Raw genomic sequence first — 72,089 nt, forward strand, 5'->3', positions numbered from 1 at the left:
CCTAAGAGTTGTATGATAACTGCTTTATTTTTAAAAAAAAATTTAGGTTCTAACATAAAATTAATCGGCAATATGGAAAGCAATGTCCCTCTTCTCTACTCAATGAGGGATCATACTCTCTAAGTATTTTCAGTTTTTATTTAAAAAAAACTCATTTCTTAACTGTTATCAGTTTTAATTTTTTCAAGACTTGAAAGCTATTTTTTTTTTAGTTTTGAAAATTTGATATGGTTTGGTATGAAAATAGAGAATACTTACCAAATAATTTCATTTTAATAAAAGAAACTAAAAACTGAAATAATTATCAAAACATGACTTAAGAATAGATATAAACTATTTATTGATAACACAAAAGGCATCATATAATTGTTTTGTAGCAGACAGATGGTTTAGATTTTTCTTGTTCATAAGTAGTTAAAAGAGGCTCAGTGACAAACAAGGTTGCCATGCATAAAGCTTGTGTATGAAGTTTGATGGCATTAGTATGAGGCTTATATTTAGTTACATGAAATTCGATTTTTTATTTTACTTTACCTAATGTAACTCAAAAATCATAACTTTATTTTTTGAAACTTGTGGACTCTATCTTCTTCTTGAAACTCAGAAGTCGCTCCTGGAACATATGAGGGACCCACCACCTAATAAGACTATATTCAACATGTGCCAATGGATTTGATTATAAATCTCCACTATGTGTTAATAATCAACAATCAGAAAATATTAAGTTAAAAGAAGAAATTAAGAACTAGAAATTTTTGGGTTGCTATGCTTGAGTTGTAGAGATTAAAAAAAAAAAAAATTGATTAGTCTAGTGCACCCAATTCAACCCTCATAACAGAATTAATATAATTAAGGCAATGTGGGGCGAATTTGAGTTTATAGAGTAAAATGACGAGTTTTGTGTTTAATGGGACAAAATGGTATCAAAAAAATCAAGTTCTAGGGGGCAAAGTTGAGCGGATTTTGAGTTTTCAAAAATAAAGTGGTGACTGTTGAGTTATAGATGACATAGTGACATTAAAATTGAATTCTAAGGAGCATAGCAATAAAATAAGCCTTAGTACAAATAAATAAAAGGAAAATTAACGAAAAATCCAAAAAAACTTTAGTTTTAATAAAAAATGACAAATAAAGATGTAGTGAACAGTACCAGAGAAAAATAAAAATGTGATTTTTCGTTAAAAGTAAACAGTACCGAAAGTGTTTTGTTAAAACTCTCATAAATAAAATCTAGTATGCACGCCGTAACATCTTGTCACCCTAGCCCCTTCCCTTTAATATTTTGGGACATTATATCTACTATATAATTTTACTTGTTTCAAATCTTTGAGGAGCCATGATGTATGGGGCATACCCACATTTTACCTTTTACCCTTTACAATTTTCCTCGGCTTGAACCAAAGATTTCTTTGAAACTGGAGTTAGTATTATGCTTTAATAGCATCTCTTTTCACTTGCAAGTGAGATGTTTAAAATTCTAGCCACATGTATAAAAATAAATAAATAAATATTTACAGTTCAAATTTCTCTCTTAGGATAAGAACAAAGGTCGGGGGTGGGTGCGGGGTATTTTTGGTATTTACTTTATTTTCTAAAAATGGTCTGAGCCATGCCATCTTATATTAAATCACAAAACTTATACGCTTTCTTTTATTTTTCTAAAAACCAGTCTGAGCCATGCCGTCTATTTAAACAAAACTTATACGCTTTCTTTTATTTTTCTAAAAACCAGTCTGAGCCATGCCGTCTATATTAAATCACAAAACTTATACTCTGCAAAGATCGAATAATATTATGAAATTAAACTAAATGATCTCATTCTTCTACCAAGATAGTAATTAATACGAATTAGACCATTTTTAAAACTTGCTGCGTCTGTATCTGAGATAGGGGCGTTAGCAAAGCCAGAAGCTTCCAGCAAAAACATGCCAAAAGATAATGGCACCAACAAATTGTTTATTGATCTTTAAAAAATGACAATTTTATTGCTGTTTAGTGCTGTGAACGATCCATTCATTTGGACTGTACAGTGATAGAAATAGTTTAATTATCAAAGTTTCCACAAGAGATCGGAGTAAATTAATTAAGCTGAATATCTAATTATTTCGATTGTCTACTAATGCAAATATGGTCCATGCCTTTATTTTCTAAGTAAATTAAACTATAATTCTTGCTCCTATCAGATTTTCCACTTCCATTTTTTTTAACTAGAAATCGACAAAATCGGCAAATAGATTGTGACATCTAGTAATGAAATTATCAAAATATCATTGAGATGCCACTGAGGCCTTCCACGTGGACCTTAATTTTTCCTTTCACTTTTCCATTATTATTTTACTATTTTTGAAAACTACTCATTTTTACAAACAGTAACCGTAGACGGAATTCAATTCAAGGTTATAACGAATAAGTTATGTTTCAAACTGTCAAAAATTTAAGGGCAAAAGACTGTTTACTACCCTTATGTTTCGTGTTTTCAACATTTAGTACATAAAGTTTTTTCTGCATTAGAGTCATACCTAAAGTGTAAATTTTGGGACAGTCTCATACATTCGTTAGCCAAACTATTAAGTCTCCTGTTAACTGTGACGTGGCGCCTATGTGGACAATGACTGGGCGCCACATGGGTCCACGTGGAATTTCTTTTTATTTTTAGAGAAGGGGTTTCACCCCATTTGTGACGTGGCCTTTAGTGAAAAAAAAAATTTCAAATTTCAAAATTTGCGACCCACCATCTCCCCCAGAAAAAGTGAAAAAAATGAAAAATTGAAAAGTGGTTTCACTTTTCACTCCCCCAGAAAATTGCGACCCCCCATCTCCGTCCGAAACCCTACCAACGGGCTGTCACTTGACCTCGCCGTCGCTTGACCTCGCCCTTGCTCCACCTCGCACGTCGTCATATGTTGTGCACACGTTTGTGGGAAAGATTGTCGTGAAGCCATCGTTGGCGATGGGGTGGGAAAAAAGGAGGATCAAAGTGGGTGAAACACCACTTTATTGTAAGTAACCTACCTTTTTCGAAGTGTAGATAATATGGGTTTAGGTTTTCCGATTTTTCAAATTTGAATTTTAGGGATTAGGGATCTGTGAGTTCCAATCCCATTTTTTTTTTCTATGGTTTCTGGAATTGTGTTTTGTAGTGGGTTGTGCATGTGGTTTTGTCTTCAATCGTGGTCCCCATGGTTTTGTTTTCACCTTTTTTTCTATGGTTTCAGGAAAAAAGGTGGAATTGTATTCATGGTCCCCGTAGTTTTGTTTTCACCTTTTTTCCTCATGGTCCTACTAGTGTTTTCACCTTTTTTCCCATGTGCCTCCAGGATTTTATGTTGTTTTCACCTTTCTCCTTGACTTTGCAGGCATGCCTGAATTATGTAGCATTAAAATTAACCACGGTGGGAAGTGGTTTGAAAGTGCATATACGGGGAGGGTTTGAGGCTTGGTTTGATTATGTAGACAAAGACTTTATGTCTTTTTTCGAGATTGATGAAATGGTTAAGGAGTTAGGATATGATGAGTTTATGTTGTATCACTATAGGATTCTTGGGATGTCTTATTGGGAGGGATTAAGGCTTATTGAACGGGACCAAGATGTGGGTGAAATGTGCAAGTATGTTCCAGGGGTTAGGGAAATAGAAATGTACCTAGAACATCTAAGTCTGAAGCAAGCTGACTTGAAACATAAGCTTTTGATGAATCTAGATGAAAGTGCCATATTAAAAAAATGTGTCATTATAGAAGATATTGAGGAATCAAGGGTGGCGATTTCGATTACAAAGGGAAGTGGATCAAAACGGAAGAAGGGTAGAGAAAAATGGAGTGCGGATGACTTAGAAAAACGGCTATGTCTTTTGAATGACATAGCCTACAACGGTGATGATGAACATGAGGCTGAAGCAACTGAGGAAGGACAAGGAAGTGGAGATGAGGTTGAAGATGGTCCTCTCAATGCTGATAATGAAGGTGATAAAGATGATGAAGGTGATGAAACTGAAGAAGGTCACGAAGCTGAAGAAGTTAATAAAGCGACCGAAGTAGAAGCTAATGAAGGTAAAATTTTTGAAACATTTATTTTTACAATTTTAATTTTAGTATTCAATTATTTTTGCAAAGTTTAGGTTTTTAACAAATATGCATTGTTTGTGGCATTAAATGCAGAGGATGACACTACATATAATGAGTTTGTGGACAGTGACTACATTTTGGAAGATAATCATCATCGTGCAGTAGATGATATAACTGTAGAAAGTGTCGTTAGTGATGCTGAAATGGGTGAATGGGTTGGGAACCAACATCCAGAAGACGTTATTGATGCAAGGGATGTAGAAGACGTTCCCTTTGATGATGAGAGACAAGACTCAGATGGCCTGTACATTGTTGACGATTCAGGTTCAGAATGCGATGAGAAGGTCATTTACCCTGAGTTTAATGAAGAAGCCGACAGGGATGATCCAAAGTTTGAAAAGGGATTGAAGTTAAGAGATGCTGCATAGTTGAGAGAGGCAGTACATTCTCACTCCATTACGCATGATGCACCTTTTATTAAGCTAAACAGGAATGAGAAATGGAAGATTAGTGCAAGGTGTGAGAAAAATTGGAGATTGTATGCTTCCAGGATGTACAATGAAGATTCAATGCAAGTGAAAACCTATGTTGGGAAACATGAATGTTTGAGGATTTGGAGGGAAAATCCTAACTGCAAAGTGGCATGGCTTATGAAGAGGTATGTGGAAAAGTTCAGACTCAACCCAAGCATGCCCATCACTACATTTATGGAGACAGTGAAGGAGGAAAAAATGGTTGAGATCCACCTCAAGACAGCCTACAGAGTGAAAGCACAGTGTTTGAAAATCCTTGAGAGGAGTAACATGGATCAGTACACAAAGTTGTGGAAGTACTGTGATGAGCTTAGCAGGACAAACCTAGGTAGTACAGTTCAAATGAAGGTGCTGCCCTATGATGATGCTCACGTGATATTTCAGATGATTTATATTTGTTTAGGGGCTTGCAAAAATGGATTTAAGAATGGATGTAGGCAGCTTGTAGGGTTGGATGGTTGTCACTTGAAGGGAGTGTTGAAGTGCCAGTTATTGTTTGCAGTGGGAATGGATGCAAATAACCAAACTTGGGTTATTGCATATGCTATAGTAGAGCTTGAGAACAAGGACAGTTGGGTTTGGTTACTGGAACTGCTAGCTGCTGACTTGGGAATTGTGAACCAGTGTGCTTGGACTTTCATTTCTGACAAACAAAAGGGTTTAATACTAGCTTTTGAGAAGGTGCTGTCTAATTGTAATCATCAGTTCTGTGTTAGGCACTTATACACCAACTATAAGGCATATGGGTTTAAAGGGAAATGATTAAAGGATGCCTTATGGAATGCTGCGAAGGCAACAACCATCGCTGATTTTAGAGAAAGTATGGTTGAGATGAATAAACTGAATGAAGAAGCTTATAAATGGTTGGAGAAGAGACCAGCCTTGCATTGGAGTAGGTCACACTTTGAGACACACACTTAGTGTGACATTCTCTTAAACAACCTTTGTGAGAGCTTCAATTCTTTTATCCTAAGGTCTAAGGACAAGCCTATTATTACCATGCTGGAAATTGTAAGAGTTTTATTGATGAAAAGGATATGGTTGAGAAAAGATGCAATGAGGAAGGATAAATGAGCTATCTGCCCGAAAGTCCAGAAGAAGTTGGAGGAGTACAAGCTGAAAAGCTCACACACTATAGCTAAATGGTCTGGAGGAGAAAAATTTGAAGTGGATAAAGGCAGAGGCAATATATTTGTGGTGGATTTGAATGGGTGCACTTGCTCATGCAAAAGATGGTATTTGACAGACTTTCCTTGCATACATGGTTGCTTGGCCATCTATTATGCAAGGAGACAACTTGAGGAATTTCTTTCCTCTTGGTACAAGAAGGAGAAGTACTTTCAAGCTTACGAAAACTTGATTCAACCTGTCCAAGGCATGAAATTTTGGGAGCCATCTGAAAACAAATGCATTCTTCCTCCAACTTTTAAAAGGCAGTCAAGGAGACCAAAAAAGAGGAGACATAGGGAGGGTGATGAAAATGAATTCAAGTTAAGCAAGAGAGGGCAAAAAAGTGTGAAGTGTAGTGTTTGCAAGGCCTTGGGACACAACAAGGCCAGATGCCCTACCATTCATCCTCTTCCAACTGCTAGAAAAGGAAGAAAAAGCAAGAAAAATGAGGTATACTTTTGATATTTTTTGTTGATTTTTCATTTCTTAAGTGACTTTGTTATTTGTGAAGTGTAGTATCTGTCAGTGCTAATGCTATATGGGTTCATTACTTAGGCCTCAACATCTAAGGTAGCACAACCCTCTCAGTCATTGCAGCCATGCACTCAAGAAGCTCCACAATCTTCATCTCAGCCAACTCAAGCCTCTCAAACCACTTCAAAGTTTACTGCAAGAGGTAAAAAAAGGAGGAGGAATGTTCCATGATGCTGCTTTAATGCTTTAGGTTGTTTAAGGGTTCATTTTGTTATAGTTGAATATGCCCTTAGTTTTTTTGGAAACAACTTTCCGATAGATCTTCAGTGTTTTAGACAGAGTTCAATTAGTTGTTAAAGTTGACCCATTAGTGTTTTGGACAGTTGTTTGGTGTTTTTAGAAGAACACCTTGACCCATTAGTTGTATAAGTTGTGGTCTTTTGATACTTATATGTGAATTGGAGGATGTATATTGAACTTTGTTGTGAATTGAAAGTTGTTGACAATTGAACTTTGTTGGTAGTTAAAATGAAGAATTTGCAGATTTAGAATTCAACGTTTGTTTGGAATTGAATTTGCAGATTTGGAATAGAAAGTTGTGGTTTTTTCCCTATTTAATTTGATTTTTTTTTTCAAAAAATTTTGGTGGGAAAAAATGTAAGGTACATGGTTGTGGGGAAAAAAAATTTGGGCGGGAAATTTTTTTTTGAATCCCTAAAAAAAAAAAAAAATCCAAGTGGCACCCAGTTATTGTCCACATAGGCGCCACGTCACAGTTAACGGGAGACTTAAGAGTTTGACTAACGGATGTATCAAACTGTCCCAAAATTTACACTATATGTATGACTTTGGGACGAAAAAAACTTGATGTACAAAATGTTGAAAACCACGAAACTTTAGGGTAGTAAATAGAGTTTAACCCAAAATTTAACTATTGGCTGATATGACTAGTGAGGCCTTGTTCAGTGCACTGTGCACGCCACTTCCCATTCTCCCTCACGTTACTCCCTCTCTCTTTCCACTCATTTCCCTCGCACTTTTCTTTCTCTATCTCTCTTTACCCACTCAACACCATCAGACATCACTTCTTTACATTTTTTTATTAAAATATATTTTCACTCTCTTTCTTTTTCTCCTTTTTGGCGGGTTCCCACGTCTCTCTAGCTCTCTCTCCCTCTCTTTTCAGCTTTTCTCTCTCTCATACTCCATCATCCCCTCTCTCTCTCATATTCCATTATCTTCTTCACCTCTGTAAATAGAGAGGCCGAAAGGCCAAGGACCTTCACCATTCATAAATCCATATTTCAAACCTTTGGTGCATAGGGAACATGACTGCAGGTTTGCAAGTAGCATCAGAGCAACTCTGAGTGCTCTAACGTTGAAGACCCGAGAACTTCGAACTCTCACCTTCAATCTCAGGTGAGATTCTTTCATTCTCTTCCATTTCTGGGCTTCGGTTTGTGATGGAAATGAATGTTATGTTGAGTTTAAACTTGAATCCATGTGTTTTAACATAGTTGACTACCAGGGTGTCTTGGTGGACTTTTAGGGTTGACCGTTAACTTTTTACAAAATTTGCTCAGGACTCCTTTTAGCGTATTTTGACGCTCTGATTCCAAATCCGTACTCCGTTTTCTCAAATTTGATCGTTTAAGTTGAGTTTTACTAATGGGTCCCAATATTATGTTTAGGTGCGATTGCTATTAGAGACTCCGACTTTCTTAGTTCGAAAGGATGTGACATCATAAGTATCTGTGATTGGGGCTTTTTGTTTTTATGTGTGTGTGTATATATATGTATGTATGTATATGTGATTTTCCTAACTACCGCTTCTATATATTATGATGTGACATGCCATGTTTAGATTTACAAATAGACTTTTCGTACACTTTATGTTTTTAATATTATTTGTGAGCATAAACTTGTGGCATGGCATCCTTATGTTTTACCTGCTCATTATTATATGTTTGCACTGTGTCTCTTAGTTATTTGTACTATCTTGGGCCAAGGACCAACTTCACGTGTAGTTCACATGCACCATTTACATTCGCTTTGGATCCAGAGTTAGGTACTAGCCTGTCCTTTTGTGTGATGTTTTGGACTCATATGTGATGTGACTAGTGCTGTAATACCAAAATGTAAAACCTACACCCAGCCTGTTCCATTGTCTGATTATCTCTGCAATGGACTTGTGTGCCTACATAAATTAATGAGCATTGTTTTCTTGTGATATTGATTTGAGATTTAATGTTGTGAATATTATTGGTGTACCCTACATCTTTTCACCCACTTTTGCTACAAGGTACTGTATTACATACTAATATTATAGTATTTTTGGGAAACCATATACTTGTTTTACAGCGAGGGGTTACACTTTTTGAAAATGTTTTACAAAAATTTATTTTCAGGTCCTCTCACCCTTGTTTTTCACCCCTCCAGGATTTAAGTGGTAGATGTTTCATGATGATGAGGATTTTCGGCAAAAGCTGTTATGTAAGAGACTTCTCTTCCAAGGGTGGCCAGCCTTCTAAGAGAAGAGAGAGCTTTTTTGTGTTTTTCTCTTTTCTCTCTAGAAAACCCTTATAAGGGAATTGATGTAAAAATTATATTGACACACAAATTAAACCCTATTTGTGACAATTGTAGTATAAATGCAAGTAGGGATCGTTCTAACCGGGGATTAACTAGGGATGCATCTACTCTAAACTGACTTAAAAACACAAAATTAAACTTTAAAACACTTACCTAGACCTATATGACTCAAAACAACTTAAAAAGACTCAAAACAGCCCAAAACACTCAAATAGACTCAAATTAGACTCTAAAGGATGATTTGGACGAAATTTAACTAACTTAGACTCAAAACACTAATTTGGACAGATTCAAACACTTTTCTAACTAATCTAACACACTTAATAAAATGGGGAATTGATTTGGACGAAATTAATTAAAATGGACAGATTGTAAACTAAACAGATTAGGCACTAAATTAGGTGAATTGAATGGGAAAAAGGCTAGTTAGGGGTCCTTCTCCACACATGCACATATGTAACATAAATTGATTTCCAGATTTTATCCCTTTAAACCATGAATGACAATGCCCCAAATTAATTGTGAAAAGCACAAATTAACTTTCAGATTTTCCTAGTTTCATTGAATTGGATGGAATACGCATCGACAATCAAATTATTCTTATCAAATTCCCTACATGAACTGCATAATAGAGATAAAATCAAAGATCATTAAGCTTTTTGAAAACCCTAAGCATTGACTAGACATTCGTAACTATGAATTGCATGATACTCTTGCCTAGAATTTACTTAATACAATCATGACCAGTGATTTCCACTACTTATGAATATAAGGTCATAACGATTAGGTGAAATTCTCCTATATCCTAGCATCAAATTCATGTATGAAAACTAAGTATGCATCCTTAATCAACACACAAGAACAAGTTCTCAATAAATCAATTAAGTAAATCACATCCACAATTCAAGAAACAAAATCTGGAGGAAATCAATTCATATAAAACACATAACCATGGTTTCGAATTCACCCCTAACTAAGAAAAACTTAGTTACACATGTTCATAACAATTGAAAAGCAAATTAAAATAAACATGGAAACGAAACAAGGGAAGAAAGAACTCTGAAAGTCTCCAATGGATGCAGATTTCTTGCGGCACAAGATGGTCTTTCTCCTATGGAAGCCACGGCACTCCTTCTTCTCCTTAGGACTTGCGGCATAAAGTGCATTTTCTGAATGAATGGTGAATGATGTGAATGGATGAATGAATTCAATGTTGAATGGCTGCCTAGGGTGTCTAAGGGGGCGCAACACAACAATAGGCATATATATATATAGCACGGCCAAAAACCCTAGGAGTCAGAATTAGGGTTAAACCTAGCTGATATAAGTGTTTAGGGCCCCTAGGTTGTGGCAAGGGTTTGGGAATTAAGTCCTAGCCCAATTAGTCTCAGATATGGACTTATACAATCCAAATCCAAGAGAAAAAGGGCCAAATAAAATTAGAATCCAATCAGAAAAAGGTTTAAGAATTTTCGTCCAAAATTGGGCCTTCTAGAAACTAAGTGTTTTATGGCTGATTTTAGGTGTTCTAGAAGGCATAAAAAGGGGGGGGGGGGGAGGTGCGGCACCCTTTTAGGGTTAGATAGGGCTTCTAGAAATTAGGTTTTTAGGTCCACTTGCAGCTAGGATTAAGGTGGAACAAGATTAGGTTAGGATAAGATAGGATAAGGTTTGGATAAGATAAGGTTGGATAAGGTTTTGGATAATGTTTCCTCTTTTCTTGCACTTTCCTTATCTGATTTGTAGCATGTTCCTAGCCTCTTTTGACTCCAAATTCGTCCATCCACCTTGCTCCATATACAAGCTATCCATAATAAGCCCAAAACTGCTCTAAAAGGCTCAAAATTGCCTTTTCTTGCCAAGTTTGTCATTAGGATGTACAAACAAACGAAAATAGCTTAAAACACTATAATACGTAGTAATTAGCTCACTAAATGTAAGGAAATAACATAACTAAGTAGCATCAATATGCTCCTATCAAATTCCCCCACACTTAGCTTTTGCTAGTCCTCGAGCAAAACGAAATAAACAAAACAAACAAAACACAACCTAGACCTTCCAACATTACCTCAGGGATTTCCAATGCAACATGACATATTAAAGATCATCGCTCACATAGATTTTAGTTATCCCTACCCTCAAGCATATACTTAATCATAGTTACCACTCACTAGCTCGCATTTCATCAATTAAAATATGATTTTGAATGTAGTAACATGCCTTAGAGAATCCCTCAATTCCTCACAAGATATACTCTTTATTTTCACACAGATTTTCTGACTACACTCCCTACACTAGGTATATGTTAGAAGATTGATGTAAACATGTAGACGAACACTCACATATGTTATAACAAGGAAAGCAATTTCTGGAATTATTAACATGTATATGTATATGATCTCATGAACGGAATGCCACTACTTAGACGCGAGAACCAGGGACACCATATGCTCAAACCAATTTTAAACTCCACATATTGAAACACATAAAAATCAAGATAGAAGTTTAAGGGTTGTAACGGGGCTAAGGTATTGGCTAACAAGGAAAGGTAGAGGAAACAAACGTTCTTAAAGTAATAGTGAGCAAAGTAATGAATTAGGCACTTAGAATTCCCTTTAGAATGCAAAAATCAACTTTGAACACCCAAAGGGAAGCCACACAAAACTTAGGGCCATATTCAACTTTTTGGACCATTTCTTCAACAACCAACACTTGTGAGTTCATTCTCACTTATTTTCAACTCCTTTTCTTTCTTTCTTCTCTTTTTTTTTTCTTCTTTTTCACATTTCCTTTTTTTTCTTTTTTCTTTTTTTTTCTCGTGCCTCCTTTAAGACTTTGGCACACACATACACACACAAAAATCCCTTCCCCCACACTTGTTTTCTGCACGAATGTCACTCAAAAGGAATTCCTTTTAAGTCATGCTCCACTATACTTCAAGAACAAGGGTATGGAAAGTCCTATTCTAGGCTAGGTAAGGATATTGTGGTTCACAAAGAAAATAGGCTAAACAAGGCTCAAAGGGGTTTAATCCTACAATACAAATGACAAAGGTGGATTCGGCTATTTGGCTGTGGTGGTGACTACTAAACAACTTCATCTTTTTATTTGCTATGCTAATTAATTTCATGCTTTGAATGAAATGGGTATGAGTTCTAGTATTTGGAACTATAGGGATAAAACGCATTCTAAGTAGCAACCAAGTAAAGAATGATGAGATCATGCAACGACTTTAGAAAACAAGAAATCAAGATTAATAACTCTCCAAAGAACATTTAGGCTCAAGTCTCTCAGGGTTGTAGTGTTAGTTTGAGTTTCTTCCTTCAAGCATGTTACAAAAACTGATTTTTTCTTTTGTGATTACATGTGAATTCGTAAATGTCAACTACAACTAAGCATAAACCAAAGAGTAAATCAAACTTCCATCCATGTTTGTAACTTTCTTTAATAGTCATGCAATTAAAAACCAAATCCTCATCATTGTGTTGGAAGGTACCCTAAGACACAAACAACATAAAAAACAAAAACGACTCTAAAAACAACTCTTTTTGGGTTTTTCAAACACTTTTTTCGATTTTTTTTTTCAAATTTTCGGATTTTCTGATTAAGACACATAAAAACACTTCAAAACACACTAAAAACACTTAAAAACAGTGAAAACCAACTTTAGAAGTATAGGTAATAAAATCCAACGAATTTTCATGCAAAAACAACTTGTTTACTCCCCCACACTTAAACCAAACATTGTCCCCAATGTTTTAAGCATAGACTCCCAAGCAAACAAACAAATAACACAACTAACAACATGACAAGCATGGCAAAGTAAAAGCAATAAAGAGTAGAGTTTAAGAATGCAAATCTGGTTGTGGAGCTAAAGTTTTATCGTCTCCTCGTTTGAACACATGGGTTACCTCCCAAGAAGCGCTTGCTTTAACGTCTTCCAGCCGGATGATACCTCCTTTTAATCTTCACTAGGGCTCACGACATGGAGGGGTATGTCCTCCACAGTATGCTCCTTGAAATTCTCGTAGTAGGGCTTCAACCGGTGTCCATTCACTTTAAATTCATGTCCCGTCTTCAAACTTTGAATTTGGACTGCACCATGAGGAAAGACATTAGTAATAACAAAATGCCCTATCCATTTAGAACATAACTTACCTGGGAACAAACGAAGGCGAGAATTGAAAAGTAACACTTTCTGCCCTATTGAGAATGTCTTGCTCTGAATCATCCTGTCATGGTAAGCCTTTGTTTTCTCTTTGTAAATGCGCGCGTTCTCATAAGCCTCATCCCTTATCTCCTCAAGCTCATTCAATTGAAGCTTCCTATGAACTCCAGCGGCATCTATGTCCATATTGAATGTCTTTACGGCCCAATGTGCTTTATGCTCCAATTCAACGAGAAGATGGCATGGTTTCCCATAAATGAGCCGAAATGGAGACATCCCAATTGGTGTATTGTAGGCGGTACGATATGCCCACAATGCGTCATTCAAATGCAAGCTCCAATCCTTCCGAGTTAGCCCAACGGACTTTTCTAAAATCTGCTTGATTTCTCAATTAGAAATCTCGGCTTGCCCACTTGTTTGAGGATGATAAGGTGTTGCCACCTTATGTGTGGCATTGTACTTCTTGACCAACGCCTCTATGGTCCGATTACAAAAGTGAGAACCTCCATCACTTATAAGAACCCTTGGCATTCCAAATCTTGCAAATATGTTAGTTTTCACAAATTCTGCAACCACTTTGGAATCATTAGTCCGGGTGGCTTTTGCTTCCACCCACTTCGAAACATAATCAATTGCAAGTAAAATATAAACACAACCATAAGATGAAGGAAAAGGACCCATAAAATCAATGCGCCAAACATCAAAGATTTCGACAGAAAAGATGGGATGTTGCGGCATTTGGTTTTTGGCACCTATATTGCCAGTTCTTTGGCAACGATCACAAGTCACACAAAAAGTTCTAGCATCCTTAAATATAATAGGCCAATAAAATCCACATTCTAAGACTTTATGTGTTGTTCTTTGAGTGCCAAAATGACCCCTACATGCATAAGTGTGACAGAAAGTTAAAATTGAATTAAACTCCATTTCATGCACACACCTACGTAAAATCTAATCAGGGCAATATTTCCACAAATATGGGTCATCCCACACATAAAAACGTGCATCCTTTTTAAGTTTATCACTTTGGTGCTTGTTTAGGGTGCTTGGAACTTGTTTAGACACTAAATAGTTCACTAAATCGGCATACCATGGTGCACTTACCTCGATGGACAGCAACTGCTCATCTGGGAATGTCTCTGGGATAGGCACGACATTCTCCTCATGCACCATACGGCTTAAGTGGTCAGCCACCACGTTTTCACTTCCTTTCTTGTCCCGGATTTCGATATCGAACTCTTGAAGTAGGAGCATCCAACGAATAAGCCTTGGTTTGGCCTCCTTATTCGTAAGTAAGTACTTCAACGCTGCATGATCAGAGTAGATTATAACTTTAGTACCAAGTAAATAAGAACGAAACTTATCTAAAGCAAAAACAACAACAAGAAGTTCTTTTTCCGTTGTGGAGTAGTTCAATTGAGCATCATTTAGGGTCCGAGATGCATAATATATGACATGCGGCTACTTGTTCATCCTTTGGCCTAAAACAGCTCCTAATGCATAATATGAGGCATCACACATAAGCTCAAAAGGAAGGCTCCAATCTGGTGGAACTATGATAGGGGCCGAAGTAAGCATCTCCTTTAGGTGTTTGAAGGCCTTCTCACATTCCTCGTTGAACTTGAATGGTACATCCTTCTGGAGAAGTCGGCATAGGGGTTGAGAAATCTTAGAAAAGTCTTTGATGAATCGCCTATAAAATCCTGCATGTCCAAGAAAAGAACGAACCTCTTTAACCGAAGTAGGAGAGGGTAAGTAGCGTACAAGATTTATTTTTGATTTATCCACTTCAATACCCTTGGCCGAAATAATATGTCCTAGAACTATTCCTTGTTTTACCATAAAATGACATTTTTCCCAATTTAAAACAAGGTTAGTTTCAATGCATCATTTCAAGATTAATGTGAGATTATCTAAACAATCATCAAATGAATCACCAAACACGCTAAAATCGTCCATGAAAATTTCAATAATCTTTTCTACAAAATCTGAAAAGATACTTACCATGCATCTTTGAAAGGTGGCTGGTGCATTGCATAAACCAAATGGTATTCGACGATAAGCAAAAGTACCAAATGGACAAGTAAAAGTAGTCTTTTCTTGATCATCTGGAGCTATAACAATTTGATTATATCCCGAATAACCATCAAGAAAACAATAAAAAGAATGACCGGCTAACCTTTCAAGCATTTGATCAATGAATGGCAAAGGGAAGTGATCTTTCCTTGTGGTGGCGTTGAGCTTCCTATAGTCAATGCACACTCTCCAACCTGTTTGGATACGGGTTGGCACAAGCTCATTCTCGACATTCTTCACCACAGTCACTCCTGATTTGTTTGGCATAACTTGAACCGGTGAAACCCATCAGCTATCCGAGATAGGATAGATTACCCCACAATCAAGAAGCTTGATAATCTCCTTTTTTACAACTTCTATCATTAGAGGGTTGAGCCGGCGTTGAGCCTCTGTAGTTGGTTTAGCCCCCTCCTCTAGAAGTATGCGATGCATGCAAGTTGTAGGACTAATACCCTTGATGTCGGCTAAGGTCCATCCTATGGCCGTTTTGTGCTCTTTCAACACCCGAATCAATTTCTCCTTCTCCATTGTTGTGAGGGATGAGGAAACTATGACGGGCAACGTCTCATTTTCTCCCAAATAGACATACTTCAAATGATCTGGCAATGGTTTAAGCTCAAGAATGGGTGCCTGAATCACTGAAGGTAACAACTTGTTAGTAGAAACAGGAATTGGAATTGGGTTTGGAGGCTTACCAAAGTGTTGTGGCAACGACTCAAGGGCAGCAACCATCTCGGCCTCATCTTCACATGTAGGCACGGCATGGAATTCCATATGCATGCCGTGGGTTTTATCCTCTCCTACCCCTTCGTTTTTCAGTCTTATTCCTTTAGTAATGGTCGTTTCAAGGGGGTCCCTCTCCAGGGAGTCAAGATAATCCTGTGCCAATGAATCAAATATATCAATAGAAAAACAAGAATGATCATCTTTAGGATATTTTATAGTTTCAGAAAGATTGAAATCAATAACTTCCCCATCAAATTCCATTGTTAATGTCCCCTTGAACATGTCTATCTAGGTGCGGGCCGTTTTCATGAAAGGTCTCCCAAGGAGGATCGGCAACGGGGTAGAATGGGCCGAATCTTCCATGTCAAGCACATAAAAGTCCGCTGGGAAAATCAAATTGTTAACCTGCACCAAAACATCGTCCAAAACTCATTTTGGATATGCATTAGAACGATCGGCTAATTGAATAATCACACTATCATTTTTAAGCTTTCCTAAGTTTATAGATGCATAAATTGAGTAAGGCATGACATTAATTGAAGCTCCTAAGTCTAACATAGCATGTTCAAACTTAGTATTTCCAATAACACAAGGAATTGTAAAACTACCCGGATCTTTGCATTTAGGTGGTAGTTTCCTTTGTAGCACTGCAGACACATTCTCACTTACCTGGACCACCTCCTTGTTTGAAATCCTCTTCCTCATTGTGCAAAGCTCTTTAAAGAACTTGGCATACTTAGGAACTTGCTTGATTGCATCAAGGAGCGGAATGTTGACTTGAACTTTCCTAAAGGTTTCCAAAATGTCCTTTTCACTCTCCTCCTTCTTTGATTGCCTAAACCTGCTAAGAAATGGCACGTTTAGTGGAATAGAACTTGACAAAGTCAAATTTGGACTTACCTTAGTGGTGTGGGACGGTTTTAGGACAATAGGGGGCTGCGGCAAGGTTTGCTCCACCCTTGCCGTGGCTTTGTTCAATTCCTCCTCTTCGAGCAGCAGCTTTTCGTCCTCTTTGTGGCTTGATTTCGTTGGTTCAGGGTTAGTTCCAACTTCCTTTCCACTTCTCAAGGTGATAGCTTTAGCGGTTTCAAAACCTCCTTTTGGATTGACGATGGTTGAGCTAGGTAGTTTGCCTTGGTCTTGGAATTGTCCTACAAACTCCGCTATCTGCCCAATTTGTTTCTCCAACTGGTTTACCCTTTTGTCTTGATTTTGCATCGCTTTGTTTTGATTCTCTTGCCCTTGAGACAAATTGGTAAGTAACTTAATAAGTGTATCATTGTCTAAAGACGTACCTTGGTTGTTTTGGGCAGGTTAGGATTGGTTCGGATTGGAGCCGTATAGCTTGGTGTAGAACCCCAAGGGTTGTTACCTAAAACCTCCTTGTTGTTGAGGTTGTTGAGGCTCCCTTCACTTGAAGTTTGGATGGTCTCTCCAACCCGGATTGTATGTGTTGGAATATGGATCATTCATTGGCTGATTGTGGCTTGGAAATCCAATGACATTTGCACTCTCCCATCCCCCATTCTCAATCAATTGAGGGCACCTTTGCGAAGGGTGTCATTGGATCGAACATACACCACATACAATTGATCCTTGTATCTTCATTCCTTCGGCCATCTGATACACAAGAGAAGCAAGATTAGCTAATTGAGATTGAATGTCAGATTGAGAACTTACCTCATGCAATTGTTGCCGTGGGGGGTCCCTTTGCCCAAGTCTTTCATATTGTTGTGCATTTAGAGCACGGTTTGCAATTAGGGTTGATGCGAGAATTATACGCACACAAATTAAACCCTCTTTTTGACAATTGTAGTATAAGTATAAGTAGGGATCGTTCTGGACCGGGGATTAGGAGGGATTGCTAATCACTTGGATTTGACTCAAAAACGTAAAAAGACAATATAAAACACTACACTAGACTCAAAGAATGCAAAACTAAACTTTAAAACACTAAAACAAACCAAAAGACTCAAACATCACCCAAAACACTCAAAACTGCCTTAAAAACACTTTCTGGGCAGTTTTGAGCACTTTGGTGAATTTGGACGAAATTATGTAATAAATTGAATCAAAACACTTAGAAACATAAACTAAGACACTTTCTAACTAAATTGGACAATAAAGTAAAGGGGGATTGAGGTTTATACGAAATTAAATTAAATGAACAAATTGCAATTAAAACAGAATGTAAATATGAAATTGATGAAATGGAATGAATGGATGATAGAATAGCTAAGGGGTTCATCTCCATACATGTTACACTTGCATAATAAAATGATTTCCAATTGCATTTCAATAAACCATGACTTCTCAACGCTCCAAGTTAATTAGGTCCGCTTAAATTAACTTTCAGATTTCCCTAGATTCATTGGATTGAATGGAATACGCATTACAACCAAATTATATCTAATCAAAGTCCCTAACTATGGAATACGCATGATAAAGACATTCAACAAAGATCATTAAGTTCAACGGAAATCATAAACATCGACGAGGCATTCGTTACTATGGAATACGCATGAAACTTATGCCAAGAATTCATTTAACGCGATTGTTTATAAGCAACCTCCACTACTTGTGAATATAAGTTCGTAACTATTAGGTGAAACTCACTTATATTCTAGCATCATATTCATGCATGAAAATTAAGCGTGCACTCTCAATAAACATACATAAATAAGTTATCAATCAAACAGTTAAACAAATTGAATCCACAACTTATGAAACGCAATTAGAAGTAATCAAATCAAAATGCAAGCATAAACATATATTTCGAATTCCCCCCTAGCCAAGGGGGGTTTAGTTCCTCATACGTACAAAACAAAGAGAATCAAAGAAACACCTAAACATTCCAACAACTCAAACTTGAATTGTATGAACGTTTAGGCCCTCTTCTCTTCCATTCCTCATTCGTACAAAACAAAGAGTATTGAAATTAAACATTGAAATCAAAGAAACACCTAAACATTCCAACAACTCAAACTTGAATTGTATGAACGTTTAGGCCCTCTTATCTTCCTCTTCGTTGTAGCACAAGGTCTAAGGATAGTTTGATGGTGTGAATGGTTTGGGGAGTGGTGAAAATGGAAGGGATGGTGTTTGGATTGTAAGGGAGAGCACGGCACAAGGGTGGTTTGATGTCTACATTCTGAAATGGAAGAGTTTGTGACTGAAATGTGTATGAATGAGTGTGAATGAATTGTGGCTGCCATGAATGCTTATTTATAGGTGAAAGAGAGGGAACATGACAGCTAGGAATTTGGTGGAAATCTGGAATAGTGATGGGAGATGCATGTGGCTGATTTATGCATGTGATTAAAGGGTGAATGCATGTGCACGGTTTAAGTGTGGAGAAAGGGGTGAATGTGGCTGAAATGCAAGGGGGAATGATGATGAATGCATGTGCATTAAAGAGTGAATGCATGTGGAGTGGCTGATTAGATATGTTGGTGAATGATAAGTGGTGAATGATATGTGGTGAATGATATGTAATGATATGTGATTATGATAAGTGATAAGTGGTGATGATAAGTAATGATATGTGGTAGTGTGGCTGAAATGAAGGAGTGGAATGTTGGAATGTTATGCACGGCTAAGGATATAGGAAAGGTTTAAATGTCCTAAAACTAAAGGGAACAAGGTTCCAACACTTTGGTCTTCAATTAGGTCTTCAATTTCGTCCGACACTTTGGCTCCAAGCATAAGCTATCCATCCTTAGCCCAAAAGTGCTCCAAAAGTCTCCAAAATGCATCTTTTTGCTCCTTTAGCCCTTTGGACCTACAAACACACGAAAATAGCTTAAAGTACTAAAATTACTAAGTACTAGCAACATAAATGCAAGAAAACAAGCAAACTAAGGTGCATAAATATGCTCCTATCAAGGGTCTTGGCTGCCATAGGAGTTTTGTCCACCAATGCACCTCCCACAGAAGCATCGGGCATTTGCCTTTCAATGGGAAGAATGCCCTCATAGAAGTATTGAAGTAGAAGCTCCTCCTTCATTTGATGTTGAGGACATGATGCAACAAGGGCTTTAAAACGCTCATAGTACGTCGGAAAAGATTCTTCTTGACTTTGTTGGATTCCGCTAATTTTCTTCCTCAAGAGAATGACTCTTGAAGTAGGGAAGAACTTCTCCAAGAACGATCTCTTCATGCTTTCCCAAGAAGTAATGGTCCCGGGTGCCAATTCATAAAGCCAATCCTTAGCCTTTTCCACAAGAGAGAATGGAAAACCTTTCATCTTAAAAATATTCCCATCAACGTTAATGGGTGTCATGCTTGAGCACACAACTTCAAACTTCTTCAAATGCTTGTTTGGATCTTCCATGGATAGCCCATGGTACTTGGGAATATGATGCAGCAAGCTTGACTTCAATTCGAACTCATCGGTCTTGCCTTGGGCCGCCCTAGGATATTAAATGCAAAATGGCATGGCATTATCTAATCCCGAGGCAGAAAGCTCCTTGATTGTTCGATTATCCATCGCCATGACTTGTTCTTCTTCCTCCACTTCTTCTTCTTCAGATTCGGCCTCAGAACTAGAACTAGGTGGATTAGGTTCTGGTTGCTTCCTCTTTCTTCTCAAAGTTCGTTCAAAATCGTCGTCAAACTCCAAGATATTCTCACGAACGGGATGAGAACTATGAGTCATACACTTGTACCTAGAACAATGAAGCAAAAGAATTCAGCAACTCTCTTAGAAGCACGGCAAACCCACACAAAACAAAGAATAGGGCACGGCACACAAACGAAAGCAATCAGATTAAGCACGGCAAACACAAAAATAAAAAGAAAGAACAAATAAACACACTACACTCTTGGCCTTAAGACACACTTTGACACGACACAAACACAAGGGATTAGCAAGTTTGCTAATCCCCGGCAACGGCGCCAAAATTTGATGTGAAAATTATATTGACACACAAATTAAACCCTATTTGTGACAATTGTAGTATAAATGCAAGTAGGGATCGTTCTAACCGGGGATTAACTAGGGATGCTAATCTACTCTAAACTGACTTAAAAACACAAAATTAAACTTTAAAACACTTACCTAGACCTATGTGACTCAAAACAACTTAAAAAGACTCAAAACAGCCCAAAACACTCAAATAGACTCAAATTAGACTCTAAAGGGTGATTTGGACGAAATTTAACTAACTTAGACTCAAAACACTAATTTGGACAGATTCAAACACCTTTCTAACTAATCTAACACACTTAATAAAATGGGGAATTGATTTGGACGAAATTAATTAAAATGGACAGATTGTAAACTAAACAGATTAGGCACTAAATTAGGTGAATTGAATGGGAAAAAGGCTAGTTAGGGGGTCCTTCTCCACACATGCACATATGTAACATAAATTGATTTCTAGATTTTATCCCTTTAAACCATGAATGACAATGCCCCAAATTAATTGTGAAAAGCACAAATTAACTTTCAGATTTTCCTAGTTTCATTGAATTGGATGGAATACGCATCGACAATCAAATTATTCTTATCAAATTCCCTACATGAACTGCATAATAGAGATAAAATCAAAGATCATTAAGCTTTTTGAAAACCCTAAGCATTGACTAGGCATTCGTAACTATGAATTGCATGATACTCTTGCCTAGAATTTACTTAATACAATCATGACCAGTGATTTCCACTACTTATGAATATAAGGTCATAACGATTAGGTGAAATTCTCCTATATCCTAGCATCAAATTCATGTATGAAAACTAAGTATGCATCCTTAATCAACACACAAGAACAAGTTCTCAATAAATCAATTAAGTAAATCACATCCACAATTCAAGAAACAAAATCTGAAGGAAATCAATTCATATAAAACACATAACCATGGTTTCAAATTCACCCCTAACTAAGAAAAACTTAGTTACACATGTTCATAACAATTGAAAAGCAAATTAAAATAAACATGGAAACGAAACAAGGGAAGAAAGAACTCTAAAAGTCTCCAATGGATGCAGATTTCTTGCGGCACAAGATGGTCTTTCTCCTATGGAAGCCACGTCACTCCTTCTTCTCCCTAGGACTTGCGGCACAAAGTGTATTTTCTGAATGGATGGTGAATGATGTGAATGGATGAATGAATTCAATGTTGAATGGCTGCCTAGGGTGTCTAAGGGGGCGCGGCACAACAATAGGCATATATATATAACACGGCCAAAAACCCTAGGAGTCAGAATTAGGGTTAAACCTAGCTGATATAAGTGTTTAGGGCCCCTAGGTTGTGGCAAGGGTTTGGGAATTAAGTCCTAGCCCAATTAGTCTCAGATATGGACTTATACAATCCAAATCCAAGAGAAAAAGGGCCAAATAAAATCAGAATCCAATCAGAAAAAGGTTTAAGAATTTTCGTCCAAAATTGGGCCTTCTAGAAACTAAGTGTTTTATGGCTGATTTTAGGTGTTCTAGAAGGCATAAAGGGGGGGGGGGGGAGGTGCAGCACCCTTTTAGGGTCAGATAGGGCTTCTAGAAATGTGGTTCTTAGGTCCACTTGCAGCTAGGATTAAGGTGGAACAAGATTAGGTTAGGATAAGATAGGATAAGGTTTGGATAAGATAAGGTTGGATAAGGTTTTGGATAATGTTTCCTCTTTTCTTGCACTTTCCTTATCTGATTTGTAGCATGTTCCTAGCCTTTTTTGACTCCAAATTCGTCCATCCACCTTGCTCCATATACAAGCTATCCATAATAAGCCCAAAACTGCTCTAAAAGGCTCAAAATTGCCTTTTCTTGCCAAGTTTGTCATTAGGACGTACAAACAAACGAAAATAGCTTAAAACACTATAATACGTAGTAATTAGCTCACTAAATGTAAGGAAATAACATAACTAAGTAGCATAAATATGCTCCTATCAGGAATGAGTTATAATTTCCTTTCTATAGCCATTTACATTGAGTGGCATAATTGAAATTAAAACCAATTCTCCCTCACACTCTTTATGGCCAGCCATGTGGATTCATTGGGCTTTCATGCCCATTGTGTTTTCAAGTTGTCATACAACTTGAGTTATTGAACTTGACATTCGAAGCCCATTGGGCCTTGAGGTCCAAAACTAACCTGAGGTCTAAAACAAACTTATTCGTTTGATTAATTAACATATTAATTAATGCTAGCCATAAATAATTAAACCATTTAATTATCCTTACTCATCTCTGTTGTTTCTTCAATCTCTACTTTACACGGTGTACGATCCATTAAGTTCTTTTTAGCGAGGCAGTGAGCGATTAGAACTCTTTAAATCGATTGTGAATTGAAACTTACTTTTCGATTCTTCCTTTAGTGATTATACACATTTAGGGCTTCCACAAACCATGAGTGACCTAGCAGTATGTCATGGCTATCCCAACTAATCAGAAGAGGTGGAGAACCTATTCAGTTTGGGATTACAATGCAATACGGTTTTTCTCTAATACAATACTCTTGACCACATTATTTGATTTGATATTTTATTCATGTCTACCATCCAATGTGATTCTCTTACTTATATGATTACCTTGAATGTGATTTGGAACGAATTCCTAAATCTCATTCATACTCTGGCCAGAGATTCTTTACCATATCATAGAGTATTCTCCCTCAAACGGTTTGAAGGTTAGAGATCCCTTGTTCTGCATTCCCTTACCTTCATGGCTAAATGGCTTAACCTCAACTATGTTGTGGACACCCTTTGACGGAGTGACTTTGACATAGTCAAAGATTAAGGACCTAACCATAAGACAACTATGATGCCTTAGGTCAAAGGACTACTTTGCATTATCCCAACCATGAGTTTTCATGTGACATAAATATGAAGACTCCTTGTTGATCGCGTTTAGTGGACTCATTCTCTATTGACCACCTATATGCTTGTCTTAGTGTCAGTCACACCAATGACTCGAGACGAGTCACTCTATCTAAAAGAAGACATAGGACGTACTGATCTTAACGGACTGTCAATGCCCACTTGGCAATCTGTTGATTAGGAAGGTTTAGGATATGTATACAAAAGAGAATGGTTTCATGAATCTAACTTCTTTAGATCACATTCTCTCAATTACATATTCCTTGGACTTATCGTTTAAGCATATAACATTTATATGAGACGACTTTAAACAATAATCTTTACCCTTTATATTAAACTAGATTAGTTTAACATGTGAAATGTCCATAAAGTATCATCATATGATTGGCTTTAGGACACATTTCCAACAGGAGATATACATTATTCGAATATCATAGAGACATTAGGTAGCGGCACCACCGAATGAGATATTATCCTTGTTTGTTCAAATACTTCAACCACATGGTACCTTAGTCGGGTACATCGCGAGAATTCCAATGCCATAAAGCAAGTCTGTTATGCTAATGCGAGTGTAGTGGTTGCACCGTTTCCATTACCAATATGGTAATGCTAGTTAATCTTATTTGATTGGATATCGTGGAATTTCACGTAATCTAAGAGATGGATCGACTGCATTGTTATTATTCTTTGGTGGAGCATCGACCAAAAGTAGTCTTTTTTTTTTCGACGTCCTGTTGTTCTTGTGGTCAACCCCACTGACAAACATCAGAAGTTAGAGCACAAATTAATCCCTGTTGACAAGGTGAAACATTTATTAAGAAAAGTTGTGAAGGCCTTTCAGCACGTGTTGTAGAGGAAGACGACAATCCAGTACAGCTGGAAATTGTGAAATTGGTCAAACTAAATTCCTGACATCATTCTTAAATATCTATTTGTGATACCACTAGATTGGGATGTGTGAGACACCATTGATCTATGTCTAGGTATAACATCTACTTTCTTTGAATCTTCATCGTATAGACCTCTGTTTCCATTCATGAAGAGCAAAGACTGAACCTTAAAATTTTAAATTGTTTACTAGCGATTCAATTCGATGAAGATTAAAAACCATTAATCCATGTCTTGAATTGATGATCTCTCCAACCAACTCTATGGAACCCGAGCTTTCTTCAAGATTGATATAAAGTTTGGTTGCGACTAGCTGAAGATCAAGAATAATGATGTTCCTAAGACTGCGTTCAGGGCTCGACATGTTCATTATGAGTTCCTTTTGATGTCATGCAGGTTGGTGAATGCAAAAATATCTTTCATGAATCTGACGGACTGTGCATTCCTCCCATGTCCTGAAAGATTCATGATAACCTTATTGAGAACTTCCTTGTTTACTCCAATAATGAAGTCAAACTTTTAAAACACTGATGATTTGATTTGAGTAATTTCAAAGCGAATTAGCGTTACACTAAATTTTCCAAATGCTAGTTTTGTTTAGATAATGTGTTCTTTTGGGAAATGTGAGTTCAGCAGAAGACATTTTTGTCAATTCCCAAAAATGTCGTAGTTGAAGAAAAATTGGAAACCCCCATAAGGTTTTTTGAAATACGAGGTATCTTTGGTCTTGTCGATTACCACTAACAGTAAGTGCTAACTTTCTCCACCTTAGTTTTATTCCTTACAGGTTAACCAGGAAAGGCATTAGTTTCATTAAGATGTGAATGTGATTAAGTTTCTGACAATTGAGATGTTGTCTTTTTCCTACTATCATTCTTACACTTCTTGATGACACCAATAATTTTGGAATTTGCAGTGATACTTCACTAAATGATCAAACTGCGTGCTATACAGCATGGTAGGGTAACCACTTATGCCTTTCAACAACTAGAACCACATGAAGTGAACTGTCTTACCTACGACTTGGAGTTGACAATTGCTACCTTTAGAAAAAAACTTGATGGCGGTTTCTCTATGGAGAAACATGCCAAAACCTTCGTCGACTCTCTTAAACCCTTCAAATACATCTTCACTTGGAATGAGCTTAATTATAGATGGCAGCGATGGAAGAAATTAATCAACGTCTACGATTGCACCATCGTGTCCTACCCCAGTTGAGTAAACGTAGTTGCTAAAGGCCTCAGTAGGAAAACACATAGATGACTCGGCCGTCAAATCTGATATTAGTTACAACTCATGAGTATTGATGTGATGTTACTAGCAAATTATCAGGGAACCTTGTTAGCTAATTTCCAAGTCATACCCTTCTATTTTTGACTTGGGATGAAAAAAGAGATTGCTTAGTTATTAAACAAATACCTAATTTGTCGGCTAGTCATAGCAAGAAGAAAGAAATAGATCGAATTGTTACAGTCACTCCTTATATCCAGATGGATATGAGAAAATATCACTATGGACTTCATATACGAGCAGCCTTTTACACATGGAGACAATGATGATGTTTCAGTGATTGTCGACCAACTTACTAAGAAGCCCATCTTTTGTTGGTCCACGACGACACCCTCTAGACCAATTGGCAAAATCCCGTTCCACATTTATTTAATTTTATTTCCCTAAACGCTTTTGGCCTGGTAATTGGAAATCCTATGAGATTTCATGCGTGGACATTTGAGTCCTTATTACTCATTGTTCATTTTCACATCTTTCTAGGTAATACGTGTTCTCACGAACACTTGAGTGCAAATGATGTGTAAATCAAATGATTTATGCACTTTTCCCATTGAGGGGCAAAATAATAATTTTGCACCCTTAGGATTCCATTACTTGTTTAGCAAGGCAATAGTGAATTGGTGGTATTGCGGGCTGTAGACTGTAATATTGATAAGTTATTTGTTGGGTTGGTTAAGCAAGTGGGCAAGTAGGCCTGTCTTCGGTAGTATTTTATTAATTAGGACTCGTGCTTAATTAGTTACCGTTTGGGCTTGACCCAAAGACATACACACACAGACACGCACACGCGCGCGCACACACACACACACACACACACACACACACACACACACACACACACACACACCTACTCTCGTAGTGCTCGCCACTACGATTGCGTGGACACAAGCGATACAGAATTCAAAGATACCACTATGTTGAAGAGGCTACATAGGGAACGGAGAAATGTGTAAGTGACTTGTATTCGTATTTCTTCCTTGATTAAATTCTGTTGTTTCGAATTTCAAGGATGAAATTTTCTTAAAGGGGGTAGATTGTGACATCATGTCTCGAGATTTATTGTATTTTATTCTCAGTAGTAGTGAAATTATCAAAATGCCCCTAAGATGCCACGTAGGCCTTCTACGTGGACATAAATTTTTCCTTTCATTTTTCCACTCTTATTTTACTATTTTTGAATAGTACTCATTTTTGCGAACACATGGCCGCAGACGGAATTCAATTCGGAGTTATAACGAATAAGTTATGTTTGAACTTTCTCTCTTTTCTCTTTTCCCCTATTTTCCCTCATTTCAGCCTATTCTTTCTCTCTTCCCACTTACTTCCACTCATTTCTCTTTCTTTCTTTTCCTTTCATCTAACTCTCTCGTCCCTTTTCCCTCTTCATGGCATAACAAATGCAGACAGCAGCTCGCCACTATCCTACAACAGACAAGGACATCGTCACCATCTTCGCAACCCTTTCATAACCACAAATCATTTTCTAACTTCTGTTATTCGAAACTTGGATGAAAAACCTTCAAACCAAGGAGCTCCGACGCGAAGGAGGAACTTCGGCGATACTCCTCGGTTTCCCTAAACAAAGTAAGGTTTGAAATCACTCCTTACATTCCATTCATCATTTTGTTTAACTTTATAACCTTGCATGTGAGCTTTGGTTTCACACTTATGAGTTTTGAACGGAATCACTAACGGATTCCATGTTCGATGAGCTGTAGAGAACTCCAGCAAAGATTATGGCTACCGTTCTGACGAGGCTAGGCCCATTTTGTTCCATCTTTAGGTTATCTAGACTTAGTTGGAGCCTTGCATGCTCGATTCCAGGACTGCTGCAATGAAATCCAATGAAAACTCTTTTCGAGTCCGTGAGAATCCGACGAAATTCAACTTTCCTAGCCACCTAGGGGCCTTAATTTTGGTATACTTTTTATTCCCATTGTTTCCCACTTCAAATTCATATAGTATATGCTTAGTATGGTGAGAAATCTTGGAAAAATAACGACCTTGTTGTATTGCTTTTACAACAAAGATCAAAATGCAAATTTGTTGAAGTTTTAGGGCCGTTTGGTATTTTTATGAAATTAGGGTAGTTTTGCAATTACCTCTAGTTTTAGGGGGAATTTTGTAAAATGGGAATTTTGGACAGATTAACTATGATCTGCCCATTTTGTGTATGATTTATGTTTTAAGTATTGTGTTAAGTCAATGTGACTTGGTATATGTACAAGCATATTCGGATTGTCAAATGACAATGCTAATTAAGAGCAAGTAAGTTATGGTTATGTGAGTGGGTCTTTTCTTTTTTAAGTATATATGTGTATATGTGATTTTTCCCAACAAGTGCTTTTATGTATTATGATGTGACATGTCATGTTTATCTTCTAATTAGATTTTCTACACTTTATATTTTTATTAACTGCGAGTATAAAATGTGGCATGACATCTTTATTCATTATATCTACTCATTGTTACATGTGTGCACGATGTTTATTAGTTAGTTGTACTATCCTAGGCTAAGGACTAACTTCACGTGTATGTTCACATGCACCGTTTATGTTCGCTTTGGATCCAGAGTTAGGTGTCAGCCTGTCCATAGTTAACTGCAATTTTATGATAGTTATTTGAGTTTTGATGATAAGATATTTCGTAGTAGCACCCTATATCCTTTAACTCATTTGTGCTGCAGGGTTCCCGACAACCTATTATTATATTATTACTTTGGAAAATCATATATTTATTTTATAGCGAGGGGTTACACTTTTTCAAAAAGGTTTCAGAAAACTTTATTTTCTAGGCCCACTCACCCTTGTTTTTCGTCGCTCCAGGACGTAGAGATTGAGCTCATATGAGTACGAGGTTTCAGTGAAAGTAGCTGATTGTCCTTCGGTCAAAGTAGGTTGCTTATGTACTAAATAATTATCCTTTACAGATGAGACAACTTTTATCTTTCTGCACTATGCTCTGAACTTCACGTTTTGTAATAAGGGTTACCACCCAATCACGTTGTGCACTCTGGTTTATTTATTTAAAGTTTAAATTTATCCTCACTTATACACATCAACCTTACTTTATGGCTTCATCACCTTCCAAGTGTCGCCCAACACATCGCGATTTGGGTGTCCATGTGGACATTTTGGGTCGGGGTGTGTCAGTTTGGTATCAGAGCATATGTTAGGCAGTATCGCATTCATCACACACATGATGTAAGCATTCTCAGTTCTTGAATTCTAACATCATAATTATGCCACCTCGTCGATCACAAAATATGCTAGCTTTTCATGAGTTTTGGACAACTTGGAGTGACTATCGATGACATTGTTATATGACTTACTGACCTTCTAGAAGAACTCTTTGGCGACCACCATTAGACTTTTAAGTGAAGAACCTCCTTGCTAAGGAAACACTCGAACTGAAGACGTTTTGTTGACCCTGAAGCTGGGTAGATGTATCGATAATTGTGTACCACTTGAAATTTACCGATCAATCCCAATTACTATGTAACCATCGTTACCAACCTTTCTTTATTAGGAAACCGCAATCACTTTCATCCTTGGCAATCTTTATTGTTGTGCCACCTCCCAAAATTTCCTTGAGGTTTTGCTTCACCTCGAAGTTCCAAAAATGTCTCAAATAACTATGTTAATGCTGATGTGGTTGCACTTAACAATATATATATATATATATATATATCTCTGTGTGTGTGTGTGTGTGTGTGTGTGTGGGGGGGATAGTCACATTTGGTCCTTAACAACATCAATCTTTCCAACATAGCAGTTATGATTCTGGATCTTCAAGAGGAAGATCGAATTTCTATAAATCCCATTCTGAGGTAAAGTTAACCACAATTCCCATTCTCGAGCTTAAGGTAGTTTCACTAGCACTAGCTTCCATAGTTGCTTGCAATACAGTACCTGTCACTACGGTATGTATTGGCACAATATTACAAGTTGTTATACTTATGATTAGGAGAAAGGCCAGAAACAGTAGTTAGTGTTCCCAAAAGCATAAAATCACCTCACATGAGTAACCTTCCTAGATATCTTACTTACTCTTCTGACCATGCCCTACGTAGTAGCCAACCTAGGTGACGTTAATTGCCATCAAAACGAGACTATCTTGTGTGAGTGCGTGGTTGCACTGTTTTCATTACCAATCCAATAATGTGATAGGAGTATATTTATGCGACTTTGTTAGTTTAATTCCTTGCATTTAGTGAGTTAGTTTCTATTTATTATAGTAATTTAAGCTATTTTCGTGTGTTTGTAGGTCCAATTGACTAAAGTGGCAAGAAAAGGCAATTTGGAGCATTTTAGAGCAGTTTTGGGTTTGGAATGGATAGCACATGCATGGAGCAAGGTGGATGGACGAAATTAAAGTTCAAGAAGGGCTAGGAATATGCTAAAGAGTTGAAAAAAAATTAATTCAAGACTTAGAAGACAAGGAATCAGCTACAAAGAAGGAAACATGAGTCAAACTACCTTATTTTGACTTAGTCAATCCTAATCTTTTCCTACTTATGTTCCAGCTGCCAAGAGGATCCCTAATTAATTTAGGACACTTAAATAATGATTCTAGAAGACCTAGTCCTATTTTCCTTCCTTGCCGTACCACATTTCCCTTTCCCCTTCCCTTTCTATGCAAGGCATTTCCCTTTCCCAATTCCTTGTCGCAAATCACTCTCCCTTTCTCTTAAGGATCTGCCGCATCTTCTTTCCCCTTTCCCTTTTGGATTCTGATTTAGTTAGCCTTTGTCCTTGTAGATTTGGATTGCATATCCTTCTCCAAAATTAATTAGGGTTTCTCCCTTTTAAATATATGTTTCTGCCGCACCAAAAGGATCCCTAACCCCCATCATTCATCCTTCACTAGAATTCGTATCACACAACCATCCTTCATACACACACACCTTGTGCCGCAACTTTTCAAGGAAAAATGAGAGAAGACCACTTGGAGCTGTGCCTGCCATTCAAGATTGGATTGTTGGAACGTTCTTAGGTGTATTCTATCTTTTGTTTTCAATGTTTAATTTAAGTTTTCTTTGTTTAATTGCGAACATGAGGAGCTAAACTCATTTTAGCTAAAGGAGATCAAAGCCATGAACATATTTGCAATATGAATTGATTACTTCTAGTTGTGATTTCATAAATCATGAATGCAATTTACTTAACTGTTTGATTCAGAACTTATTCTTGTTTGTTGATTAAGGATGCGTACTTAGTTTGCATGCATGAATTTGATGCTAGAATATAAGGGAGTTTCACCTAATTGTTATGAACTTATATTCATAAGTAGTGGAGATTGTTAGTCACAATCGTGTTAAGTAAATTCCTGGCAGGAGTATCATGTTGTTCATAGTTACGAATGCCTTGTCAATGCTTATGATGCTCACAAAGCTTAATGATCTTTGATTGTATCTCTATTATGCTGTTCATGTAGGGAACTATTGAAGAATAATTTGGTTGCCGATGCATTATCCATCCAATTCAATGTCTTAACGAAAATCTGAGGGTTAATTAGTGTTGTTCACGGTTAATCTGGGGCATTGAGATTCATGGTTTATTGGAAAAGCAACTGGAAATCGATTTGTATTCAAGTGTGTTATGTGTGGAGAAGGACCCTCTAGCTAGCCAATCACCTATAATTTCCCCCAATTTCATGCCAAACTTGTTTAAGTCTTTAATCTACTTGTCTTTATTTTAAATTCATCAAAAACCAAATCCCCTTTACTTTGTTGTGTCAAATTAGTTAGAATATGTCCAAACTTGTGTTTTTAAGTGTTTTGAGTCAAGTTAAAATCAATTTTCATCCAGATCAACCTTTAGTGTCTAGTTTGAGTTTATTTGATTATTTTGTGCTGTTTTGAGTCTCTTTAGTTTGTTTTGAGTTTTTTTAGTCTAGTTAAGTGTTTTTAAGTCTAGTTTTGTGTTTTTGAGTCAGTTTTAAGTAGATTAGCAATCCCTCCTAATCCCCGGCCTAGAACGATCCCTACTTACATCTTTACTACAATTGTCAATAAGAGGGTTTAATTTGTGTGCAATTATATGTCACATCAAATTTTTGGCACCGTTGCCGAGGATTAGCAACTTTGCTAATCCCCTTTGTTTCTTTTTCATGTATTTTGTTTTAGTTTCTGACTTTGTTTTGTTTTCTTGTTTTTAGGTACTAGTTTATGACTCGAAGTTCTCAACTGGTTCGTGAGCATATCTTTGATTTTGACGACGATTTTGAATGAACTTTGAGAAGGAAGAGGAAGAGCCAGAACCTAATCCACCTAGTTCTAGCTCAGAATCTAAGTTTGAAGAAGTAGAAGAGGAAGAAGAGGCCACGGCTCAGGAATTAGAGGAAGCACAAGTCATGGTAACGGATAATCGAACAGTCAAGGAACTTTTAGCCTCGGGATTGGACAATGCCGTAACCCTATGCATTCAATATCGTAGGGCAACTCAAGACAAGACCGATGAGTTGGAATTCAAGTCTAGCTTGTTGCATCATATTCCCAAATACCATGGGTTGTCCATGGAAGATCCAAACAAGCACTTGAAGGAATTCGAAGTGGTATGTTCAAGCATGACACCAATCAACGTGGATGGCAATATTTTGAAGATGAAAGCTTTTCCATTCTCTCTTTTGGAAAAGGCTAAGGATTGGTTATATGAATTGGCACCTAGAACCGTCACCTCTTGGGAAAACATGAAGAGAGCATTCTTAGAGAATTTTTTCCCAACTTCAAGAGTCATTCTTTTGAGGAAAAAGATTAGTGGAATTCAACAAAACCAAGGGGAGTCATTTCCAGCATATTATGAGTGTTTCAAGACTCTAGTTGCATCATGCCCTCAACATCAAATGAAAGAATAGCTTCTAATTCAATATTTCTACGAATGACTTCTTGCAATTAAGAGACAAATGCTAGATGCCTCTTTGATGTAGTTCAGGTATGTTTTTGGATAATGATAAAGTTATTCAAACCTCTTTGACGTAGGGAATACAAAATCAAACCAAGGAGATGCAAAATCAAGCTAAAGAGGTGGACGAATTGAAGAAACAAATGAGGCAAGTAGCGGAATTCATGGGACAGTTTAGAGAACAAGGCAAACTGCCTAGTTCAACCATTGTGAATCCAAGATGAGGATTTGAAACCGCCTAGGCCATCATGTTAAGAAGTGGCAAGGAAGTTGGAACCGACCCACAACCATCCAAATCAAGCCACAAAGAGGATGAAAATCTGCTGTAAGAAGAGGAGGACAAAGACAAGGCCACGACAAGGGTATCCCAACCCTTGCCGCAGCCTTCTAGGGACTCTAAACCATCCAATTCAGGTAAGTTAGGTCCAAGTTTGGTTAATTCTAACCCTATTCCACCAAATGTGCCTTTCCCTTGCAGATTTATGCAATCTAAGAAAAAAGAGAATGACAAGGATATTCTTGAGACATTTAGAAAGGTGCAAGTCAATATTCCACTCCTTGATGCAATCAAACAAGTTCCAAAGTATGCCAAATTCTTGAAAGAACTTTGCACAACAAGGAAGAGGATTTCGAACAAAGAAGTGGTAAGGGTAAGTAAGAATGTTTCGGCAGTTTTACAAAGGAAATTGCCTCCTAAATGCAAAGATCCAAGTAGTTTCACAATCCCTTGTGTTATTGGCAATACTAAGTTTGAGCATGCCATGTTAGGCTTAGGTGCATCCATTAATGTCATGCCATACTCTATTTATGCATCTATGAACTTAGGAGAGCTGAAAAATGATGGTGTTATTATTCAATTAGCCGATCGTTCTAATGTATATCCAAAAGGAGTTTTGGAAGATGTTTTGGTGCAGGTTAATCATTTAATCTTTCTGGCTGATTTCTATGTGCTTGATATGGAAGATTTGGCCCATTCCACACCTTTGCCAATCCTCCTTGGAAGGCCATTCATGAAAACAGCCTGCACCACGATAGATGTGTTCTAGGGGACGTTAACAATGGAATTTGATGGCGAGATTATTGATTTTAACATTTCTGAAGCTATGAAGTATCCTATTGATGAACATTCTTGTTTTTCTATTGATATAATTGATTCATTGGCGCATGAATATCTTGAAGACCTAAATGAGGATGCCCTTGAAACAACCATTACAAGAGGAGTGGGACTCAAAGAACAAGGGATAGAAATTAAGCACACTCACGACAAGGATGAGGATTCCCTTACCGTGCCCAATTGTGAAGAAGTTGAGATGGTGGCTGCCCTTGAATCATTGCCATAACATGTTGGTAAGTCTTCAATCCCAATTCCAATTCCTGTTTCTACTAATAAGTTGCTACCCTCAGTGATTCAGGCACCCTCCCTCGAGCTTAAACCATTACCAAATCTTTTGAAGTACGTTTACTTGGGAAACCAAGAGACTTTGCCGGTCATAATCTCTTCCTTACTCGTGACATTAGAGGAGCAAAAACTAGATTGGATGTTGAAGGAGTACAAAACAGCCATTGGATGGACCTTGACAGACATTAAGGGGATAAGTCCTACAACATGCATGCATCGCATACTTCTAAAGGAGGGGGCTAAACCAACTAAAGAGGCTCAACGTCGACTCAACCCTTCAATGATGGAAGTTGTGAAGAAGGAGATAATCAAGCTTCTTGATTGTGGAGTGATTTATCGGATTTCGAATAGTCGTTGGGTTTTACAAGTTCAAGTTGTTCCAAAGAAATCCGGCATCATTGTGGTGAAGAATGAGGAGAATGAGCTTGTGCCCACCCGTATACAAATAGGTTAGAAAGTTTGCATCGATTATAAGAAGCTCAACGCCACCACAAGGAAAGATCATTTCCCTTTGCCGTTCATTGATCAAATACTTGAAAGGTTAGCCGATCATTCTTTTTATTGTTTTCTTGATGGTTATTCGGGATATAATCAAATTGTTATAGCTCTATAATGCCAGTGAATTTTATTTCGTTGGGTATCATGAAAATTTTCACGTAATCCAAGAGATGGATTTACTAGATTATTATTATTCCTTTGGTGGAGCATCGACCGAAAGTAGTCATTTTCAACGATTTGTCATCCCTATGGCCAGCTCCACTGGCAAACATAAAAAACTGAAGCACAAATTAATCCTCGCTGTAAAGGCGAAACATTTATTGAGAAAAGTTGTGAAGGCTTATTAGTACGTGTTGTAGAGAAAGACGACAATCATGTATAGTTGGAAATTATGAACCCGGTCAAACTAAATTCTTGACGTCATTCCTAAATATCTACCTGTGATACCATTAGATTGAGATGTGTGAGGCATCATTGATCTATGTCCAGGTATAACAACTACTTTCTTTGAATCTTCATCGTATAGACCTCTGTTTCCATTCATGAAGAGCAAAGACCGAACCTTAAAATTTTATATTGTTTACTAGCAATTGAATTAGATGACGATTAAAAACCATTAATCCTATCTCAAAATGATTATGTCACTGACTAACTCTATAGAACCTGAGCTTTCTTTGTGATTGATCTGAAGCTTGGTTGCGACCAGCTGAAGATCAGAATGGTGATGTTCCTAAGATCACGTTACGACCAGCTGAAGATCAAAATGATGATGTTCCTAAGACAACTTTCAGGACTCGACATCTTCATTATGAGCTCCTTATGATGCCATGCGAGTTGTTGAATGCTCCAATATCATTCATCAACTTGACGGACTATGCATTCGGCCCACGTCCTGAGAGATTCATGATAACCTTATCAAGAACTTCATTGTTTGCTCCAATAATGAAGTCAAACTTTTCTAAACATTGATGATTTGATCTGAGCAATTTCAAAACGAATCAGCTTTACACTAAATTCCCTAAATGCCTATTTTGTTTAGTTCATGTGCCTTTTTGGGTGATCTTAGCAGTTGGCATTCTTGTCAATCCCCAAAAATGTTGCAATTGAAAAAAAAAAAAATGAAACCCCTGCAAGGTTTTGCAAAATATGAGGTATCCTTGGTCTTAACGTTCACCATTGACATTATGTGCTAACTTTCTCCACCTTAGCCTTATTCTTTAAAGTTGACTAGGAAATAAGTTAGTTTCTTTTAAGATGTGAATGTGATTAAGTTTTTGACAACTGAGGTGTTTTCTCTTTTTGACAATTGTTCTTATGCTTTTTGATGACACCAATAATTTTGAAATCTACTTTGATACTTCACCAAATGATTTGGCTGAGCAGATGCAGCATGGTAGGGTAATCGCTTATGTTTTCAGACAGCTGGAGCCACATGGAGTGAACTATCTTATCTACGACTTAGAGTTAACAAATGCTACCTTTACACTAAAAACTTGATGGCGGTTTCTCTATGGAGAAACATGCCAAAATCTTCATCGACTCCCTTAAACCTCTAAAATACATCTTCACATGGAAGAAGCTTAATTGCAGATAACGGTGATGGAAAAAAATGAATCAATGTCTATGATTACATCATCGTGTACTACCCTGGTTGTGTAAACGTAGTTGCTGACGACTTCAACAAAAAACACATAAATGATATAATACGTTTCAGCCTGTCCTATCCCATTTTAGTTACAACTCACAAGTATTACTGTGATGTTACCTGCAGATCATCAGGAAACTTTGTTAACTAATTTCCAAGTTCAACCCTTTTACTTATCACTTGGGATGAAAAAAAAAAAAAAAGATTGCTTAGTTATTAAGCAAATATCCAATTTGTCAGCAAGTCAAGTCAGAAAGAAATAAATTGTTCGAGTTGTTACAGTCACTCCTTATAACCGGATGGATATGATAGAATATCACCATGGACTTCATGTACGAGTCACCTCGTACACATGGAGACTATGATGATATTTTGGTGATTGTCAACCGACTTACTAGAATGCCCATCTTCTATCGGTCTATGGGGACACCCTCTAGAGCACTTCACAAAATCCCGTCCCACATTTTTTCTTATTTTATTCCTTAACGCCACAAAATTTTGAAACACCCATGACTAACTAAGTGGATTTCATGCGTGGACATTTGAGTCCTTATCACTTCTTGTTCATTTTCACATCTTTCTTGGTAGTACGTGTTCTTACAAACATGTGAGTGCGAGTTATGCGTAAATCGGATGATTTATGCACTTTTCCCATTGTGGGGCAAAATAATAATTTTGCACCATCGGGATTCCATTACTTATTTATCGAGACAACAGTGAATTGTCGTTATTGCGGGCTGCAAACTATAATATCAATAACTTATTTGTTGGGTTTGTTGAGCAAGTGGGCAAGTAGGCTCATCTCTGTTAGTATTTTATTAATTAGGCCTCATGCTTAGTTAATTATTATTTGGGCTAACCCAAAGACACACACACACATAACACACACACACACACACAGAGTCTCATAGTGCTTGTCACTACGATCCCGTGGACGCAAGCGATACAGAATTTGGAGAAGCCACATTGTTGAAGAGGCTACATGGGAAACGGAGAAACGTGTGAGAGACTTGTATCCGTACTTCTTCTTTAATTAAATTCTTTTGTTTTAATTTCGAGGAAGAAATTTTCTTAAGGGGGTAAATTTGCCCCTCCAGAACGTAGGGATTAAGCTCATGGGAGTACGAGGTTTCAGTGGAAGTAGCTGACTGTTCTTCGGTCAAAGTAGGTTGCTTATGTACTAAATAATCATCCTTTATGGATGAGACAACTGTTATCTTTCTGCACTATGCTTTGAACTTCACGTTTTGTAATAAGGGTTACCACCTAATCACGTTGTGCACTCTGGTTTATTTATTTAAAGTTTAAATTTATCCTCACTTTTACACATCAAACTTACTTTATGGCTTCGTCACTTTCCAAGTATTGGCCAACACATCTCGATTCGGGTGTCCAGGTGACCATTCTGGGTCGGAATGTGTCATAGGTCAACTTTTAGCTTCGTCGTCAGGATTTTGAACGACCACATTATAATACAATTAGAAAATATTTTCCTCTTTGAAATCATCAGTTCATTAAGAGAACAGGAATAAAATGTTTTAAGGCATATCTTATGTACTCAAAAAGAGAAGAATTTGTGTTTAATATTTGTTTTCCATTTGAGACGGCAATTACAAGTCTCTATACAAAATGAAGAACACACCAATAAGAGGGTGCTTGCAAATAAAGATACGACACTACATAATAATAATAACCCCTAATGTAGCAAGAAACTAAACGAGATGGAAGCACCAAATATATAAACCAATGGTCTAGTGCTGCAATATCATATGAGAGATGAAAGCCCTCAAACTAATTGTGGGATGCAAAATGACATGCTTCTATATTGATTATGCAGAGAAGGACATCACGGCTCCAATACACCTGATAATCCAAAAGCATTATGCAATAAATTCAACAAACTCAACCACCTCACATCCAAGTTTGATCGTAAAAGGCCGCCGGATGTGAGAGATTTGGCCCCGTACCCCTGCCACCAATGTGGAATTAAGGATTTTTATCTTCTCTGTTTCTGTCTTTATTTATTTAATTTAAAGAAAGACACATCATCGATCTATGGAATTATTTTTTGATACTAAAATTCATATAACTATTTTGGATCAGTACATTTTTTTAGGTTATACAAGCGATATTGAGAAAATGATACATTGATTGAGATGGCAACAAAGTGGGGCGGGGTGGTGGGTGGTGGTGGGGTGCTACCTCCAACCCAGACTTCGTTGATGACTTTTCCCCATAACCGCATTTATTATCATTTTCTCAAACGGCGATTCCCCGTCGCCTAAACCTACCTATCATGAAAAAATGATCTCTAAATTTTGATTATGCAACACAAGATAATCAATAATCAACTAGCTTAAGAAATGTAAACCAAAAAGAGCTAATAACAACCAGTTTGTATTACAGTCTTGTGATATTTCCCTTCATTTGTAAGTAAAAGATCTTATGTTTGATTCTCATCAAAGACGAATTTGAACCAAATTATATGACTAACCCCCACCTTTTAGTGTAGATAATATAATATGTACTTCAAATAAAAAGCTAATGACAAAGTAAATAACCTTATAATATGTACTTCAAATAAAAAGCTAATAACAAAGTAAATAACCTTAAAAAAAAATTCACACAATTGTAATTGCAAGGAAATATAAGACATTGCACAACTAATAAAGGTGACTCGCAAACTTAATTTAAGAAGACTTGCATCAATAATTTAATATACGTAATCGGGATCGGGTAAGGTCAGGGGATGGCAATACCATCACCGCTCCATACCCGAGTTAGGTTTATGAAAAAATCCCCAAACCCGCCTCATAACCGTTGATTGTGTTCCATAATCGCCCCATTAGACTTAATGAGGGATCTGTGGATACCCAAACCTGTGAACCTTTTTGCTATTCCTATGCCTTGGTGTGTAAAGAAAAATACTCTTAACCTACAGCCATATGATTTATTGTCGCTTTCATGCAGCACTATGATTTATTGGTCAAAGAGCAAAAGTCGCCACTTTCAATACTAAGGAGTAGTCAGAATTTTTTTTTTCTCCACTTATTTAATTATATGGATCTTTTCCCTGCCAGTTAAGTTTGAAAAGCCTTGACTTTCAGTTTAAGAACAATATGAAAAACATTTAGCCAATTACAAAACAAAAAGAGGAAAAAACTGGTTTAAGAGCTTCTTAGCTCTTCTTTTCTTTGGTATACATAATATTATGCTTCATATTGTTTGACACGAAAGAAAAACATTTTAACATAACATCCTCAAGCTTTCTCATAAAATATGAAAGCCAAAAAAAGCCTCAAAATATCAAAGTTTTGGCATCCCCGTATATATGCGTATCTTTTGACAGTCTAAATATTCGATAAAAAGAGTTGTACGGATGACTATTTCGTAGATTCTCTTGATCTACATCATCCAAACAGTTTGGAAAAAAAAATATAAAAAAAAACGATTCCACAAAAGCAACACCACATCAGAAACAACAGCAACAACAACGAACCGACAAAAATAAATAAAATAAAATGGATGAATAAACGATTAGGTAAGAATCAACCTAATATTTTGACCGCCTTATGATGGTTACATAAACAGTACTTAACAAGGAGAGATAGACACTTAGCCAAGTGATTTATAAATTATGAACCCACTAATTAAGCATCTCCTATTCCTTGATTAAAAATTTAATAATGAAGGGACAAGACCAAGCATGCTCTATATTAAAGGATGACGATTTTTGTTTTTGTTTTTAAACGGACTGCAGTCCATAAAATTTGTTGTTTTTAATTCAGATGAGAATATATGAAAGCAACTAAATAGCCATCTATAATGCTATGTATATATCAGTCAAATGTATTATACAATGTAGTACTGTTTAGTTATCTTGTAATGCAATCTCATGTTGTCAGATAATTATTTTGAGTTTAGACTAGAAAATTAGGTAAGAATCAACGTAATTACTCTTTTAAATACATATGTATAGGTAATCTTACAAGTGAACATTTGTAAAAGTTCCAGTGAATGCATTGAGTGATGGATTAGATTAATTGGATTACAAGCAACGTGTTTTACAGGTTGCTTGAGATACAAGATCCCGCTTGGTGGGCTGGATGGGATAGGTTGTGATCAATTAAAATGGATTTGAGTTCAACTGTTGCTTGTTATGTCAAAATATGGGATGGACAGGCTGGACATTATGAGTTATGAATCCACAATAGAATAGATTATGTAACCTATCTTTATACATGGACTACAAGTCCTGTCTTACAAGTTCATGCCAATCCAATCATATCCTTAAGGTCTAACCTTATCTAGCCCACCAAGCGGACCCCAAGTGTTTTGGAAATCTTGATATCATGAGAATCATGGAGTCTTAACTCCACGCAGATGACTTATAGGAATCCTTATTAGGATTCAATGCAAAGATATCGAATCACGATAAGACTCAATTATAATTAAAGTTGATAGGGTTTGACTTATACAACTGTTAATAGGCCGGCTGTGTAAAACCCATAGCTATATATGAGGCTTAATCCCAGCTTCCAAACGTTGAACTCCTAGAAATACTGAAACCTATTTATACAGTAAAGTAACTATTGAGTGTTGGCGTCCTAGTAATGTAGGTGTTCTTGGACCCTAGTTGCCATTGCATACTTGTTGCATACATGAATTGTCTAGGTTGTATTGTAACCTAGTACTAGGTTGATGTAATCTAGTTATACACCTTACAAGTGTTATTACAGCCACTCAACGCGGCTACGGTTCATCATTAAACCAACACTATCGAATATTTGTTGACTCTACATATTTCTTGTATTGGCACGGTTATGTTTGTTCAAAATTTGTCTGGAAAAGATTCTTTACAAGAGAACTGAAAGGACTGCTAAAAAAAACAAGGGGAAAATTAGAAGACTTTTGAATTCATACTTCAGTCAAAATCGAACTAATGAATGATACATGAATTATTAACACAAGAATCTCAATGTCTCATTTTCTCAAAAGTGTCTACACTATTGTGTGGGACCATAATTTTTCAAGGTCGCAGTAAGTGTAATCTGAATACAGTTATTTCTGAAGTTCGATCATGAACTCACCAGCTCCAAGTGGAGCTGTATTAAACGGAGTAGTGGTGCCATCATCACTCTACTCTGGGGCACTAGGCGGAGTTCTAACGACTCCGCTAGATGACCATGCTTGTTCTGCAAGACACGCGATTTGGTCCAGTTATCAAGTCCTTTAAGTTTTGGAGTTCCTACAACCTAAGGGTGCTGGAAGTAATCACAACTCCTAAGATGATGCAATATTTACATCTAGATATCCTCTAGGATTCTCCTAGCTTAGCACGAGGATTCTATCCTAAAAAGTAACTCTCCCCATGGTATAAATACACCCACCTAGAGTTCATCTATGATAACGCAACCTAAACACTTGAATTTTCTTGCATGTTGCTTGAGTCTAAAATCATTCACTAACTTGACCGTCAGAGAGCCTTGGCTGGCACACCCTCAGGTTTTAGGCTTGGTCACGATTGTTTCACTGTTTTAGGGGTTGCTCGGATTTGCACTCGACTACTGCTCACAAAGATGCACGAATTTAGTTCCAATAATTGGTGCTTTCATTGAGAGGGAACTCATATTGCTCTCGGCTAGATCACTCTACCAATAGGCATATCAGTAAACTCAGTTAATCATGTTCGCTTCGCTGCCTCTAAAAGGAGTACCTATCAAAGGTACGACTCCCCACAATGGCATTCTTGGACAGACTGATTAAATAAGATAAAGGCTGTTCCGTCCAATTATCACCAATTACTCCACTACTTGACTCTCGGCGGGTAAAGGAAATCAAAGAAGATCAGTCGACAGTGCCCTGCTGCAGTGTTGAAAGCATGAACATGATCCGGAAAGGAGAAAAAAGTTCCAGCACATGCAAGGACAAAACAACATAATAATTATATGAAAACGCCATATACATTACCTGGACCTTGACCCGCAGGATGACGGCACGCTAGAGTCAAAAGTAGATGAAAACACGGTATACATTAGCTTGATACTCACAGACCGAAAAGGAAAGCTAAAATCAGTTCGAAGTTAACCGATACAGAAAATGAACTATTCACCAACTTTCTACAAGCCAATAAGGACGTCTTCGCATGGTCAACAACAGACATGCTTGAAATCGATCGCTCTATGATCTGCCACCGTCTCCGCCTAGACCCAATAGCCAAACCAATTATCCAATGCAAACGGAACGAAACCAAGCGTAATAAAATCATAGAGGCAGAAATAGACAAACTCAAAAACACCCAGTTCATTGTGGAAGTCCACCACCCAGACTGGTTGGCGAACATTGTACTGGTGACAAAGAAGAACGGGAAGTGGCAAGTATATGTGGATTTTACGAACCTGAATAAGGCTTGTCCAAAAGACCCATATCCACTCCCATGGATCGACTTATTGGTAGATTCAACACGAGACACGAACTATTAAGCTTCATAGACACTTACTCCAGATACAACAAGATAAAGATGTACAAACCAGACATGGAAGTAACCTCCTTTGTCATTGACCGAGGAACATACTGCTACAAAGTCATGTCATTTGGACTAAAAAACACAAGGGCAACATACCAGCGACTCGTCAACCAAATCTTTAAGGAGAAAATTTGAGACACAATGGAGGTCTACGTGGATGACATGGTCGTTAAGAGCAAAGAAAAGAAGGATTATATAAAACATCTTCAAGAGTTGTTTGACCTACACCAAAAATACAACATGAAGCTGAATCCAAAAAAATGCACCTTAGGAGGCAAATTCTTAGGTTATATAGTTGCGAAGTGATAGAATTAAAAGCACACCACAAAGTAGCACACAAATATCCTATTGATTTTCCTTATTAACACTAAGATTTGTCAATTGTAGCATACGAAAATAAGGGTCTTTCCTGCAAAAGATTATTTTATCTAATTACTTAAAATGTCACAAAAACTGGACTGTTGTCCCTAAAGACCAGCCACCGAAAAATAATTATTAAACCGACTTAAACTTATTTAAAGTCTACAAAATTTTATATGAATACACTAGACACACAGAGCTACACTCACTCAAATGTTTGGGATTTTTGGAGTTGATTTGCTATTTAAATTAAATCAAACAAAAACAGGACAGAAACAGATTTTAAGTGGTTCACAAATTAAGAAAAACGAGTTAGGGGAATTGCTATCCACCACCAAATAATCATGCAAACATGTTATCTTTCATTCAAATTCCTTTTATTTCTGGATGAAGATGCTCAAGTTAGCTCAATGTTAGAACTCAACCTATTACTCTTTCTTATGTAGTATGTTAAGAGAATGGCGTTTTCAACTTAACTTAGTCCCTAGCATGCAATCTAGAATGACGTGTTCATAAATTTAACAAGTAGAAATCATTAAGAACGAAAAGAGTTTGAGTCATCACAAGACATCATAAGTACTAGCGTTGTCTTACTTGTCCTAGAAATTGGTTCACATGTTAATCGCAATTAACAAGTACTACTCTAGAAGTGAGAGGAAATGGTAAAACAATTGTAACTCTTTGGGTAGCCTTTATGCCAATTACTCCCTCTTAATCCTCATCTTTAGTTCCATTCCCTTTTATATTTGAATAGGTGGCAGTTGACTTGTTCTTGGTTGCATTAGTTTTGGCTGCTAGATTTATTGGGTTTATTGCTTTCATTGCAGTTACAAACTGCTCAGCCTCTTGTGAACCTTTTAGTATTAAAACGGCCATAACTTCTTCTAGAAAAATAATATTAACTATCTGCCAAATGCTCCAGAAAATAGACATCCGTAGCTTTCCAAGCATGTAAGGCTCATTCTTTATTTCATTCTGAGATGTTCGCAATTTGCTTCCAAAATCAGCTGACCTGCACAGGCAGTTTTGACGAATATGTTACTTAAAATCCCACATGTGCTATTTTTCTTTTCTTTGCTTCATAAATCCTACAACACACAAAAACAAAGTAAATAGCTCAAAAATATAAGGAACTAACTAAGAAAAGACAAGTGAATTTGATGTAAAATATATATAAATATGAGCTTATCACCAAGCAAGGAATCAAAGCTAACCTAGATTAGATTAAAGCCATAATAGAAATGAGATACCCATGACCATGAAAGAAATACAAAGCTTGATAGGGCAAACAACTACTCTTAGCATATTTCTCTCATGATCCATAGACAAGTGCAAGCCGTTCTTCACGACAATAAAGAAGAGCAAGGGTCTACTTTGGATGGATGAATGCAAATAAGCCATCAGTAAACTCTAGGAGTACCTTTCCAAACCCTCACTGATATCCAAGCCGATCGACAGAGAAGACATGTACTTGTACTTGCCTATATTCGGCTGTGTGGTAAAAGTAGCTATGATTTGAGAAGACTCGGGGGAGCAAAAACAGATATATTACATATTAAAAACTCTTCTCAAACTAGAGGTGAGTATCATAAAATGGAAAACTCATCCTGACACTAGTAATGACAGCTAGAAAACTCCGATCATATTTCTAATCATTTAGAGTAACCTACATGATAGAGTATCCGTTGATATCCATTTTGTATAAGCCCATGCCTCATCCAGAGTCACCAAATGGGCCATTGAACTAGGACAACATGAGATAATTTATTGACCCAAGACATCAATCAAGGCTCAAATATTGTCACACTTTGTTATCGAATTCATGTTGGTAGCTCAAGGTACTACAGACCCTGCCAGTTCCCAAGGCGCCTTGAAACATCCACGCCTTTGGAAGCTCTACGTAGACGGATCGTTCAACATACATTGGGCTAGTGTAAGGATGGTTCTTTAAACACCAAATAGATTCATACTCGAACATGCTTTGAGACTTAGGTACGAGGCTCTCATGGCGAAGCTCAGAGTCGCAGAAGAACTCAAGGTAAAAGAACTACTAATCAATTATGACTAGATGCTTATAGTTAACCAAGTCACGAGGGATTACGCCACCTACCATCTAACCATGAGACTATACCAGAAAAAGTTAAAACACACTTGAGAAGTACAAAAATATGAAATCACATAAATTCCTATACGAGAAAACAACCACACCAATGCACTTGCTTGGATAGCTTTAAGCGTGGATTACTCATTCCGACAAGTGATCCCCTTCAAATATCTATAAGCCTCTAGTATCTATCAGATTGAGCATGAGGTAGTAGCAGTTATCGATGCTCGAGAAAATTGTATGGATGAAATCACTGGTTAAATACGAGATGAAAACTACCTAAGTACCATAACTTGGCTTGAAAATTAATTCAAAAGTCGTTAAGATACATAGTCATCTATGGGAAGCTTTATCAATGTTCCTACTCCGAACTTGATACCTTGTGTATCACAGCAAAGAACAGCCTGCAAATTTTAAATTACATCCATTCTGGGGTTTGCGGTAATCAAGTCGGATGAAGGTTGTTAGCCTAAAAAGCAATGACCGTAGGTTATTATTGGCCCATCATCTAACAAGATGCAATTAATGACTGTAGGTCATTTCACCTTCAGTCCAAGATAACCACAAGGCAACAAGGCAATGAACATGTAGAAGCCTCAAACAATACCATCTTGCAGTGTCTGAAGAGAAGACTAGAAGAAAAGAAAAACAAGTGGCTAGAAGAGCTACCTGTAATCCTATCGGTTTACCGCACGACAATCCGGAAGGTGCTGAAGAAACACCATTCACTATGGCTTACGGAGTAGAGGCTGTTATCCCAGTTTAAATCACAACCATGCCAAATTTGCATACTAGATAATTAACCATCCTGGAAAATGCAAGGATTCTAAAAACTGACCTCGACTTTGCTGAGTAGCACCGAGAATGCGCTCATGTTTAATTAGTAGCTTACCCATAGTAGATCCGGTCATGCTACAATAAAGACTCCAAGCCTAGAAGACTGCAAGCTGGGGACCTGGTCCTAAGAGAAGTCTTTGAGAACACTAAGATCCCAAGAAAAGGCAAACTTGGAGCAAACTTGGAAGGACCGGACAAGATTGCCAGAGTGGGGGCAACAAAACATATCTCTTGGAGCATATGGACGGGACCCCAATCACCAAGAAATGGAACATGGCCAGGCTCAGAATGTATTATCCTTAAGTGCACCCTACGAACTACATGCGGTTTGACTCCCTTCCCGGGATATGTAGATAGTCCTCTTCAGACCTAATTATAATGCCCATGTCTACGCGAAGACAAGTTCATAGAGAACTCATCTCCTCATGCCTTACGATAGGCTTATCCTCAAAAGTGATCCCTAGTCTCCATCCCAAAGATATGTAGGCAATCCTTATCGGATTCAATCACACTCCCTTATCAATCTAATTTTACTTTGAGTCACGAATAAAGAAAATTTATTTATCGTAAATATATGTTCTCGATTTTCTTTGTGATGCAGGGGAGTATCATACTCATTTCAAATAGGGCACCAACTTTGAAAAACTTTACTCAAATGAAAGTCTAAAAAAGTTCAAAGTAACATTGTCAGCAAAGTTTCCCATAGCCCAGTCTATCTTGAGTTTTAGAAACATGGGAGACTCAAACCGTAACAAGTGCGGTAATGATTGGCGGGCTACAGGCACGGGTACATGGCACCCTGATCTAGAAGTCCAATGCACCATCCAGCCTCCAAAATGTTTATGCAAGCAGCAAGGTTATGAGTTATAACATTCAAATTTGGGCTCTGCACTATTCAAGGGAATAGTCAAAAGGGCGATCTGAAAATCATCCAAGGATGGCTCTGAACTCTAACCCTGAGTACAACTACTTCTATCTCGGACCAACTTACTGTGTCAAGTATATTCTGCAACTCAGAGAGTTAGCAGGTCCGAATGAGGCATCCAGACTAGGCAATCCCCAAGACAAATTTTATTCCAACAGAGCTTCAATACACAAAAATGCGTAGGTCAAGTCAACCAAGGTAGTCTGATCGGAAACACGCAGGTTCGATGCATAAGGTTCGATAAAAGGATTTTAAAAGGCCTTTCTGACCGACAGCCATGTTTGCAAAGAATTTTTGTTTAAGATTCACTAGAAACGTATGCGCAACCCATACCAGGAAAAATAAAACACCTTTCCCACCCTATGTTGCAATTGCCAAAGCTCTTAACCCAAAAACATAGGAGAAGTATGGAAAATTTCACTAAACTTATGTTTTGCAGGATATACACGAAGTCGTCTCAGATCGAATAAATGTCGAAAAAAAGTTTGGAGGAAGAGGGTTCCTTATGAGTTTAATATTCAATTCCTAGTACCAGAGTAGGGTGGTACTCCGGATATCGCAATGAAAATCCTTCATAAAATGCAAAGTTTAGGAGTTAATGCTTTTCCAAACCAACATTACCAAGATTCTCCCACAAATGAATTATTACTATCAAAGTTACTAAAAAGATCAAACTAGTACAACGGTTTGGTAGAGGAAAACCCTTACGAACTTGAATTGTTGATCCTAAAGAGAGTACCACCGTCAAGTTAGCAGCATGCTGGGCCCACTTTGCTGCATTACGAACACGATACTACATTGATTTGAGGGCGAGTCCTCAGATAGAGATCTGCCACCGTCATCATTCACAAGTAGAAGAAATGGAAAGAGAATGAGGCGAAGAATCACTAGAACATCCTATCACCTAATGAATCAAACACCGGTACAGGTTCTGCACAAGGTGTTCAGCGAAATGAAGGTTGATGATGGAGCATTCTAGTGCAGTTTCAAGCACTCAAGCCATGTTTAAAGTCATAACTTTATCGAAGAAGAATACCTTTCATTTCCAAAATTAATATATCATATATACATTCAAATTTAGGAATATGATTAACTCCCACTAATCTTTTGTAAACCTAGTAAACAAAAGATTCATTTACATCTTCATGAGAAATCAAACGATTTGATCTTTTTCTCATGAGACGCTTCAAACATCAGATTTAAAATGAAGTGGGTATAACCAACTATACTTGGTGAAATCATTAACCAAAATGAGATAGTATTTGTAACCAGTACATGAGAAAGTGGGAGAAAGACCCCATACATCAACATGAACAAGATGAAATGGTCTAGCAGAACCATAAGGCAAAACAAAAAATGGTAACCTAGATGTCTTCCCCAATTACCACTCAGAACATATAGACTGTTTATTCAAAGTACCAACCACTGGTAATTGACTTTTATTTAAAACTTTAGAGAGAGTTGCACTAAAAGGAAGTCCAAGCCTTCTATGCTAGACATGAATATCAGCTTTGGCAATCATCAAGCTTATGAAGATATAGCAATGCCAGAAACACCATTGGATGCATTCCAGTAAAATGGATTTAGTCCTCATTCACTAGGGGCCTGAAAGAGCATCTTCCCAGTGCTTAAATCCCTTATGTAAAATCCAAATGGATCAAAGGTCAGAGAGCACCAATTATCATAGATATATTTATAGACTATGAGTAAATTATTTGATGCTTAAGGAACAAGTAGCACATCATGCAATTTAAAAACAACATTAGAGGTTCGAATTAAGGTAGATCAAGTGTGAGAGATACATAAACCTTTACCATTTCCCATAAACAATTGCTTAGTGCCTGTGTACAGAATTGCTGAATTGAGAGCTGCAGGATCTGGAGTAACATGATCTATAGCACCGTTGTCAATGAGCCAATAACTTGGAGTAAACATCTGGGAACCAATCATGGCCTTCATTCCCATAGGAGAATTGTGAGGAAGTTAAGCAGCAAACTGTGTAAGATGCTTACAAGAAAAAACAGAATGGCCATGTTGATTACATAGCTAAAATGGAATGGATTTGCCAAAGTAGTAACTTCCTTGAGAATTGTTAGAAAATTTGGAGCGTGAAGGAGCAACACCAAGAACACCTCCAGAATTGTTGTTGTTTGTGGGATTAACTCCAAAATTTCAATTTTGATTTTATTGATTTTGATTCTGATAGCGTCCATGAAAATTGCCTGTGTTCGATGAGCCTTGTTGAGTATTATAAGCATAAAATGGTACTGAAGAGGAAGAAGATGACGATCTTGATTTGCGCTTTTGCATAGAAATTTCTTTGCTCAAAAGAAGGCCATGAAGTATAATAACAGATTCAGTTCTTGTTTCAATTGAATCAATAAAAGATTCATAATCATTAGGCAAACTAGGAAGTGTGTAAGCAACAAGATAAGAATCAAAAATCAGTTCACCAACAACCGCTAGTTTGTTAGAAATGTCATTGATTGAGTTCAAAAAATCAGTCATTGTTGAATCACCTTTCTAAATGGCTTGGATCTTAGCACAAAGACTATGAACATGATTGCGAGAAACACCAACAAATCGACATTCAAGAGATTGCCATAAAGATTGAGAATCAGCCATTCCAATTGTCAGAAGAAGAAGATCTTCAACAATAGTTGAATTGATTCGGATCACTAGAATTTGATCGCGTTCGCACCAAATCTCATAAGCAGGATTAGAAACGCAAAATCTAGAGGAATCAGAGATACTCTCAGGAGGACAAATATCATCTCCATTAACAAGACCAAAAAAGTTGTAGCATTTCAACACAAAGACGAAAAGGCTACATTAAGTAATGTAGTACTGTCGATTTAGCTTAGTCAGTACCATGCCAGCAATATTCTAGACAATGATCGAAGCTAGAGAGATCGTGGAGGAATTAGAAGTATCTCCAAGACAATAAAGACCAAAAGAGGTGATCGGAGAGGAAAAGTTGGCGAAATTCATCACAGTAAACATCAAAATTGTGCAGAATATTTACGAGAAAAGGAAGAAAAATTAGGTAAGACTTATTTGCAGCCGAGAAAATTGTAGAAAAATTAAAACGAATGATCGATTTGTCATGAGACTATGATGCCAATACAATGTAGAAATCTAATATCTTGCAGAAGTTAAGAAATAGAGAAAGAACGAGAGATAGAGAATGGATATGTGAAGAATTAATTCTCATTAACTTTCACAGTACACTTTACAAAGGATATAGACTTACAAATAACTATCTATTGCCTACTCATCAATCTTACAGAACAACCTTATCTACCAATTTCTTAACCACTAAGGTAGATTACTTAACCACTAATGTAAGTATTAATCTAGTGCCTTGAGTGCACTGTGAAATGGTAATCCTCTAGTATCCTTAACAGATGATTGGGCATCCCTAGGAAAATGCCTCTGAAAAAGCCTCCCTCGGTTTAAACCACATTGGAAAAACCCCGAGAAAGGAAAAAAAGGGGTGGGAATGCCAACACAAACCAGGAACCAAAACCTCAAACTACTACAATTTCATCATTGATACAATCCATTAGCCGCAATGGTCTCTTATCTATCCAGAACGATAGCCATTGCTCATGAAGACCGAACCTTGTGAGACGATGAGCAACTGCATTAACACCCTTTGGGGAATTGAATGCAGCACCAAATTAGAACCATATATAATATGCCACACCTCTACATAATTTTGTTATATTGCGAAACATTCTCATGCCTGTAAAATCAACTAGATAAGCATTTGTGAATCGGATTCTATAACAAGAGGAAACAAGTTTGCATAATCACCAACTATAACCCTATATTCAATGCATATAATTCGATCGCCTTAATAAACACAAGACTTAGACCAGGCATTGCCATATCCCCTTTTAATCCATCGCGATGATCACGAACTATAGCACAACACCCCTTCTACCATCACTAGCATCAGTCGCACTGTCAACATTAAGTTTAAACCAATCTTCAGAAAGAGCAGCCCATCTAGTGTTCCATCCTTGTGAAGGAATGCCCTTATGTTGAGTGGAATTGGCAGCTTGGAAATCATCAACATAGTCCTTCACATGCTTGACAAGAACGTCCATGTCAATTTGTAGAGAACCAAATAACAGCCCATCTTTTCATACCATAACCACCAGGCACCAGTAGTAAAGATAGGAAGCATATTTTTTAGGTTTACTCAGGCCTTGGAAAATCATGGCCCCACAATTGCCTCTAATTATATATCTGAAAGGTGACATGTTCCCCTTAAGGATAGATAGTTATCCAAAGACCATACCTTTTGGTGTAAGCTGGAATATGAACCTTTTATTCTTCTTCCTTTATGTGGTGATCCAATTCTTCAAAGAGTAACGAAGACACTTCGGATTCGAATGTGTGGCCTCGAGTGCCATGCCACAAAGATCATAATGATTATGTGTATAACATGGGCACATTTTGCAAGGGGTGGTCATTCATTTCTTCAAGTAGCTTCGACCTTTGTATCCATCAATCTCAAGGCAAAGTCTCTTTGTATGCAATCATGAGATTACCTAGTGCTTAGCCCCTTCACGGTTGAGACTCTTCATACTTCCTTATTTATTACATCCAGTTTGCATCATGGAACCTCATCGCTTACTTTATGATCCTATTTTCAAACCCAGTTTCTTTTTTGAACCTTTGACACTTAAAATCTCCAAATCAGAAAGTTGTTTCCACTATATCAGTCTTCGTCAAGGAATGCTAAATAACCCAGAATTAAGCAATAATCCCATAATAACCTCTCTTGCTTCTAAAGGTTTGTTCCATAACATTCATCCCCATGTGACATTCTTCTCGTCGTTTTTGCGCATGGGTTCAATCTCAACAAAGTATTGAGATTCTTTAGAAGGTTCTTCATTGGAAGCCTCTTTATCCTCATTTGGGAGAGGATGCCAGTGATGATTGAACTTAGTTGAAGTTGATGATCCTGGTGAAGCTTGCTACGAAGTCTTTGTAGAAAAATTTTCACGCCAGAGGTGAAGGCTTGTCTCCCCTAAACAGTTCTACTTTTTCGTGCCTTTTTCTTGGGACTTTAATAATAAACATGTGTTTGTATGAATCTTTTCTTCTTCTCATCCCTTGTTTGCTAATACACGGAATAAAATCTTAATGCAGTAAATCTTTCCAAAGTAAACAAACTTTTAGAGAAAATGAGTAGCAGAGCGAAATACGAGTAAGTTTGTGGGCCCGAGACGAAGCTCAAAAACTCCCCTTGGTAATGTTGATTCGGAAAAACATTGCCTCCCAAGCTTAGTATTCATAAAGTTTCCCATCGTGATATCGGAAGTACCATCATACTCCGGTAAGAGGAATTGAACATTAAACCCATGAAGAATCTTTTGCTCCGTACTCGTCAAAATGCAAGTTTAACGGACCAAGGATGAGAGAATTTTGAATTGTACCTGAAATAACTTATAAAAAATAATTGAATGCTCTTTACCTTGCCCCAGTTCTTGGGTCAAGGATTTCAATACTTGCAATGTAATGGCAATGGAAGATTTTTCTCTTAGTTCGAATTGCTTGTCCATCTCCAATGCATCATAAGTGAAAGTTCTTTGGGAGAGTTAGTCATTAACATGTGGGTCAAAAACATGTTTTGAATCCTTTTGTCAGACCTAAGCATTTCCGATCAGGCTACCTTAACTAGCTTGGTCAAAGTAGTTTAGCGTGTCAAAGCTCTATTGGAATAAATTCTTCTTGTGGATTTCCTAGTTTGGATGCCCCCTTCGGACTTGCTAAACACATGGTGTCTCCGAACATACTTGACTTATTATGCTGGTCTGGGATAGAAGTGGTTATACTCAAGGTTAAAGTTCAAAGCCACCCTCAGATGAATTTTGAATATTATAAACCTCAACTTTGGTAGTTACAAAAACTTTCCAGAGGCAAGATAGTGCATTGGACTTCCAGGGCAGGGCGCCATGTGCCTATGCCCATAGCCCACCAATCGTAACTACACTTATTACAGCTCGATTCTTCGAGTCTTTTAATCGAATAATACGGGATGGACTAAAAGTGATTCCTCTGTTAGTGTTACTTTAAATTTTTAGACTTGCAATCATGCGAAGTTTTCAAAGTTTATGCTTTGTTCACATGAGTAAGATATTCCTTCATCATCGAAAAAGGAAAAGAAAGAGATAGGTATTGAGCATAAGATAAATCAACATCAAGGTTTCTTTATTGATGAAGGAAATAGGTGTTACAGCCCATCCCTTAAAATAATATATCTTATTCCCAAGACATGTGAAATGATTATTTTGCCCCTGAGTAGGTGTCTTGAGTAATTTTTGAGCCTTGACTCGAAATCCAATTGCTTATATTTTCTTATGTCTTCCTAACTATATTCATGTATAAAATTAGTACTAGGCTGAATATCCTACAAATAAAAATTTAATTTTGCACAGTAGACTAGCCAAATGAGATAAGCAACTAGTTACAAGTTAGTCAACGATAAAAAGTGCATATGCAAGAAAAGATCCTAGTTGACTAGTACGTCCAACTAACAGAGTCTGCCCAGATCAGTTTCACAACACCAATTCCTAAATTTGAACACATCTACATATCAGTCCATTATGCAAACAACAATGACAAAGCAATTAAGAATTAAAATATGCTGGATTAACTAGTCAAGCTTACCAGTCAACTATGTAACATCCCACATCGCCGAGGGAAGTGGATCATCTAAGCCTTATATGTATATTCTCATCTCTACCTAGCACGAGGCCTTTTGGGAACTCACTGGCTTCGGGTTCCGTAGGAATTCTGAAGTTAAGCGAGTAGCGCACGAAAGCAATCCCAGGATGGGTGACCCACTAGGAAGTTCTCGTGTGAGTTCCCAGAAACAAAACCGTGATGGCATGGTCGAGGCCCCAAAATTTGATGCGAAAATTAACTTAACACACAAATTATACCCGCTTTTGACAATTGTAGTGTATATGTAAGTAGGGATCATTCTTAAACCGGGGATTAGGGGGGATTGCTAAACACTTTAAACTGACTCAAATAGATAAAACTAAGCTTTAAAACACTTAACTAAACTTAAAAGACTCAAAACAAGTTCACAAGACTCAAAATAAGCTAAAAACACTCAAAACTACCTAAAAACACAAACTGGGCAAATTTGACTCTAAACACAATTTTGGACGAATTTTGGTTTTAACTTGACTCAAATCACTTGAAAACACAATCTAAAACAGATTCTAACTAGTTAGACACTCTAAAATAAAGGGGGATTTGGTTTTGGACGAAAATAAAGTAAACAAAACAAAATCTAGAACTAGGCAGATTTGCACGAATTTGGTGAAATTAGATGGATGATGGGCTAGCTAGGAGGTATTTCTCCACACATGACATACTTGCATACAAAACAATCTCCAATTGCTTTTTCAATGAACCATGAACCTCAACACCCCAAGTTAATTAGGTACACTTAAATTAACCCTCGGATTTTCCTTAAGGCATTGAATTGAATGGAATTAGCGCATTGCAATCAAATTATTCCTCAAAAGTTCTCTACATGAAAGCGCATAATAGAGAAACAATCAAAGATCATTAAATTCTATGAAAATCCTAAGTGTTGACAAGGCGTTCGTAACTATGAAAGCGCATGATACTTATGCCAGGAATTTACTTAACATGATTGTGACTAACAACCTTTACTACTTATGAATATAAGTTCACAACGATTAGGTGAAGCTTCCTTATATCCTAGCATCAGATTTATGCATGCAAATTAAGTGTGCACTCTCAACCCACATACACAAACAAGTTTTAATTCAAATAGATAAGTAAATTGAATTCACAATTCATGAAATCACAATTGGAAGTAATCAAATCATAATGCAAATATAACCATGGTTTTGAAATTCCCCCTAGCCAAAAGGGGATTAGTTCCTCATACTCACAAAGCAAAGGTTCTTGAATTTAAACATTGAAAAACACAAGAAAGATTACACCTAAACGTTCCAGCAAACCAATTCGAATGGCATGCACGTCTAGAGCTCTCATCCTTCTTCCTTGTTGCGGCACAAGGTGTGGTTGGTGGTTTTGGGGGTGATGAATGGTGTATTCTTGCTTAGGATGATGAATGATGGCTGATTAGGGTGGAAAGGTGCGGCAGATTGTGTATGGAAGTGAATGGAGTGAATGAATGATGTAGAATGGTGTCTAGTGCTTGCGGCAAGGGTTTTTCTGAATGGCATAAGGGTTCTCCATAAAATTGTGGTTGAAAATATGATTAAATAGTTCGGCCAACCCTAGGGTTAATTAGATTAGGGTTACAACTTAGCAGATTTTAAGGATTAGGGCCCTAGGGTTCGGCACATTGCTTGGAAATTAAGTCTTAGCCCAATTAATTTCTGATATGGATTTATACAATCCAAATCCAAGAGGAAAAGGGCCAATTTAAATCAGAATCCAATTCATCCAAAATTGGGCCTTCTAGAAACTAAGTGTTTTGTGGCTGATTTTGGGTTTTCTAGAAGAAATAAAAGGGGGAAGGGTGCGGCACCCTTCTAGGGTCAAATAAGGCTTCTAGAAATTAGGTTTTTAAGTCCACTTGCAGCTAGGATTAAGGTGGAACAAGATTAGGTTAGGATAAGATAGGATAAGGTTTGGATACGATAAGGTTGTTAGGATACGTTTCCATATTTCTTGCTCTTTCCTTATCTTCTTTGTCTTGAACGTTCCTTTTCTGATTTGTAGCATGTTCCTAGCCTTTTGAACTCCAATTTTGTCCATCCATCTTGGCCCATACATGTGCTATCCATTTAGTGCCCAAAACTGCTCCAAAATGCACCAAAATGCACTTCCTTGCTACTTTAACCCTTTGGACCTACAAACACACGAAAATGACTTGAAATACTACATTAACTAAGAAATAACAACACAAATGCACAAGAACAAGCTAACTAAGTCGCATAAATATGCTCCTATCAAATTCCCCCACACTTAGCTTTTGCTAGTCCTTAAGCAAAACAAACAACCAAAAGAAACAAAACATACAATCTAAACCTTCCAACGTTTGCCTCAAGGATTTCCAATGAAACATAACATGTTAAAGATCACCACTCACATAGATTTCAGCAATCCTTACCCTCGAGCATACTTAATCATAGTCACCATTTACTAGCTCACATTTAATCAATTAAAACAACATTTTGAATGTAGTAACATGCCTTAGAGAATTCCCTCAATTCCTCAACGGATATACTCTCTATTTTCACTTGGATTTTATGACTACACTCCATACACTAGGTATATGTGAGAAGATTGATGTAAACATGTAGACGAGCCACTCACATATGTTCTAAACAAAGGAAGCACTTTCTGGAATTAATAATGCATGTATGTATATGATCTCATGAATGGAATGCTACTACTTAGACGCGAGAACCAGGGATACCATATGCTCAAACCAATTTTAAACTCCACATATTGAAACACATAACAATCAAAATAGAAGTTTAAGGGTTGTAACGGGGCTGAGGTATTGGCTAACAAAGAAAGGTAAATGATAAACAAAGGTTCTTAAAGCAATAGTAAGCAAAGTAATGAAATAAACACTTAGAATTCACTTTTGAATGCAGAAATCAACTTTTAAACACAGAGGGAAGATTCATGCAACATTTAGGGTCAAATTCAAACTTTTGGACCCTTTCTTCAACAACCAATACTTGTGAGTTCATTCTCACTTATTTTCAACTCTTTTTTTTTTCTTTTCTTTTCTTCGAATTTTTCTTCTCTTTTTCTTTTTCTCTTTTTTTTCTTTTTCATATAAACCCTTCCCCCACACTTGTTTTTCTGCAATTTGTAGAACAAAAGGAATTCCCTCTAAGTCATGCTTCACTATCCTTTAAGAACAAGGGTATGGGATTCCTATTCTAGGCTAGGTGAGGATAATGTGGTTAACAAAGAAAATAGGCTAAATAAGGCTCAAGGGGACTAATCCTACAATACATATTCAAAGGGGTAAGGCTTTTTGGCTTTGGTTTAACTAAACAACTTCATCTTGTTATTTGTTATGCTAATCAATTTCATGCTTTGAATGAAATGGGCATGAGTTTTAGTATTTGGAACTATAATGATGAAACGCATTCTAAGTAGCAACCAAGCAAAGAATAATGAGATCATGCAACGATTTTAGAAAACAAGAATGCACAGATTAATAACTCTCCAAATAAACGTTTAGGCTCAAGTCTCTCAGGGATGTAGCGTTTGTTTGGGTTCCTTCCTTCAAGCATGTTACAAAAACTGATTTTATCCTTTGTGATTACATGTGAATCCGTAAACTATAACTACAACCAAGCATAAACCAAAGAGTAAATCAAACTTCCATCCATGTTTGTAACTCTCTTTAACAGTCATGCATTAAAAACCAAATCCTCATCATTGTGTTGGAAGGTACCCTAAGACACAAACAAACACACAAAAACAACTCTTTTTGGCTTTTTCAAAACACTTTTTTCAATTTTTTTTTTCAAATTTTCGGATTTTTACTTTAAAACACACCAAAACAGCTCAAAATGCACTAAAAATACTTTAAAATAGTGAGAAACAACATTAGAAGTGATAGGTGATAGAATCCCACGAATTTGCATAAAAACACTTGTTTACCCCCTCCCCCCCCCCCCCCCCAATTAAATCAAACATTGTCCTCAATGTTTCACACAAAGACTCACACAAAAGCAAACAAATAACAAACAACTAAGCATGATAAAATAAAGCAGCAAAAAGAAGGGTTTAGAAACGCAAATCTGGGTTTGGAGTAGAAGTTCCATCTTCTCCTTGTTCAATGCATGGGTTGCCTTCCAAGAAGAGCTTGCTTTAACGTCTTCCAGCGGGACGAATATGCCATGTTAAGCTTCATTAGTACCCACGGCATGGAGGGGTACATCATCCACAACATGCTCCTCGAAATTCTCATAGTAGGGCTTTAACCGATGGCCATTCACTTTGAATTCTTGTCCTGTTTTCAAGCTTCGAACTTGGACTGCACCATAAGGAAAGACATTAGTAATAACAAACGGGCCAATCCACTTAGAACGCAACTTACCAGGAAACAAACGAATGCGGGAATTAAAGAGTAGCACTTTCTGCCGAATGGAGAATGATTTGCCTCGAATAATCTTATCATGGAAAGCCTTTGTCTTCTCCTTGTAAATTAGAGCGTTTTCATAAGCCTCATGCTTAATCTCTTCAAGTTCATTCAATTGGAGCTTCCTATAAATTCCAGCGGCATCAAGGTCCATGTTGAATGTTTTGACAGTCCAATGCGTCTTGTGCTCCAATTCTACGGGAAGATGGCATGGTTTGCCATATATGAGCCAAAATGGGGACATGCCAAGGGGTGTTTTATATGCCGTGCAATATGCCCACAATGCATCCTCTAAACATACGCTCCAATCCTTCCTTGTTGGCCCAACGATCTTTTCTAGAATTTGCTTGATCTCCCTATTTGAAACCTCGGCTTGCCCATTGGTTTGAGGATGACAAGGTGTTGAAACCTTATGCGTAACATTGTACTTCTTGAGCAAAGCCTCAATCGTTCAAATGCAAAAGTGAGAACCTCCATCACTTATGATTACTCGTGGCATTCCAAACCTTGCAAATAGGTTAGTTCTAATGAAATATGCAACCACTCGAGAATCATTAGTTCGGATGGCTTTCGCTCTTTCCATATTTCTTGCTCTTTCCTTATCTTCTTTGTCTTGAACTTTCCTTTTCTGATTTGTAGCATGTTCCTAGCCTTTTGAACTCCAATTTCGTCCATCCATTTTGGCCCATACATGTGCTATCCATTTAGTGCCCAAAACTGCTCCAAAATGCACCAAAATGCACTTCCTTGCTACTTTAACCCTTTGGACCTACAAACACACGAAAATAACTTGAAATACTACATTAACTAAGAAATAACAACACAAATGCACAAGAACAAGCTAACTAAGTCGCATAAATATGCTCCTATCACCCAAAGTGGACAATATCGTGCTATGGTGAAGTTGAGCCCGAGATGTGGTGGGGGCCCAGGCCCGAATGTGACAACTAAGTATAGATTCGTCAGTTAACCAAACACAAATCTACAAATCAAACTTAGTTCACTACAAGTTATCCTAGTCAATAACAATTCATTTCATCACTCATAATAGTGTAAACTTAGTCACAAACACATATCAAATAACTCATGGATGCATAGTAAATAAGATATATAAACCAGTTTAAGAAACAAAGAACGCAACAAGTTTTTAGCCGGAAAAAACCCACCTCTGGGTTAAAAACCAATGATTCTCCACTGAGCATAATCCACTAATGCAAATAAGGTTCTTACAAAGATCCATACAAAGCTCAATTCCTAGATCCAATATGTGGAGCAGCTTTACCTTTGTGTAACCTTACTTTTCATAAGATGAGGATTCCTTCGGTTTTCATGAGATGGTAGCTCCACCTGAGCTCTTCACCTTGTGGTACCGAGAGTTGAGTCGCCTCCAGTCTTCATAAGATGGTAGCTCTTCTTGAACTCTTCATCTTGTGGTATTGAGACCAACACTAACAAATGCACATGATATGATAATGACGATAGTGTGCAATCTAGATTCGATGACCAATCAGTTTCTTCAGTCAAATAGTTGAAGGAAGAAACCAACATGAATTCGAAAAACTTTGTCTTAAAACAAGATTTGAAACTTAGTACTAGACCATAAAAATAATGCAAACCTACTTCTTAATGATTGGGTTTGGCAACTAGGGTTCCTCAACTGAAGAAGAGGCAAGCTCAAAGCTTTGAAAACACTATTTGAAAAATGTAAACTTCCTAGCCAAAATAAATGAGCATATAAGAATATCTAAGCAAGCAATTTCAAAGATAGATTTATAAATATTCAATGAAGAACATTACCTAGAAAAAATGCTTAATGCTCTTAAGGGATGAGATGGAGATGAAAAATCAAGTACTAAAAATTGTTCTATCTTAGCCCAAAAAACCAAATGAGCCTCAGCTGCCCCTTTAAAGGGAGCAAGGAGACACATGCCAAAAGCCAAAGCAATCGTTTCAGATCAAGGGTGAGAAAACCACGCTCAGGAAAAAAACATCAGTCAGCCCATATGGGTTGTCTTAAATGTGTGCCCAGTAAACTAGAAAGCAATGGGAAAGTTTGACATAACGGAACCACTAGATAGAATGAACTAGAAATATAAGCATGAAATGCATATGCATGAACAAACCTTTGATATGAGAGTAAAACCCTTGAGTGAATAATTCCACCAATGCCAGCCCTTCGTGCAAAGCATGTCCTAAGACTAATTTGAACGTGTGTGGTACATATTACATTATTGACAAAGAAGGCCAAAAAAGGTCTATAGACTTCACAATGTATGTGATGTGAAAAAAAAAAAAACAAGATTCGAATTGAAGCCTTGAGGGCATAATTGCAAAGTTACAACTAATGCAGGGCCAATTTTGTAATTTTCAATTAGATTTTCTATGTTGGATTACCCCACTCTCGGTCCCTCATTTTGCCTCATTCTGAAAACACTTTCTCCCTCTCTTGAACTCACGCACATACTCTCTCTCTCTGTCACCGAGAACCACCATCAGCATCTCCACTTCTATGTGCACGAAACCGAGCTACCACCAACATTTTATGCAGCCTCATGCTTTGGGCATTCTACTGGTACCCTTGCATGTGTGATCAGTGAAGTGGAACAGGTCAAGCTCGAGAGCTCTGAGTTCCCATTTCGAGACTCATGTGAGGCTCATGAACTTACATTCTTTACTTTTTTTTCATGGTGATTGGTGATTGAATTCGAGTTGGGGCTCGAAGGTTTAACCCCTGCATCTCTCTGTGCATGCTTCCCAAATTTCGACTAGGAAATCCGACCAAATCCCAATGAGTTTGTGACTGGTGATGCATGGACTCACCTAGGACTGATTCTAGGTAACTAAATACTTCTTTGCATGTGTGTTTTAGGTGGAAAACTCGATGAAACTTACATGCATGCTCTATGTCCTTCATATCCAGAATTCGGTGAGGGAAAACGGACAAACTCTGACGAGTTCAAGATGCATTCTCCCCTCATTTCCACTTCTCTTGATCTAAGTAAGTTTATGAGGTTTTGGTTGTTATATGGGGTAGGAAAATGAAATAAAATTTGAGGTTTTAACCCTCTGCATGTCGTGTTCTTCATTTCCAGTTCGCGGTGAGGAGGTCCTGAGAGTTCACTTCGAATCCGAGACGGATTCAACCTTTATTGACCCAAATCCGAATCTAGCTAATTCCCTGGTCCCTAATTCGTGTTTTTGGTTGGATTTGGGGTATTAAAACATTGGAATCGAACTAATCCAAGCTTGGGACTATCATAAGCATTTTGCAGTTTCCGGCAACGTTTTGGCGTTGGCGAGCGGCGGCAGACGGCGATCACTACTAGGACTAACGGTGACGCCAGCAACTCCGTTAACTTTAATTGAATCCAGCAACGGAAAAGTATATTCCGTTAACCCTCTTTAATCTCATCGACGACCGGCACGTGGCACCGGCGTATTCACAGCCTCGATCTGCCCGACGTATTCACAGCCAGAAACGGCAAGCCGCTATACCAGCCTTAGCCACGCTGTTAACGCCATGCAGGCCGATGTTAATTCGGTGGCGATCCCCCAGTGGGAGACGAAGAACTCTCAGTGCAAAAAAAAAAACTTTGTTTTCATTGAATAATGCACATTAGCTTTCATGAGAATTAGGAGTCAAAATCAAATTTGTTTATCGGATTAGGGTTCATACCCAATTAAGTTATTGACGCTAGTGGGAGGCTTGAAGTATGCAATTTTTCTTATTTAAGTGTTTTAATTAATAAGAAAATTGAAATTGAAATTAAATTATATGGCTTGTCCAACTCATCTACCACCTAAGTTGGTAAATAAATGTGGTATAAAATTATGGTGAGAATAGCATTACTCTTTTGTGGGCAATGAATCCATCGATTTTTTCTCAATTAAAAAAATAAAAAATAATAATAATAATAATAATAATAAAAAAAAAACAAAACAAAAAAGGAAGGAAAAAACCTCACATTTTTTTGGTACATGGAAGAAAGGGTTAATATTAGTTTACTATCCTAAAGTTTCTTGGTTTTCAACGTTTCATACACCAAGCTTTTTTTGTCCTAGTTTGGTATCTAAAGTGCAGAAGATCCATAGAGGCTTGACCTTGAACCAAATTACCCGCATAACACAAGCCAAGATCATGGTCGTTTATGACCCACGACATTAGGGAGCAGCCCGTTGAATCATGACTTAGGAACCATCATCCGCATCAAGTGCCCCATGAAGGCCCCTACATGAAAAAGCTCGCTCCAAAAGTGAAGGAGGAGATGAACAAGGAGATCTCGGTAAGTGTGTTTTTTTTAACTCCTTGTCCAACCACTGTTTTGTTGGGTAAAATATTTTTATATATTTTTTTATTCCCAGATAATATAACTTTTCCCAACGAAAGAGTGGAAAGTTCATCAAGCAAAATTGCCCGACAAAACTTTCGTTGGCCAAACTTCATTGGGCAACAAAATAGTAATCAGTAATTTCATTGCGCAAACTTCATCGGACAAATTACAAAATAGTAATCAGTAATTTCATTGGACAAACTTCGTCGGACAAACATAATTTGTCCGACGACACTTTAATATTCATTGGGTAAACATTTGAGAGATGACTTTTGCTCGACCAAAATTGCCCGACAAACTTTGTCAAGTAAAACATTAGGCGACGAAACCTTATTTGGCTCAACGAAATTTTTTTGTCTGACAATTTTTTTTTTTTTTTTTTTTTTTTTGTAGTGAGATAAGAGAAGATAGAGAATTATAAAAGTAATGAAATCTGAAATGATAAAATTTTCAATATTTATGTTATCCATCGAGATAAATGAATAGGTCATTTTATGTGATAACTCATATATTTCATACATTTATACCATCCATTCCTAGTCTTTTTGTGATATTTTTGAGTTAACTAGTTGCATCTTACCCTCTTTTGTGTTAGCGTGCAGCTAATCATATTTTGAAGCTCGGTTAAGGATAAATAAGGCAAAATGGTGCTAAAAGTGGAGAATTGAATAAGGATGCTGATGTAGACAAAGAATTAAAAGTGGAAACTGAATATGGTGATGAATATGACTCTTTATAAGACAAATAACAGCCAAAAAAAAACGTGGGAATTAAATGCCCAATTACTGGGATGTATTGGCAATCTATAACAGCCTCTTTAACCTTATAAAACTGAGAGTTCCAGCCACTTTTACATAAGCTTCCCCTTGGGGTCGCCCATAACTCTCCCTCTTCTCTTTCTTTGGCCTTCCTTCCAGAAAAAAAGTCCTTTCTCCATTCACCATCTGCAGCCACCAAAGAAACCACGTAGCCGCGCTGTTCTTAAAGAAGTTCAACATCATAATTGCTTCAAAGGGGTTTCTTCTATGAACTTTAATTTCACTCATGTTGTTCTTGATATTTATATATTCTGTATTCATGTTGTGTAATTAAATTCATAGTTGGGGATTTCGATGTAGCCTTGCAAACCTACTCTATGTTATTAAGTTAAAGTATTCAAATTACCAATTTGTGTTCTTGTTTCATTCACCGATTTTATAGTATAATTTGTTTGTTAATCTTAATGTTTGATCACCATTAGGGCTGCTTATGAATTATTTGATCAAGGTTATAGTACCCATCATGCTAAATCTTGGTAGACATGTGAATGAATGAAGAAACTGCTATGCATACATCCTGCCATGTGATTTATTTGCTTCTTGGAAGTTTTTTTTGTTCTTAATGGATTCTTATTTGGTAATCTAAGTTGAACATCACAACTAGGTTGCAAATTAGAAGTACTTGATCAAAACCACACATCAAATGGATGATCATAAATGAGTAAAATGAACCCTAGTTGTAGATTGGAGAGTTGAATGCATTTTGACTTAATTTTCATGGAATTGACTTTTAATGGTGAAATCGGTATTCCCAGTTCCGTTCATATTGTTTCTGAATCAATCTATCATTCATCTTTATCTTGTCTTGCATCTCAAGTTACTTTAGCTTTCAAAACAAAAATCTAAATTCAATTTTCATTTTCATTGCTTAGTTAGGCTTCACATAAAGCTAGTAATTTGTAGAGTTCTAATCAGTCTTTGTGGTTCGACACCCTTACTTGTGCCATTATACTATCCTTATATTTGCACTTGAAAGAAGCATAACAAAATTTTCAATACCTCCAAACCTGGTTTTTGCTAGTCCTCGAGCAAAACTAAAGCTAAAACATATAAAAACAATAAAATCTAACTATACCATTTTCGTTGGCTAAACGATTGCAATAAGCATGTGCAACAAGCCTTTAAACCTCTAGGTGTCCCTAGTAGGAGGAGTTGCGTCTCCTGAGGGTTTACAGCGATGATGCCCACAAACATCGACAGACTCGACAAATAAATTGTTAATGCATACTTGAAACAAACTAATAAGAACTAATGAATGCTTAGTCATACCATCAAACAAAACACTGTCACTTCAAAGAATCATATCATGTGTGTAGTGTAAAAGTATTGCTCCATGACTCATGACTTCAAAAGCACCATACTCAAATGTCATAGATACAATTCACTTCAACTCTAATTCTCTCATATTGTCACTTAAATTTTCACTTAGATCCTAAGGTTTAGTCTCTTATCAAATATATGTGAGTAAAGTTACGTAAAGGGAATCAAAATTCTCACATATGAAATATGAAATAACAGCATAACTTTCTGAACAAATTTCAAGAAAGGAATCAGATACTAAGAATATGGATAACACACATACTTACCAGCACCCATGAATATATCCCTAAAGATCAGCTAGGTCTTTCACAAGGTTGTAATGTAAGGCTCAGGTTAAGGGCTACGAAAGAATGGATAGGAAATACTAGGGCCTGGGACATACCAAAGTGTCTTTGTTGTGAAACCAGCAATCTTTCTCCTCTTGAATTGATCTTCGTTGTTTGTTCTTGGCGTCTAGGACGCACGTGCGATAGTGAAGGATATGGAAATTGCATCTTCTTTATTCATTTTTTTTTCTTTTCTTTTCTTAATTTTTTGAACTTTTTTTCCTTCTTGTTTTGCAATTCCAGCACATGTTACCTCGGTACACGTCATTTTCTTGATCTAGAGCTCAATCTATTTTTGTCTTCATCACTTTGGTATTCCCCAAACTATAAGGTATGTCTGTAATGGGCTAAGATGGGTAAAGTTTGGTGTAGGTGATGAAAGAACTAGGCTAAATGTGTTTGGCTGCAACAAAGGTGAATGGAGCACATAAAGGGATGGGAATTAGGCCTTTTAGTGGTTAAAACATGCATAGCCTAATATCGTCTCAATGAGTTCATTCATAAGTGATAACAAGCACATGGTATCTGCATCAGAGAATTATTCTTAGCATTCAATCAACAAGAAATAATGAGATCATTTAAAGTGAAATTGAAAGAAAAAGATAGGAGCTAAAACACTTTAAACCTTCTCAAAGAAGCAAATAGGCGCAAAATAACTCACTAGGGTAGTCTCCACTATTCTTCTTCAATAATTTGAGCATGACACTTTAATCACCATAATTCAAGAGTAATAACTTTGTGAACTACAAAAATTATGATATGGAATTTTTCATGACAGCACCATAGTGAGATTGTATACACAGCCATCATATACATTCACATTAGTAAGCAAAAGCAAACTTTAACCAAAATGCAAAAGCAAAATAAAATTTTCAATTTCCAACACCCCCAAACCTAAACTAAGCATTGTCCCTATGCATAAAAAAAATGAATGAAATCCAACAATGCAGCAAGGTAGAGTATGCATGGAATGAAATAAGACAAAAACTAAAAGACACAAAATAAAAGGAAAGAACACATACCCAGCTAGGTTGCCTACTAGCAAGCACTTTATTTAATGTCTAGGTGAGACATGGTACCATGATAGATGAACGCCTAGGGTGGCAGGAAGTCAAGGTACCTCCAAACCTTGGTTAGAAGAAGTGGTTTCTTTTGAGGGACTTTGAATATGATGTGTTGAATTTCCACAAGGACTTGATTGTGATGGTGTTTTCGTCTCTCCTTGCGAAGAAGCATATCCTCAAAAATTGTTGAAGATGTGGCTGGAGCAATGATTTCAATGGATGAATGAAATTCGTTCAACGCAGCAATCTCATCGCCTAGCTCCGAATCTTTTTTCTTATGGTGAATGGGCAGCAATGATTCATCATCCAACTTCAATTTGTTTTTCTCTTGATAAGGTAGCAAATCATCTTCAGAAGACTTCAAGGATGGCACTCTATGTATATCAGCACAGCTAGATTCCAATGATTGTTTACCATTCACATCTTGACCACACCACATGGTTATTCATTTAATGCTTGGACAATCTGCCCTAATTGAAATTCCAACTTGGTAAGCGCAATGGAGTGTTCTTGAATCATGCTACTCGTTGATTGTTGCAATTGTGAAGTGCTTTGAGCAAGTAGATCCAAAGTGTCCTCCAATGAAGTGTCAAAAAGGGTCTGTTGCGGGGGAGGTGCAAATGTTTGATTTGGAGCTTGTATGTTGTTCCAAGAGTCATGATTAAGGTCACTCCAAATAGGGCTATATGTGTTTGATAATGGATTTATTGGCCTTTGGTTGGATAAACTTACGAGGTGTGAATGCTCTCAGACAAATGTAGGAAATTCATCTCTCATTGGACATAACTGAAAAGGATGACCAGTCTTGGCACATAATGGACATACACCATACATCTTTTTATACCACCTGAAAAGAAAACAAACTAAAATGTAAATTAAAAATCTAAACTAAGAAAATAAAAACAGATAGGGTTTATAAAGCAAGCAATTATAAGGAACTGAAATCAGTCCCCAGCAACGGCTCCAAAATTTTGTTGTGTTCCTTTCAAGTGCAAATATAAGGATAGTATAATGGTATAAGTAAGGGTGTCAAACCATAGGGACTTATTAGAACTCTACAAATTACTGGTTTTATGTGAACCCTAACTAAGCAATGAAAATGAAAATTGAATTTAGATTTTCATTTTGAAAGCTAAAGTAACTTAAAATGCAAGACAAGATAAAGATGAATGATAGATTGATTCAGAAACAATATGAACGGAACTAGGGATACTGATTTCACCATTACAAGTCAATTCCATGAAAATTAAGTCAAAATGCATTCAACTCTCCAATCTACAACTAGGGTTCATTTTATTCATTTATGATCATCTATTTGATGTGTGGTTTTGATCAAGTACTCCTAATCTGCAACCTAGTTGTGATGTTCAACTTAGATTACCAAATAAGAATCCATTAAGAACAAAAAAAAAACTTCCAAGAACCAAAGAAATCACATGGCAGGATGTGTGCATAGCAGTTTCTTTATTCATTCACATGTCTACCAAGATTAAGCATGATGTGTACTATAACCTTGATCAAATTTTTCATAAGTAGCCCTAATGGTGATCAAACATTAAGATTAATAAACAAATTATACTATAAAATTAGTGAATGAAACAAGAACACAGATTGGTAATTTGAATACTTTAACTTAATAACATAGAGTAGGTTTGCAAGGCTACATCAAAATCTCCAGCTATGAACTTAATTACACAACATGAATACAGAATATATAAATATCAAGAACAACATGAGTGAAATTAAAGTTCATAGAAGAAACCCCCTTGAAGCAATTCTGATGTTGAACTTCTCCAAGAACAGCACAACTGCGTGGTTTCTTTGGTGGCTGCGGATGGTGAATGGAGAAAGGATTTTGTTCTGGAAGGAATGCCAAAGAAAGAGAAGTGAGAGAGCTATGGGCAATCCCAAGGGGAAGCTTATATAAAAGTGGCTGGAACTCTCAGTTTTATAAGGTTAAAGAGGCTATTACAGATTGACAATACATCCCAGTAATTGGGCATTTAATTCCCATGTTTTTTTGTTGTTATTGGTCTTATAAAGAGCCATATTCATCACCATATTCAGTTTCCACTTTTAATTATTTGTCTATATCAGCATCCTTATTCAATTCTCCAATTTTAGCAACTTTTGCCTTATTTGTCCTCAACTAAGCTCGAAAATATGATTAGCTGCACACTAACACAAAAAAGGGTAAAATGCAACTAGTTTAACTCAAAAATATCATAAAGGACTAGGAATGGATGGTATAAATGTATGAAATATATGAGTTATCATTATGTCAATAAAATAATTTGGCTTTTTAGCCAAAATGGTCCATGAGGTTTACATAACTTCTCACTTTGGTCCCTGAGATTTGAAATCAATACAAATGATCCTTGAGATTGTCCACCATCAATTATTTCGGTCCTTCCGTGAATAGTTATTTTAATAAAGATTAAAATGATAAAACTACCCTCGATTTAACCAACAATAGGCCAAAATGATTAGACAATAATTGAGGGTATTTTTACCATTTTATCCTTATTTAATGGAGATTTTCACGAGAATACCAAAATGGTTGATGATGGACAAGCTCCGGGACCAATTCTATTGATTTCAAATCTTAAGGACCAAATGAGGAGTTACTCAAATCTCAGGGACCATTTTGGATAAAAAAAGCCAAATAATTTTGATATGAAATACAAAGATAACCAACTCAAAAATACCTCATAATATTTTATTTTTTTTCAAAGTTTTGAGTTCTCATAAATAATAATAGAAAACTACAAACATTAACTTAAAATCAGTTAATCGAAAGAAAAAAATTAAAAATAAACAAAATATGGTTGTGGACCCAAATTTTGAGTCTTCGTGCATTGGGCAAAAAAAAAAAAAAAAAAACTAACGAAAACTTTAGTTTTAATGAAAAATGACAAATAAAAGTATAGTGAATAGTACCAGGAAAAGGTAAAAATGTGGTTTTTCTTTAAAAATGAACAGTACTGGAAGTGTTTTATTAAAACTCCCAAAAAAATACTTTGACCTCATACATATAGATGAATAGTTCAAAATAACCTTGCATTGGGATAGTCTTGAGGAGAAAGATCCTCATTTGTTGTAGAACTTGGGGACCATGTGCCAAGCCCATGTGGCATTATATTTTAACAATTCGAACTATCTATTTTTGTTTTGAAAAATGAGGGTCTTTCTCATGGTGCTCTCCAAATACCTGACCATGTACACCGATGTGAGAACTGAGAAAAGACTTCTTGGCATAAGTTGGCGAACTTCGACCTTAATTTGCAGCTTGGTCGTGAAATGTTCAAGTCTTCCCTCATTAGAATATCAACAGGTGACAAATCCAACATCATTCCTTGAATTTCAATGTTGCTAATGAGTTCTCTCACTGTTGCAAATTAACTATAATGTTATTTAGGCACGTAAAATTGACTTGTTTGTTAGATAAATAGGATTACTCCGCAGTTAATATAATTGTTACGGAATAGTTTTAGTTACTAAACCCACCTCGCTGTCTTATTTCCCCACCAACGTTATATTTACACCCATCAGTGGCAGAGCAAATTTTTTTTTAACTGAAATAACATGCACATTGCCATTTCATCGAGTCTTGGTAGGTTTGAAGTCATTTGAAAATGCATACTGTCCACTTGTTAATGCCTCATTTGCATGTGTAACTAACATATTCCAAGGCTGCTCCCATATGAATGCTTCACAAAGAAACACACTTATCTTGAACACACTTACAATGTTTGATATCATTGCATCCCATTAATATGTTCGTCCAAGAATGATGATGCTTTGTTATTCTCTGAGATCAGTATTTCATTTACTTTGCATCTTTTGGATAGTTTTTTACATGGTTCTTTTTTCCTCCCTACAATTGTAATCACAACCAACAAACAAGCTAGAGGTAAATAATATTAGGACTAGACTGCAAAGGGGCAACACCTCTCTAACGCATTTTATCAAGCAGTTGAAAGGCATATATGAAGGGCAACTCCAACCTTCAAAGGGGCAGCACCTAAGCCGTCCATAGAGATTCACTAGAGTTCGGAGGGTCAGCTGACCCCCTTGCCCCTAAGTCGGTGTGCCCCTGACACCCACTATAAAAAGTTACAAAATCAAAATGTTATTTCCCCACCCACTATTATTCCTAAAATAACCCTTAAATATATATAATTAGAGATAAACTTTTCCCTTAAAAAAAGAATATAAACAAATAATATTAGTCTCTTCTAGAAGCTGGCAAAAAAAAAAAAATCGGGGTCTTCTAATCTTCTACCTGATGTAAATGTTTGGTCAGGATTGAAAATAGAGAAGCTTACTCAAGTAAACCATCTCTCAAGCCCGAACCCCTGGGGTTTTTTTCACAAGGAACACATGTATGTGGGGGTTATGCTAGATGATGATGGAGAATGCTTTATGAAATTCCATTAAGGCAATGCAGATAGGAGTTGCAGAGAGGTGGGTTCTGATTTGGGCAACCAAAATCCTAGGGATAAAAACATTTTAGTAATTATTCTAGAAAAAAAAATAAAAAAACATTAAACCTTAGACGTGGATTTAAAAGAAGAGCACGAATTACTAAAGCAAAACAAGACAGAAAAAATCCCAATTCATATTCCCTGAGGAACAAACCAAGAGCAATTTAGTCAGAAAAAATACTATAAAACATCAAAACACGGGAGTTTATTGGGAAAAAAAATACTATGAATAGAATTTGGAATTGTCCAACTTATAAGCATGGCGGCGCTGCTTACCAACTTCAATTTTCGTTAAGCTCCATGATCTTTCTAGTTATAACAGTAAACCCTAAAATGGATTTGAAATGTTGTATACGAGCAACGTACAGAGTAGCCCATTCTAAACACCATGGTTCACAATATATTTCCCAATTTGTTGTTATAGGAGGAATTGGATAACTTGATTTCAAGAACACCTACATAAAAGTACAACTCAATTAAACTAGACTACAAGAAATTTATAACTTAAACTTAAAGTAAATGCATTCAATCCTTATAAGATCACCTGCAAAAATTTCCAACAATAAATCATTATAACCATACCTGCACAAAATGATGATTGGTGAATCTGATGATGATCTCCTTATGTGCTGCTAGTGGTCCTGTTCTAAAAGGTAAAAATGTAAGACATTGTACATCCGATAGGTGGATAAGTACCACACCATAACATGATACAATAATATGGCCCATGTCAGGCATAGTTATCTACAATCAATATTTGCATAAATTTCAAAATATCTCAATGCATGCTTCAACTCATGGACCCTATTTTCAGACCCATATAGCTTGGAGCAGCTTGAGTAAGTCTCTAACTCTTGTAATAAATCTTTTAGCACTAGTACCCATCCATCCATCCTCATTATAACCCAATAATGGTGCAATTGCTTTGAAACCGTAATGTCCATCAGCTGCCACATCTTTCACAAGAATAATGTATGGCTTCAATGCTACTGGAAATGTACTAGTTAAATAATTGGCTTAACTAAACGAGCGCGATGCCCCTTCTCCATTGGTAGCCTCTTTTGTTTTGAACTCATTTCAGGATAAAGACCACCAAGTGAATCCTTGCTCTGATAACTGATGCGAGATTTATACGCACACAAATTAAACCCTCTTTTTGACAATTGTAGTAATGATGTAAGTAGGGATCGTTCTGGACCGGGGATTAGGAGGGATTGTTAATCACTTGGAAACTGACTCAAAAACGTAAAAACACAATGTAAAACACTATACTAGACTCAAAGAATGCAAAACTAAACTTTAAAACATTAAGACAAACCAAAAGACTCAAAACAAATTCAAAAGACTCAAAACTAATTTTGGACGAATTTAAGATTATGGCTTGATTCAAAATACTATAAAACATAAACTAAACAGATTCTAAGCACTAAAGAACAAGAAAGTAAAGGGGGGAAGAGTTTTGATTTGACGAAAATTGAAATAACAAAACAAGTTAATAAATTAAGCAGAATGTAAATATGAATTTGTGATAGAATGAATATGGATGATGGAATAGCCAAGGGGTTCTTCTCCACACATGTTACACTTGCATACAAGATTGATTTTCAGTTGG

The 72,089-nt window shown here is 36.9% G+C and overlaps 1 long non-coding RNA gene and 2 pseudogenes across 1 annotated transcript; 2 read left to right on the top strand and 1 right to left on the bottom strand.

The window, feature by feature from the left end:
• Positions 1-3,488: 3,488 nt before the first annotated feature.
• On the top strand, positions 3,489-6,831 carry LOC148690513 (uncharacterized; annotated as a pseudogene).
• Positions 6,832-15,320: 8,489 nt separating this feature from the next.
• On the bottom strand, positions 15,321-51,100 carry LOC148690514 (uncharacterized; annotated as a pseudogene).
• Positions 51,101-60,568: 9,468 nt separating this feature from the next.
• On the top strand, positions 60,569-61,902 carry LOC148690515 (uncharacterized). The gene is made up of 4 exons (XR_015956239.1): positions 60,569-60,778; positions 60,901-60,967; positions 61,052-61,129; positions 61,224-61,902. It is a non-coding gene; the product is annotated as an uncharacterized LOC148690515 (long non-coding RNA).
• Positions 61,903-72,089: the final 10,187 nt, after the last annotated feature.

This window comes from Pyrus communis, chromosome 15 (genome assembly GCF_041283825.1).
Source record: "Pyrus communis isolate YQ-2024b chromosome 15, ASM4128382v1, whole genome shotgun sequence".
NCBI lineage: Eukaryota > Viridiplantae > Streptophyta > Magnoliopsida > Rosales > Rosaceae > Pyrus > Pyrus communis.